Source organism: Sceloporus occidentalis, unplaced genomic scaffold (genome assembly GCF_023333645.1).
Source record: "Sceloporus occidentalis isolate IW3139 unplaced genomic scaffold, rSceOcc1.0.p SCAF_46, whole genome shotgun sequence".
In the NCBI taxonomy this organism is placed as follows: Eukaryota; Metazoa; Chordata; class Lepidosauria; order Squamata; family Phrynosomatidae; genus Sceloporus; species Sceloporus occidentalis.
In genome coordinates this window covers 4,105,614-4,177,702 of record NW_028317026.1, presented here as the reverse complement: position 1 = coordinate 4,177,702, position 72,089 = coordinate 4,105,614, and the positions used below count along the sequence as shown (strand labels likewise).

Here is a 72,089-nt window from a genome sequence, read left to right as displayed (position 1 = left end):
CTCCTCCTATGTATATTTGGCTCTTTCTCCACCACCCCCAGCTATTTTCTGTGCAGTCAGCTCCAGCAGTGGCACAGCAAATGGCAAGCAGGGGTGCATACTCGGATAGCACCACCACCCGAATAGGGGAAACCAAGTACCTTGGAGCTAATGTACCTTTTGCTCTATTTTTAATCTACCCTGGCCACTAGACAAACTACACTGTATCAAAAGTATGTGGATACCTGGCCATCACACCCATATGAGCTTTCCAAAACCATGGCCATTAATATAGCGTTGGTCCATCTTTGTGAATGTGTGGCAAAAAAGAGTATTCATGAGGTCAGGCGCTAATGTTGGATGAGAAGACCTGGCTTGCAATCTCTGTGTGTTAAATGGAGTTAAGGTCAGGGCTTGTCAAACAATAGGTTTATGGACCATGCTTTGTGCACAGGGGCACAGTAATGATAGAACAGGAAAGAGACTTCCCCAAACCATCCCCACAAAGTTGGAAGCATGCAATTGTCTAAAATGTCTTAATATGCTGGGCATGAATGCTGCCAAGTGCCCCTGTCCTTCAGAGGTAGAGTTGTGCTTCTAATGTACGGTTGCATAAAATTGTACTACATGACCCAACTAAGCCCTCCTTCCATAGCATGCCAGCCCCAAGTGAAGTGTCACAAATTCAGAACTCAGGCCAGCCCTATTTGATGAAATTATATTGGCCCTGCATAATCCATTTGGACTGGCACAGGCTGCAATACCTTGCAATGCTGGCATTCCAAAATGTGAAGAGACTTTGATGTTACTGTATCCTTTGCAGCCAATCACAATACCAACTTCTAGTTACCATCAGAGAAAATCAATGCGGATTACTTAAGATCGGGGGGTTGCATGGTTTTCATTTGGTGAAAGCATGAAAAGAAAATGTTAGATCAAACTATCTTTGTTATTCCAGCTGAATCTGAAATCCTGATCACCAAAAAACACTACTGTTTTATTGTTACTTTAGTGCTAGCAATATCTTTAAATTGTTCCTCTGGGGGTAAAGTTCTCAATCAAATATTAATTGGGTCAAGATCGAGATGTGCTGCAATGATTTCATTATTAGAAGAGGAAGGAAAGAACTCGCTTCTTAATGTTAATAAATGTAATTAAAATCAGTGGGATTTCTAAATTATGTCTTGTTACAATTAATCTGCAGTAATTTTTAATATACTTAAAAAAAAACACACTGAAGATGGCTTACATGTGTTACTGCTGGATGAATGCCCAAATAAAAAGATATACTTGTTCAACCTTATGAATGTAGAAGTGATCTTTAATCATCAATAACTGGCTAAGATAAAACTGTTTAAAATTCATGATTGACTATTTGAGACTTTATAGGCACCATGGAGTATTTCTGCCAGGACGAGTGGCTATTCACTGACTGTTTACAATCATAAGTTTCTAGTAAAAATTTGTATTGATGGATATGTTTCAAAAAGATAAGTATTTAATTTAACAAGTAAATAACATGTTAATGAAAACAAGTATGAAAAGTCAAGAACCTTTCCTGCAGGAGCATTGCTAGGTCTCCAAAAGATCTGGGGCTAGAGCATTTGATAGCAGTGGAGTCGGCTTCAGGAGGGGTGCCAGCGCACACTGCACATATATAAACACACAAAATTATTTGCAAAGCATTAACAAAATTCTGATTTCTTCATTTCCAGCAATCTCTGTGAATATGCAACCAAGTCTGCTTTAGACATCCAATTTGAACTCTATATTTTGTACATAAGGACTAGCCCCAGCAACCGGATTGCACCCACAAGATTTGCCCCAGTAACCAGATAGCATCCACTGGATTTGCCCAGATTGCATTTACACGATTTACCCTGCACAAAGGTTGCAGCCACAGTGGTCTCCTCTCAAAGTTTCAGGTCTCCTCTTGATCCTTCCTTTTCTCGTTATCTCTTCCATTTCTCTTTATCTCAGCTCTTCATTTGCTCTTTAGCTCTCTTTTTCTTTGCTTTTATCTCTCCAATTTCTCTTTATCTGTACCCCTTTTCTTTATCCCTCCCCCCACTTCTTTTTGACCCCCCTTCTCATTATCCCTCCTCCTCTTTTTCTTTATCTCTTCTTTTCCATCTATTCCTTTTCTGTTTATTGCTTCCTTTTCTTTTTAATCTCTCTTCTATTTATCAGCCAGTCTTTATCTCTAATCCTCTTTCTCTCGCCACTTTTTTTTAATCTAATTTCTCCGCTTTTCTATTTTCAGTCCTATTTACTTCACTTTTTCCTACCTCTCCCCCTTCTGTATATCTCTCGACCTCTTTCTCTCTTTTGCTTTTTATCTCTCCCCTTTCCCTTGATCCCCTTTTCACGTTAGATGTTCTCTTTATATTTATCTAATTTCTTCCATATTTCCTTTAATTCTCCTCTGAGTTCACTTTACCGCTCCTTTTTGCTATATCTTTTCCACTTCTCATTATCTCTTCCCTTCTCATTATCCCTTCTACTTCTTATTATTTCTCCCCATCCCTCTCCTTTCTCATCTCTCATTATCTCTTTCTCTTTATCTCAGACTCTCTTGTTATTTATGTCTCTATCAATTGATTATTTCTTTCCTTACTCCCCATCTCTACTATTACATTTGGCATCTTTTCCCCTCTGCCCCTTGCTTCTCCCCCAGTAACTTACATATGCAGTGGCACACATGTTTACACTCTCACATTTGCAAAGACTTACAGACTCACATCAATACACATACACACATACCTACTAAAACACACTTACATATACACATCCATGCTTACACACAAACACCTACACATACATAAATATATACATTCATGCATGCTCGCAAATACTTTTACACTTCCCCGCTTACCCTCTCCCTCCTTCACTCACCCCCTAGAGCTCAGCTGCAGATTTTCTTTGCTGCTTGAGCAGCCTCACTTTACCCTCGGGGTCACGTGACTTTGCATTATGTGACCACACTCTGTTCCTGCCTCCCTGGGCCTGGGGGGCAGGAACAGAGCATGGTCACGCAGTGAATGGACCAATACCCCCCATGTAAGCATGTCGTGCTTAGTGCTGGGATATGTGGTCATAATCCAGCGCTCTGCATAAATTTGGGGCCAGTTAGAAATCTCCCCAGCTGGCCCATAGCCCGGAGTGGAGACTCTGGGGGGTACAGTATGCTTTAGCCCCTGAGTCTCCATTTAGGGCTATGAAGTTGAGACTTAAGGCTTCAGCCCCAGCAGCCCCCTAGCAACGTCCCTGCTTTCCCTTAATGGAAAGGCAAAGAGAAAGTCAATGGAGCCTAGGGAAAATGAGAAATTACAGTACACATTTCAACTGGAAATCATGGACACTTTTACATATTAACAAAATTAATATTTTTTTATTTACTCCATTTTTAATAAGACACAACTGAATTTGTCACAACCAAAATTTATGAGTCACTTATTTAAGACTCGATAGATTTGTTTCATTATTATTATTACTATATACGTAAACAACTAGTCTAATATGTCACTTGTTCTTTTTTTCACTAAGGCAGTAGATTGAAAATTATTTACACATTTCAATTCAACTTCTCTGCACATTATGAATAGACTGCTATTGTGAGTTCACCACTGGGTTGTGCACATGTATTGCACATTTAATTGATCATTATCTCAATTATTTAACTATAGATTATGCAGGAGAAGCTCCTTTACTTGTTCACAGTGACTGCTTTCTTACTTCTATCCAGACCATGAATGGCCATCAGATACAACAGGCAAATGCTGATCATTGCACAGGAGGGAACTCACCAGTAAATGGGAGACCAGGCTGTCATTAGCTTTGCTGGCTTCATGCTGACCAATCCAGTGTAACAGCAGTCGACACAAGCAACACTAACACAGAAATATCTGGACCCTCCTGGAACCTCTGAAGAGCCACCCTGCAAGCTGACTAGGGAAACGTGAAAAAAGTTTTTCTTAAAAAAATAAAAAGCTTTTTAAAAAATCGTTGTTAAAATAAAAAAATACAAAAAAAAATAACCAAACTGTCACGTACAAGTAGTTAGGAGACACTGTGGTCAGGTAGGACTCCAGGACAGAACAGGTCAAACAAGCCGAGGTCAGGTTTCCGGAGAGCAGGATAGTCATATAACGTAGCCGAGGTCAGGATTCAGGAAAACAGGATAAACGTAAACGTAGCCGAGGTCAGGAATCAGGAAATCAACGAAGTCAGACAAGCGGGGATCATACACGAGAATACAGAATCAAACGCTATCTGGGTACTAGCACAAGGCATAGACAACCAACAGAAGGCAATGTCAGACAGAACTGAGGAGGTTTAAATAGGAACCGCAGAGGAAGTTCAAATCTTCCGCCAAACCTCATGACGTCACTTCCAATGTCCGGGAATCGCCACCATCATGGTTGTGGCGTAATCTCCCCTCATATATGCCTGCAGTTTGGGAGTTTGCCACTAGAGGGCGCCGAAGCCGGACGCCGTATTCCAGGAGGTCTGCCTCTCCTGCGGGGCAGTTCAGACGACGACGGCGGAAGCGGCACCGCGTTGGAGGGCGGCCTCCCTCTCCTGCGAGGCGGCTGCTGCGGTGGTAGCCATGCGTTGGAGGGGGGTCTCCCTCTTCTGCGTGGCAGCTCCAGTGGCCGTGCGTTGGAGGGGGGTCTCCCTCTCCTGCGAGGTGGCTCCGGTGGCCGTGCGTTGGAGGGGGGGTCTCCCTCTCCTGCGTGGCGGCTGTGGAAGCAACGTGGGAGTCGGGGGCAAGTAAGTAACACAAACAGACCCCATTGCACCTGTTTCCATGAAAGATCACTGACCCAAAAGCAATTTCCATTCAATAAAATCTAAAAAGAAAACAAAATAGCAATAAAATTAAAAAAATACAAAAATAGCTTAAAAAAAAAAAGTAGTTAGAAAGATAGGTGTCCAAATATCTCATAGGCCATCCACTAGAAATATAAAGTAACAAAGCCATGTTACTATGCCACCAAACTAAATGTTAAAAAAAAAATAGTGTTGTATGTCATGGAGCATTTTGCAAATTACAAAAACATATGCATGCAGGGTATTATTCTACTTGGGGAGGATGATGCTTAATAAAAGTCAGGGTTTTTTTTATTAGTGACATCTAACTTGTGGGAAAAGTCATAGGTAAAATTGCAAAAACATGCAATTTTTATTTATTGTTCAATTTTTTAAAACATACTAATTATATAAAATTCTGGATTATACATACAAAAATTGTATGAAAAAGGCACATATGTCCTTGGAACACATAAATTATATAAATTATATGGGCATTGGGCACACTACATATGATAAAGGGGAATCATGACTGAACATACATACTGTATAGTAAAAGTGGCAAAAAAGTTTTAGTCCTACGGCAGGAAAACTTTTTACTTGAGCCTGCTGTCCCGTATTCGGTCCCAAGATGTTTGTACATGTTTCTGAATTAGATTGTTATTCTAGAAAAAAAAATTGCCACCTCTAGTAACCAATTGGGTTTGACCTCAGCTAACAACCAAAGTAATTCTCTTCTACCTTCCCTATATACTTGACTAAATACCTGAATTTTCCGCAGGTACCAGAAGCAGTTTATTGAACGTAACAAAGATTCAGCAAAATTATATTTGTAGCAGGTTAAGACCTTTGCTGCAATGCCTCTACATTAATTATACACTGTGGATTTTCTGTGGATATTGATTTTCCTTTCTAGTTTACTTTATGTATGTAACGTTTAAAAAAATGTCTCTACACACTTATTAGTGTGATCTTAGCACAGGAAATTCTTTATTACTTTATTATGGTAATTATGTCCTCTGTCAAGTTATGATATGTTTCACTATTTTTACAAACTAGTAATTCACAAGTAAGAGAACTGTCATCTGCAACAGTCAATAAAAAACATAACTTTCCGACTACATTATACTCAACATTAATGATGTAAAACACAAAAAATGTCATCACTGCCAAGTGTTCATGCATCTGTCTTGAATTTTGGAGCAGCCGTCCACTTACATTTTGTAATGATTTCCTTTGGAAAGACCTCTCCATGCTCATGGGACAATGCTTGAGGAAGGCGTGTTATGATTACTTTCAACTCTAATTGATTTTGCAAAGTTCCCAGGATGCTTATTTGTGAGAATAGATGAGATAAGGGTTGGCTGATGCTTGATGCTGTTTAATTGGAGCTGTTTCTAAATCTGATTCTGCAACAGAGAAGCATTCTGAATGAGAACACAACTATTTAACCAAGGCAGTGCTGTTGTTTATGCTTGTTATATCCTTTATTTGTTTATGCTCTTCAGACATTTCATTATATTGATGTTGCCATGAGACATAATACACTGAATGACAGTGCCTTCAACATCTCACATTGGTTAATAGTTAACATGTAATCGAATCTCCACCACCTGTATGGTAACCACATAAGGCTTCTGTGTAGCTGTGTAGTATCAGATATATATATATATATATATATATATATATATATATATATATATATATATATATACATATATTCATTTAGTCAGATTTGTACTGAAAATAGGGCAAAGTGAGTAAATGGCTGATGTGCTGCTGGATTTTTGCATCAATGTGAAATGGCACACAATTTAGTAAGTATGGAAATGATACAATTTCCTGGTCCTGGCAAGTTTTTGATTGCCTGTTAATGCTACAGGATTGTAAAAAGCCACATAGACTTCTTAGACACAATGATAAAAGGTAATTGTTAAATTAATTGCCCATATACACAGGGTCTCAAATTTTTATTTACCATACCTTAGAGACAAATAATTTACCTCTGTGTATTAGACTGATTCCATCCACAAATGCACTGCAAATTAAAATATGTGACAATTTTCCCATGAACATAAAACAAAGTCCCAGATGTTCACTTTGGCCTTCATAGACCACATCAATGGATGTGGTTGATATCTTGCTAAGCACATTGAGCAAGGAGTCCAAACATGGACTACTCTTTTTACTCCTAAGGAGAGCATCTAAAGCCCTCTTGAGTCAAGATAATACAAATAAATCAACCCTTAATCACTCCAATATATATTCATATTTTTATGAAAGAAACTTTAAATGACAATTTTTCCTCAGTATATATTAAGGAGGAACTTATGGCATAGGACCACTGAGCAACTAAAGAAATACCTGACAGTATTCACCCACGAGTACTTAAGGAGCTGAGTCAGGAAATAAGTGAACCTCTGTTTCTAATCTTTTGGGATTCTTTTCTTTCAGGAATTGTACCAGAGGATTGGAGGAAGGCAGATGTGGTTCCTATTTTCAAAAAGGGTTCAAACTCTGTGCCCGGAAATTATAGACCTGTGAGCTTAACTTCCGTGGCTGGGAAAATATTTGAAGGGCTGTTGGGGGATAATATTCAAGAATTCCTTGGGAAGAACAGTATTATTAGCAAAAATCAGCATGGTTTTATGAAACATAGGTCCTGTCAAACTAATTTAATTGCATTCTATGAACAAGTAAGTAGAAGTGTCGATCAGGGGGTTGCAGTGGATGTAATCTACTTGGATTTTGCCAAGGCGTTTGACACGGTTCCACACAATAGGTTAGTATTCAAACTGAAGGAAATTGGTCTAGATGCAAATTCTTGTTCTTGGGTAGAACATTGGCTTAGAGATAGAGAACAGAGAGTTGTTATAAATGGTAAATTTTCAAGCTGGTCAAAAGTGGTAAGTGGTGTCCCTCAGGGTTCTGTTCTGGGACTAATTTTATTCAACATATTTATAAATGACCTGGCAGTAGGCGTTGAAAGTCATGTTTCTGTGTTTGCAGATGACACTAAACTAGGTAAAGTTATACAGGGTGAGCAGGATATTACTGTGCTGCAGAGGCATCTAGATAGACTGGGGGACTGGGCACACAAATGGCAGATGAAATTCAATGTAGATAAATGTAAAGTTATGCACTTCGGGGTAGCGAATGCACAAGCAACCTACACCCTAAACGGTAGTGAATTAGGGGTAACGACAAATGAGAAGGATTTGGGAATTGTTATAGACAACAAACTAGGCAACAATGTGCAATGTCACTCTGCAGTTGCTAAGGCCAGTAAGGTATTGTCCTGTATAAAAAGGGGCATCAAGTCGCGGGATAAAGATATAATGTTGCCTCTGTATAAATCAATGGTAAGGCCGCACCTTGAATATGCTGTGCAATTTTGGGCACCTATTCTAAAGAAGGATATCATAGCACTAGAAAGGGTGCAGAGGCGGGCTACAAAATTAATAAAAGGAATGGAGCACTATAGTTATGAAGAAAGGTTAACTAATTTAAATCTGTATAGTTTAGAGAAACGTCGCCTCAGAGGGGATATGATAACATTATATAAATATATTCGGGGCCAATACAAACCATTGTGTGGAAATCTGTTCATAAACAGGACTATGCATAGGACACGTGGTCATGCGTTCAGACTGGAAGAAAGGAGATTTAGTCTAAGGCAGAGGAAAGGGTTTTTTACAGTAAGGGCAATAAGGATGTGGAATTCTCTGCCTGCAGAGGTAGTTTTATCAGAGTCTGTACAGACGTTTAAACTGCAACTGGATGGATACCTGGAAAAACATAATATTCAGGGATATAATCTTTAATTATGGGGAAACAGCTTATTGATCCAAGGAGAAAGCTGACTGCCATTTTGGGGTTAAGAAGGATTTTTTTTCCCTGGTTAGTGCAAAATTGGAAAGAGCGAAACCGTTTTTTGGGTTTTTTTTGCCTTCTTTTGGATCAACAGCAACAAATTAACAGATATAGGAAAGGCTGAACTTGATGGGCGCATGTCTTTTTTCAGCTTATATAACTATGTAACTATTACTATGTAACTATGTAATATGCTCACATGTGCCATAACAACACCCTTGCCTGAAAGCAAGTACTTTGATTGAGATACCTGTGCTTAGGCTGTGATACCAATATTTGGAGCCTATTTGCTGCTCTTGAGGACTGGGCAACTGGTATAAGTAGTCCTGGTAATCTTTAGCCTGATGAGAAAGCTCAATTAAATAGTCCAGTGGACTTTCAGAGCAATTAGACAAGCAGAAAAAATACTACCGGTGGCATACATATTTCCATCTTCTACCTGTGTCATGTTAGCCACAGTATTCCACAAAAGAGCAGTTTGTAAGAGAAGTAGCTATGCCTTAAAAGATGATAAACTGCTGACAAAAATGGATCCTGGTAAAAGCCTGATAAAGCTATGAACAATATAAGACAATGTTAAGCACTGTTAAAATAAGCTAGGAATGTATATGTATATATTTTTACCACAGTTGATTAGTACCATTAGAAAGAGACATGCAATAAATATGTGGAAGTTGGAGGACATTGAGATATGTTTATATTCTTTCCTAGCCTTAGAAAAACTAGCATTTTACTAAAATATGATATTATGAACCATTTTAAGATTATTGCTATATGTAGAAGGCGCTGTGATGGCAAACACTGCCAGTATTTAGACACAATGACTGGACTCTCAAAGAAGGGCTATGGATTAAGGATTTACCACAACTTTTTCAAAGTCTTATGAGACCTTTTGGCATACTTGGAAACTTCCTAGGCTAGATTAGTTGGAGGTCTCCCTCTTTTGGTGGAGTAGCTTTGTGAAGGATGGGGCTAGTGGCAAACAAGGACTGGGCTAGCCCCAGATAGCCTTTAGCGGGTACAGAGCAGGATGAAAGTGGGCTTGGCCAAACACAGCTTCCCTGGCCTGAACTAAGAAGACATTGACCTGGAGATCCTTGGAAGCAGAGCTTTACCTGGAGAGTTTCCATGTATATCGATTGATATGTATTTATGCTATTATTCAATAAGGTATATTGAATAATTCAAATGTATTTTATTACACAACTTTATTCATAAAGCTGTTTCATATTGTTTCTATACACATTGTAACTTTTTGGGTGGTACGACACCATGATACATACATACCCAACGTACATTCTGAGCTGCTAGAAAAGAGGAATGTCAGTGGAGAGGAGTGGGATGGAGGAATTTGGGTCCCAAAGAGTGACACTTGATAGGACCGATGCAAAGTAGAATAGGGTGGCTGTGGCCCTATATACATATGGAGACAGCACAAGAATTCCTTTATTAATATATATAAAGATATATATGAAATCAGATCTTAAGACAAATATAGAATTCTTTTTTTATCTGAGAAATCTGTATACAACACCAACAACATCAGCTCCAGAATTATGTTCTCAAATTCATATAATGAAAAACATAATACTAAATAGAATGATTCCAAAATGCTGTTTCCAGTTGGAAGGATGTCAAACAAGTCCCAAAACTTTTCAAAATATTATATAGATTGCAGCTGGATTATTCACAACAGCAAATAATGTTTGAGAAGAAAATCGTAGTCATATGGGACAACATATGTTTTCATTCTAAGTGTGAAATTAACTTTTTTTATGCTACTTAATATAATTTATATCATTTCTTTGGAAGCTTTTATATTATTAAAATCTGCTGCAAAAGCTATCTAGTACCAACATGTCATGGCATGTGGAGCCTTTAACAAGGACATCTGCACCCAGGAACGTCTACTATATTTATACATAAATAGAGTTGTCCGCAACACTGTGTGAATGTAATTTGACGTTTCACAGGAGTAGCCTTCCATCTGCTGGTCGCATTCATTTGTATATACATTATTATGTGTTACCACATTTATATTTTGGAAAAAAAATAACTGTTACAAAAAATACTATATCATACATGAGGCAGAAAAAGTCACAATTATATTATTGTTACTTATTATTTACATAGTGACATCTTATTCTTCAGGGCTGTACAATGGGAAATCTATCCATACTTTAGTAACATTCTTTTAGTGCCACTTTGGAAACATGAGCTGTCACCTTTAGCCTTCTGCAACATTTGAATTAGTATCGATGATGATACCATGTTACTCCCTTATTTGATCCACCCCTTCCTAATTGTGAAACCCAAGACATGTTTCACCTTCAAAAAAGGAAGATCTCCCAGGCCTGACTGTGCCCCTGATAAAGACCTATCACAAGACAAAACAAGCATTTCTCATAGGTTTCCATTTGCTGTAATTAGTCTCCTCTATGTTAAGGATGTGAATTGTAGTTCTGATTTCTAGCTTTTCTTTTATCCCGCTGTTCACAATAGTTTTCCTGTGTAGAATGCTCTAATCCTGGAGGAGGTTAAAGTTTTAAGGAAGCTGTGTTAGTTGGAGTTACTTGGAGCATTCTGTTACTTCTGCTTGGTACTTGTTTTGACTTTCTACTGAATGATGCCATCTATAAGGCACCATTACCAAAAAACTGTTTCCTGAGTTATACTGTGTGTTACTTGGACATAATTAGTATATGTTTCCTAATAGATTCCATTAGTTTTGAATAAAAGTTGTATATTTTAAGGGCCATCCTTGATTTTTTTATTTTATTTCATGGCACCATTCTTTCAATCAAGCTGTTGATTTAGCTCATAAGAATATTTCTAATGTTTTTCCACCTGGTAGAGGTGACTTGCACATGTCACATAGTAGAAATGCCTCGAAGGCATCCATAGAAATCTAGTTTCCTGAGGCCCTGGAACCACCAAAATGACTGCCCTGATTATACTGTAATTATATAACTATGTAACTATGACTTTTGACTTATTGAATATAGTACATGTTTAACATTTGCTGACCGAGGACTATCATGTGGGTCTCCTCAAATCTATCCTATATCTATACCCACTCTTACAGCAAGGCTACACATTGTATGGTGTGTAGCTTGTTGACCTCAAAATACCATTTAGAAGTTATTTGAGGACCTTCAGAATACAAATACAAAACATGCTGATATCTCCCCAACCATCTTTTCCATTTAGTCCTAGTGACTACCCATTGACCTTGTTCAGACTTCTGTAGGAGGTCAGTGGCTGAAGGAGATAGGGAATTTGTGAGCACTTTCTCATTAGATCTCCCTGAACACTCACTGAGACAGAGATGGGGCTCACTAGTGGTACTACGTCTCCTGCAGGAGACATGGAAAGGAGAATACACATAAGTGGGGAATTTACAGAATCCTCCATGCATTTGCAAGGGGAGCACTTCAAAACTTAAAAAGGACCTTTCAGCTATCATATGCATTAAAGTTTCAATAGCTTCCAAAGAACATTTTTTCAGTAGAACTAAAATTAATACATGTATTTCACTGCCATTATATGTGGAGGTCACCCAAGTGATTTTCTTTCCATTTCTTACTTAACAAAAATATCAGCGTTCTGGGAATACCACACAGAAAGAAATGTTTTCAAATGCTGCTCTGTGTGGGGAACCTTACTCAGTTAAATCACCATCAAGGATCTATACACGAATAATACCTCCCTTCACTGGGATTTTGTGTTTTTCTATTAAGAATTATACTGTATATAACAGACCTTTCACAACAGAGAGCAAATCCTAGTTACAGTGTGTGTTATCTAGAAAAATCCATCACTCTATCCAAAAAGCAGCATTAATCTTAGACTTTTTTGCAACCACGAAACAGTCAGTTGCATGGGGATTTGTACTCTTAATGAAACTAAATGTAAACAAAGACTATCAAACGCAAGGGATTTCCTTCTGTAAAAGGGAGTATAATTACAGAGACAGTGTAATCATTGAGACAGAGAAAATTAAAAGTGAAAGAGGAACTGAAAATAATGAATACAGTAATACCGGTATATGAAAAAAATCTGCTTAGAGATGAGCTTTAAGTACTTTGAATAGACAATCCATCACATTGGTATAAAATAGATGAAAAAAAAACATAAAACATAAATATATATATATATATATATATATATATCTTACCAAAATAAACTGCCAAGCTTTGTGATGTATTTATGTGTGTGTGTATAAGTGTATGTGTGTCTGCATGCATGTTAGTGAATGTGAGCATATGCCAGGGGTAGGCACAGACATGTTGTCTTTGAAGTCTTCAACCTGAGGTCTTCGGTTTCATGCTGAAAACTGGGCACTTAAGCCAACATTACTGTAATGTGGTAATGCTGAATGAAAACCCAGCTGTAATGTGCACTGGTGTGGTCCCCTTGCCACACTTGGCAGGTTAAAAAGGAAAAGTGAAGAGACAGGCAGAACAGAATCATAAGAATCACCTGGAGGATTGAAGATTGTACTCAGATGGATTAGAGGAGGAGGAGGTGGACTGGATATGTATTCAGCACCAAAAAGTAGTAGCTAGCTCAAAAATTCTCCAGAGAAATCTGATCAAGGTGAATTACATATAATCCAGCAAAAAAAAACATGTTTTTCACAGCATATTATTACTTTCATTATTTTTTTACGTGAATCATCTTTAAATCTTATATGGTTTTTTTTGTGGGTAGATTAAGTTCTGTAAAAGATTTAACAAACTATCAGCAAGCCATGATGTAACTTTGAATCATGCATGTAAACTGTCTGACATATGTAAATGAAGGTATTCAATTAGCATAGAACATATATTACATTAAGGGGAATGTAACAGAAATACCTGAAGTGGAATCATTTTAAATTCTGTTCCAAACACAATTTACTTTCATATGAAATAATGTTTTAGTATTTAACAATACGTATGTAATTATATACATTGAGTTAGTCATAATTTGACATGAGGTATTAAAAATGTACAATCACTTCAGAAGACATTGAGAAACAATTTCCACTTTACTTGCTTGAAACGCTTATAATGTATAGCAGGAACAATATGGTATATCATTCTGGAGGCTTGCAGGAATGAAGTAGTAATTAGGTATAAATTAATTTATTGTAGGACTTCTTAATATGGGTATGGGCTCTGGCAAACAGCAAAACTGGAGGATGTAATTGAATTGTTATGTAGATTATGTATTTGAATGAATCAGCATTCAGTGATTGCAAGTAAGGCAGGGATCACAAAATATCTTGATAAAACAAAACAAAATGTTTACATTCTCACTTTTGTGCACTGGTGTAACTACAGGGGTCACAGATACGACCGGGCCCGTGCCTCTAGGGGGCCCGATGTGGCCCCTGCGACCCCTTCTTCCTGTCTCCTCATACCTGTTCAGAATTGTTTAGAAAGAGCCCTTACAACCTGGACCGCACCAAACTGGCATGGAGAGATAGGAACGTATCAAGGGTCACATGACTGACATATCGAAGTAAAAAAAAGATACTTTTATATTTTTTAAATAAATAAATATTATTTATTAACCCCTCTGTGTCTCCATTGAATACATATCTACTTTAAAGAACAGAATCCAGGAAGAGAAGAATATAGCTACCTCAAGGGTCTCATTTCCACGGAAAAGATATGAGCAGCGGACTGCTCCACAAAGAGTGAGTTGCCATTGCCCACGTTTAACTCAAATATATTTTTTTTGTTAACTATATTACACTATATTGTGTTTTTTTCCTTGTTTTCTATACTTACATTCATATGGAGTTGTAGGTTTGGAATATGTAAGGTGCTGCTTTTTTTATGTTAACAATGAATGCTATTATGTCAGTGAACTGTCCCCACTAAGTGGTTTTGTATAGCCTCTCAGCAGGCTTTCGTTGTCATGGTAACTACCTTTCCAAGAGATCTACGTATTTTCGTTTCTCCCTCAAAAGATATGCACAAATATGTCCTTCTTCTCCCCTCTGTCTCTCCTTCAACTTCTCCTCCCTCTGTCTCTCTTCTTTTCAACCCAGCTTTCATTTTGCTACCTCTCTCTTTCTCCCTCTTCTATCCTCTCTCTTATCTTCTTCTTTGCCCTCATCTCTCTTCATTCCCTTCTTCTTCATCTCCTTCTCTCTCTCTTATTACTATATGGAAGCCACAAGCTCACAACACTATCTACACTATCTGGTTCACTTATAAAACACTATCCAGCAGGTCTTCTTCACTCCACACATAATATCCAGCAGCTTCTTTGCCTCGCACACATAGCACTATCTGCCAGACTTTTGTCAACTAGAAGTAATCCTACACGGGGCATACAACAAAGAGCCAATCATAGTGGTCCTCCCTTAATGTCCCTACCCAACATGATCATCAAGTCCCACATTTACATTGCTTTTACATGTAGAGGTTACATATTCAGTAATCTTTAGTAAAGGGCATCTCATAATCTGATTTGACCAAAGTACAACAGGAAAAATTATAGTTTCTGCAGTATTTGTGCATTTTGATATTTAAGTGTGAATACTATTAGTGTTTCTAATAAATCTTAAAAGTTTGTCTTCTCCACTCCCTATCTCTAAGGATAATGCAGAGGAAGTTCTGAATCAAATACTATGATGATGAGGGATTTGGATAGATCAGCTGCAGCTGTTCTTTTAAAAAGGAACAGTAGAATAGAATTGTATTACTGGACAGTACAAATGTTAAGGGTACTTTCCACAGTAAACCGAAAATACAATCTCAGGAGATTTTACTAGTTGTGTCTCATCTAAATGTCAAGATATCTCTACAATCCTCCTTTATTCTTTCCATAACAATCACCTACAATAGTATGTATGGAATTGTGATCTTATTTTCAACGAAAAGAACACCTCTTCTGTCTTGAGATTTATCACACAAAAAAACCGCAATCTTTTGCATGTCTTATTTGGCAACTAGGCAAGCATAAGTATCGCAGAGACTGTGTCGGAGCATCTTCAAAACTGCAGCTCTTGTGGGGTGTTCCCGGTCTGCAGTGGTCAGTATCTGTGAAGAAAAAGCAGCAACCTGGCAACAAGGTCATGGGTGGCCAAGGCTCATTGATGCACATGGGTGGCGAAGGCTGGCCCGTGTGGTCAAATTCAACAAATGAGCTACTGTAGCTCAAATTGCTGAAAAAAACTAATTCTGAAAGAAAGGTGTCAGAATAGTGCATCACAGTTTGTTGCGTATGTGCACTGCCAAAAGCACCTACCAAAAATAGTATGAATGGTATAAGCCAAGAGTCCCTATTGTTCAACTAATAAGAGCTTGATAATAATCAAAATTGTATTTGTAATGCAAAATGATTCAGATTACATGGATGTGACACAAATTTATAAGTGAATTTTAACAATAACAATTTTAACAATATGCAACTTGCTAAACATCAATTATTGGATAGTTTTAGGCAACATACGGCACCAAATAAAAACAAAAAAATGGAATCTATGATTATCAAAATTAATTATAACTTAACAACGCATCCTTGGCCCAGGGACCAACCCCTCCATGTGCACCATGTAAATAGTTACCCAGGACATCAAGTTGTGGGGTACTTTTGCACATGCAGTAAGAGGGTACCAAAGATAAATTCTGCCTAGTGCTTTGAGAACATTAGGGCCAGTGCTACAGTGGCCTCACTATGTTGTAGGCTTTCAAAGGCCATTCGGAAGTCATGCAGGAAGCACCACATTTATCAAAAACTGAATCAGTATGTGTATCTGTGTAATATGTCATCAGCACATTCATTATTTATAACAATTTATACGCTTTTGTTGCCTGTGTCATTACCTGCCGGCATTGTAACATAAGAGGATGAATACACTTACTAGACACATGTATGCTTCTTCCATTGTAACAAACTGCGCCCAAGGACAGATCGTCCCATTGACCATTCAAGCATATGGATTGGTGGGCCATGGGAGGCTGGCATCATAATATATAAGGGAACACTTGTATTCCCATGTCCACCATTACAATTCCTGACACAGGAAGGTATAGATTGATGCTGTAGTGGTACTTTCTTACATATAATTGGGAGTAGGATTCTGCCTGAATGAATGGGATATGTGTTGAGCAGGAACATGATGATAAGTTGCAAGAACAAATGAAAGGGATACTAGGGAGAGAGCTCTAAGACACAGGAAAAGGTTCTGGGGGCTTCGGTGAGAGATTTAGTTTGAGGGCAGAGAGAGAAACGTTAAAGGGGAGAGGTAGATGAAGTTGAAAGACAAAACTAAATGAAGACAATTATTAATGGCAAGACTGAAAGGAATTAAGGACACTGCTCTATTCATTAAGGTGAACCATGCCAAAGTCCATTGGGAGCTTAAACAACAACTAGAACCCACCAAAATAAAATATATTTTGATCCAGAATAAAATTCTTATTTAGGAATATAAGAGCAGTCAGTCTGACTTTACTGTACATTCATTTAAACAGTCTAGGTTTAAGATTGCTATTGATTACAATTGAACAAACCCCATTCATAGAAACTACAACAAGCTTCCTTTCATAAATGCAGTCACTGCTACTGGAAATAGGCGCCTGGCTTCAGGAAAGAAAAAAATACATATATCTTGCCATAGTGTACACAAAGTTTAAAGCAGAACTGTAAAAAGTTTTTCTTCAACGTATTTACAGAATAAATTATCATATACAATGTGTGTCCATCTTTTTGTTTTATTGGAGACGTTATACATTTAAAAGGACAATGTCTCTGACACATACTTTAAACTTAATGAAATCTTAAGTTTAACCGCCAAAAATTTGCTCTCAGTAAATGTGTGGTGCATTCGCAATATACGTGAGTACTCGTTCTTTAAACGTTTTGACAGTGATGTGTGCTGGGATGATGGACATTTCACCTTAATTACAAAGTGATATTCCTTTCCAGCTTGTTTCTAGGATCTCAGTGACACAGTAAAGAAATCTTTCTTAAAATTATTCCCATTTGGGATGCTATTCATCTTTGTTGACATCACAGCAAGAATGTAGTCTGTCATAACCTCTACAGGAGTTTACCAAAGACCAGGGCAGCACAGCAAGAGATATTCTGATGGTATAACTTCATTCATCTGTTCTCTCGTTCCTGGTGAGATCAGAGAAGTTGTTTGATGCCAAAAATCAACCATGGCTCATTCTCAACAAGAAAACTATGCACAAGAAAAGTAAAAACTAGTGTTTTTTAAAGTAATGCTCAAAAATTAGGTTGTTTTTTTCAGCAATGAATAAAGCAAAACTAATTCAGTGTTCTTTCACTGATCTATTTCTTTTGTTGATGCATTTTGTACAAGCACTGCATGGCTTGTACAAAATGCATAAACATGCCTCTCATGTGCTTTAACCCCTTAAGGACCAGGCTCATTTTTCGTTTTATACCCTGTGGGACCGCAGCTGTTTTGACACTTTTGTGGTGCTTGTGTTCAGCTGTAATTTTCTCCTCACCCATTTAGTGAACCCACATAAGTTATATATTGTTTTTTTCAGGACAAGATGGGCTTTCTTCGGATACCATTATTTTGATCGTATCATCTTATTTACTATAAAAAAAATAAAAAAAACATGGTGAAAAATTGAAAAAAAACACATTTTATGACTTTTATTTGAAAAATCTTTTACTCACCTAAAAACGCAAGTAAAAAAACTAGCTAAATAGATTCTACTACTTGTCCTGAGTTTAGAGATACCCAATGTTTTTATGTTTTTTTGCTGTTTTTTGTAAGTTATAGGGCAATAAGTACAAGCAGCGTTTTATGATTTCCAAATCTTTTTTAACAAATCTGGTCATTCTGCCTCCATCTCCTCTTTGGAATATCTTTGAAGCGGGTTAACTCAATTTAACCCATTTAAACCATATATTTTTGAAAACTAGACACCCCAGGGTATTCCAAATGCTGTTATTTTAACCCTTTCCATGCACCAATTATAGAACTACACTTTGTCAAACTTTGTAATAGTATTTTTTTTTTATTTTTTTTTCACACAAATTGTACTTTAGTTATAGATATACAGGTTCTGGTATATGTCACTGTCAAACAACCCCCCAATATGTGTTCAGGAACATCTCCTGAGTACAGCGATACCCCACATGCATGGGTTTGTCAGATTGTTTGGCTGGTAAAAGGCTACTTTTGGGGCATGCGTAATCCAGGTGGTCATTTGGTCATTCTGCCTCCATCTCCTCTTTGGAATATCTTTGAAGCCGGTTAACTCAATTTAACCCATTCAAACCATATATTTTTGAAAACTAGACACCCCAGGGTATTCCAAATGCTGTTATTTTAACCCTTTCCATGCACCAATTATAGAACTACACTTTGTCAAACTTTGTAATAGTATTTTTTTTTTTTTTTTTTCCACACAAATTGTACTTTAGTTATAGATATACAGGTTCTGGTATATGCCACTGTCAAACAACACCCCAATGTGTGTTCAGGAACATCTCCTGAGTGCAGTGATACCCGACATGCATGGGTTTGTCGGGTTGTTTCAGATTTAAAATGCCACATTTGGGAAGTGCGCTTTTTTTCTCCATTTTGGTCAGTCTGTACCTATGCCCTATCTTTGAGCTAGGCCACTCCAATTTACCCCATCAGCCATTTTTTTTATATATTAGACACCCCTTGGGTATTTGAAGTGCTTTTATTTTAACTCTTTGTTGAGATTTTTGAGAAATTTTAGCACTTGCTCAAAATAATAAACTTTATTTTTTTATTTTATTTTATCTTTTTAATACTTTTTTATATTTTTTTTACACATTTTGCAATGTACTGGATGGTTCATCTAGTGACATCACTGCATAATTATTTTTAAATGTTAGCACATTTTTTTTATTTTTTTTCCATTTTTTTTTATTTTTATTTTTTTTTTAATATTTTACTAATCACATAGTGATTAGAAAGCTGGGCTCCATTGACTTGCATGGTTGAATGCAGTACCTGTATTCAACCTGCAAGTGGAGCCAGAGTTCTCTAGAGGGTCTGGAGACCGTCTAGCTAACTCTATCATCTTTATTGTTTATTTTCCCGGACCGCCGCCATCTTGCTTGATGGCGAAGATCACCGGCAGCGGCGGCTGTGACCGCTCTCCGGAGCGGTCACAGCCCACCCAGAGGTAAGTGTTTGGTGTCGCTGGATGCCTCCTGATTGAGGCATTCCAGCGACACCATTTAAGTTTAGGAGGCGATCGTCGATCGCCTCCTAAACGCTTTTAAAACGGGCGTCCGCCGCCATACAATGTATGGCGGCTGTTGACGCCCCGGGGAGGGGCCAGACATGGCCCCCGATGCCGATCTCGGCGTTACTGAATGCCTCGACATCGAGGCATTACAGTAACGCCGTTTAAGCGAAGAAAGTGATCGTTGATCACTTTCTAAGCTTATTTTATTTTATGACGGTTCAGGACCGTCAAAGGTCATTTAGCGACCTTCATGTCATGACGGTCCTGAACCGGCAAAGGTCGCGAAGGGGTTAAAAGCTTTCTCTCCTAGCATATAGGTCTAGGTGTACAACCAACCTGTGACTTGACCATGCCATTGGCAAATAAGTGCACCGGACAGGACATAGAAACATTTTGTATGAACTAGAAATGCTACAATTGGGCTTTAATATTTTTATCATGGTGATGGATAATGGAACAGTGTCCCATCAGGAGTGGTGGAGGCTCATAAAGTAAGGGCTTTCAAACATGCATGGGATAAACGTAAAGCTCTCCTGAATCTAAGATTATTATTATTATCATTATCTTTTATTTATGAAGCACCAACCAATTACGCAGTACTGTATAATTTAATTGGGGCAGTTAACAAATACATTATTTTGCCATATCTGTTTGCACCTCACTTGCTGCCTTCTTTTCCTCACATTTTTCTATCTTCTTTCCTTTCTTTCCTTTTATTTTGCTTGTTTGCCTTTTTCATTTTTATTCCTCTCTCTAACTTTCTGCTCCCACCTACACAAACACATATACACACACATGCATACATATACACATCTACACACATCTATACATACATACACACAGTACTTAGTGCATCCTCCACTTCTCTCCTGTATGTGCTTTGTGCCTGTAGCTTACTCCGCACTTGGAAATTACATCACTTCTCGGCGTGCATGTTGTGGGACTGGATCAAATAACCACCTCATGGGATAGATGATAGGTATACACCTGTTAGAATGCCAGGGTCCCTGGGGAACTTGACTCCCTGTGCTTCGCTGTTCCCTTGAGCATTCAAAATGCATAACGAATGTGGTAAGAATATATTTTTCATCTTGCAGCAACTCTCACAGAACACACAGTTTAGTAAATAAATATATTTTATATGATTCCCTCAAACAGATTTTGTCTTATATCATATCTGATAACAAATACCATTTGTATTCATTGAGCATAATGTGTTAACTACACATTTTCCGCCTGGCATAGAAATTGTTATTAGTAGAAAGTAATTTCTCCATACTTGCCCATTAAAGGAAACTTTGGCTTCCCAACAGGAAAGCTTGAGTGCTTGCCATTAAATTCTGCCCTTTATTTATTGTGTGGCATAGAAAGGCATTTATTTTATTTATTAAACCCCAGGCTGTATAAAACAAATGTTACAGATTTTTCATCAAGTGAACGAGTTATACAGAATTTCTAAACTGTACTTCAGTAAAGCTAAGCTACTAGAAGACGTATTACCCTCAGAGATACAGGTCTTTATCAATATAATTTACAGTACTGCAGAGTAATGTCGCTATCATTTCAATAAGTTTGAAGTAAATGTTTAGAAGTTTGTGGTTATATTACCGAGACAGGTGAGAAAACACAACTTTTTTAGGAAAAACTTTCCTGAAAACATTTTTTCCAATGTTAAGCCAAACACATCTCCCTGTATGTGATATACCCACCTCCAGGTCAGCTCTAGTGCAGTGTTGATAGAGAGGAGGTCTGATCGGACCCTGGGACGCATGTCTGGAAAGTGCTGCCATTGATTTCAGCTGATTGACTACTTCTGTCGTACTTTAATATACTGTATATTTTAGACTTCCCTTTTCAGTCCATTTTGTTTTTAGACAACAAATTTAGTTTCCTGCTGTAACGGGTTCACCAAGAGAGCTGTAGTAACTCCCAGAGATTACCCAGGTATATCCTCCTTGTCCCCAAAATCACTTCCAGCATGCATACCTTGGAACCCTGCTATGTGTACCCAATAAGTAGACACAACTACCTTGAATTGAGTACAGCAAGAATTAACATTTTATTGTTGTAAAACATAGCCTCAAACATCCACATAATTGCATAAACATAGATCAACAGATACATGTATACAACCCAACCTTTAATTTCCCTGGCAGCAATCATATTGAATAGAGTTCCTACCTGTGCGGTCTTTGTTTGGCAGCCAGGCTGGAGCCAACTCTGAGTGACCTTCTGTCACACCTGCCCTTTCAGTTCGGAGGAAAATGGGAGGGCTTTTTACATTTGGAAACAAAATTTGCTGTCACTCGCCCTTATTCCCTCTCTCGTGTTATTTAACATTCTCTCACACTCTCATTCACATTCTCTCAGACTCTCTCTCTGGATATCTCCTTACCCTCTCTGCCGACCACTTCTTCTCTTGTATCTTTTTTGTTCTTCTGTCTTCTTTCCTGTTATCTGCTGCTTCACAAAGTCTTCTTTCTTCATCAGCTTCTCTGTGTAGAACTGGACATGCCCCTTGGCACACTCTCTGCCCCAATTTGCAGAATGAGGGAGAGGCTTTTTTTCTGTGGAAGTCCACAGAGAGGCCACAATAATACAGATAGATTCGTGGAGAAAGAGAGGTGCAGAAATGCTTCTCTTTTTCAGCAAATCTCTCTTCATTATTTTAGCCTCCCAGTGAACTTTGTTAAAAGGACAGAGCGTCCAAGCACACCCTCTTTCCCCTGTTCCTCCAATCTGGGGGGGGTTCCCAGAGACTCCACCCTTTTGCAGAAGTTCTGTCTGCTGCATTGTGTTATCTTTAAGTGTCTTTACTATAATGTTCTTATTAATTAATTCATATGATTTAAACCAAGACCCCTGGAGCTATTTGGTGCTGCGATACAGTGTGTGGTGATACAGTGTGTGGTGATACAGTGCAGTCTGGGCCTGGAAAAAAAACCCAAAATTCAAATAAAAAATCAGAGCTCGTTGCTTCACCAATAAAGCAAGTGAAAATGGCCACTCCTCCTTTTCTGGGATTCGTATGAATTGACTGAATTGGCTAATCTTGATAAAATTTTAATTCGTACTAATCTGAATGCACAAGTCTAATATATTCTTCTTTACAATGGATCTCAGGGACATTACACTGTCTCCTTGATAAGAAGATATGGAAACAAAGACACCAAGTATGTTACTTTTGGCTCTCCTACCCCTAACATGACCTTTGTTGTTTGCCTGCTCCTTTACAGATAGCTTTGAGCATAGTAGGGTGGAATAATACACAGACCCACATTGGCCATCTGGCAAACTGGGAAAATGTTTGTGAGGCAGATTAAGTCTCTGTCACAGTCTTAAAAGGTAACATGTGGGGACATGTATTCAAAAGGCATCCACATGTGCATAATTTATTAGCCACTTGTCTCAAAGTGTTAAGGCCGATTTTAATCCCTAGCACAACCCTGTACTTACAGGCAACACAATTTTCACATAACTAAATGTACGTTAAGAGTTAATATCTGTTACAGTTAAAAACTGAGGAGTTTTTACACATTTTATGCCAAGACCTCTTAATGAACCAATGAGTTATATTACCAATGCTATTAGAAATGCTTCAATGCCAGCATTTAGAAACAGGACTAATTCAACTCAAAAGTACTGACATCAATTAAAAGCGTGCCCTTTAGTGAGACTCAACCTAGGAGTGCATGAAAGGTTTTGTTTATTAATGGCATTGCAGGCCATATAAAGGTTGCATCCATTAGCATGTGAGATTTAGCACACCCATGAAGGCAGTCCAGTCTTGCAATGCAAGGCCTAAACACAAAATATTCAATTTCCTATGTAAAAGAGAATCAATAAGGAAATGTCTTATTAACCTACTCAAAAGAAGTAATATATAAAGAATTTTACAAGGTGCTAAGGAACAAGCGAACAAGTGGAGATAAGGAATGAGTAAATGAAGGAATTATATGATGAATAAAGATAATACATGAAAGATTGAAGGATGAGTAAGTGAAGGGAGTGAATGAGTGTGTAGTCTGTTCACATCTGTGTTGATGTTTAATAAAATACCCTGTATTGGCTAAACTGTATTCAAGTTGAGAATTAAATAATTAGTTGTATTCAGTAAACCAGGATTTTCAAGCTGAGCAGAACGTTTGACCTCCTTGTGGTCACAGTTCGCTAAGGAAGACGAAGCCTATCATTAAATCTGTCAGAAGACTCGCCCTCAGGCTTTGGGGTTGGTTTAAGTAGAATTAGCCTTTCCAGGTATGGTTATATCACATAAACCCAGCATAACAAATTGTACAGTGCATAATATATAATTTAGTGTGTCTAACAACATGTATTTATCATTAGCCAAAACCAGGTGTTTACAGCCTGTCTTTGCTATTTTAATTGCTAAAAACCATAACATATCAAGTATACTGAAAAATATTCAAAGCGTGACTGCTACAAAAGAAATTAAAACATTTCTGATGCTGTAAATTACGTCCATGGTGTTTTAACAGTATTTATAAAGCCAATGTCAAAATAATTCCCTTGGAAAGCCTTTGTCATAATAATGGAATCTGCTAATGTCAGTTGCTCTTGTGGGATATAAATTTGTAAAGCTACCACACATAAAAGGAATCTCAATCATTCACATTCCTGACCACTGCAAAAAAAAAAGGAGCAGTTGAAATACTACATTTTCTGAAACACTAACATAATAGAATCCTGTTTCTTTGTACAGGAAAGGAATTGCTGCGTTGATGCAACTAATAAATCAACCTGCAATTAAATCCACCTTTCACTGGGATCTCATGTATTCAGTATTACACAATAAGGGGTTTAATCCCACCCTTGAAAAATCCCACATTCCTAGATAACTAATGTTTTTTGGGTGGGATATAATCCCCTCTGTACACGCACTAAAAGAGGAAACACTAGCTTTTTTCCCTTGCTTTTAAATCTACTGCCAGTCACAGATTTTACTGTCTTTCCTGTTCTTGATCTACCGAATGTGAAGTAACTTGCTAAGACAATAAAGTTACATAATAGAATACTGCTTTCGCTGATGATCACGGGAGTTGCATATTAGCTGAAAGCTGCATTTAATCCTTGCTCCATGGGCTAGATAGGGCATTTCTAACCACTGGTGCAGGCCCATACATTGTTATGGCATTGTTTTATCAAATTGCTAGGTAGTATCCATTTCTGATTATATACTTATTAATTATAGAGGGGAAACTAAAAAGTGGGCATCAAGGTTCCATACCTTTCAGTTGTGCAGATTTTCATGGCACAGCCCCAACACAGATGGTGTTTTACATCAAGATTTGTCAAGTGCAGCCATGATGCCCACGTGCCTTGACTGTACCATGTTTGAAGCATTTTCGTTTTCTCTAGACTGCCAGAATGAAACACAGGAGAATCATCACAATCTGCCAAGCCTTTGGATGTTGTCAGCACAAAATGTGCCCATATACATATGTTGCTCATGTGTCATCATTACTATTATTGTGAACAACCCCTCTTAACATTTGTCTGGTGAGCCTGATGGCCATTCTGGGTCTGACCTCCCTAGTACCAGGCAGCCAAGACAGCCGCTTGGGGCACTGCTGGAGGAGCCAGGACCAGTTGGATAGATCATGTATCTACCTCTAAACCAGCTCAATATAAAGGGAGTGCGAGGTATGCTCCCACACACCTCTGCATCAGTGCTCCCCAGTACTGCGTGCTGGCAATTGATACAGAGCACCGGGATATGACATCATATACTGGTGTTCAGCACTGAACCTGCACACACAACGAGGGAGACCTAAAACAGAAGTCTGTATGAACAAACCTTGTGCTCCTACCACAGAAATTAAGAAGAGGATAGGAAAAAAAGATGGTGAGAAGAGGGAGAGGTAGTAGTGAGAATATGGAAAGACAGAAAATGAGGTGGAGAGATAAAAAGAAAGGACATATATAGTGAGAAAGGGGAGAGGTGATAGTGAAGAAGGGAAAGGATAGAAAGATATGGGAGACAAAATAGATTGGTGAAATAAAAAGAACAATAATGAGAAATAAGAGCGATATGGAGATATAAAGCGGGGGAGAGATAAAGAGAAAACTGAAAGAGAGTGTTTTTGAAAGTGTTTATATGTCAGGGCAGGTATGTCTACTGTAAATGCAAGTACACTTTATGGACAAAAGTATTGGGACACCCGACCATTACAGCAACATGATCTTTCATGACAACGCATTCTGAATACATTAATATCTAGCCGTTCACGCCTTTGCATCTATAACAGCTTCCACTCTTTTGGAAAGATTTTGGAGCATTTCTGTGGGATTTTTGCCCATTCATCCAGTAGAGCACTTGTGAGGTCAGGCACTGATGTTAGGCAAGATGGCCCATTCCAGTTTATTCCAAAGGTGTTTGATGGTGTTGAGGTCAGGGCCAGTCAAGTTCTTCCACACCAAACACATCCAACCATGTCTTCATGGACATTTCTTTGTGCACTGGGGTATAGTCATGCTGGAATAGAAAAGGGCCTTTCCTGAACTGTTCCCACAAAGTTGGAAGAATAGCATTGTAATTGGTATGTCCCCTTCAGCATACCAAGACATTTTGAACAATGCTATGCTTTCAACTATGTGTTTGTGGACAGTGTTAAATTGTGTGTGTGTCAGTGTACAGTTTTTGAACGTGTGTGTTTTGGCGGATGTCAGTGGACAGTGTTAGACTGTGTTGGGTACTAGTGTATGGTGTTAGAGTGAGTGTGTATGGGGTTGTGACGATCTGCAGACTAGGCTAAGAATAACCTACATATATATACATCTTCTTTGGTGGGGTTTGATTACAGGAGGGTAGAAGATCCAGCTATTGAAGCAGAGCAACAGGATGTGGCATTGGAAGCCACAGTGGGGAAGTTCAGTAGGATGGTGCCCGAAAATTGTTATGATAATGCTTAATCCTGCAAATAGGACTAACTATTGTGCAGAGCCCAAGTGGTTTATAATCAGTTAAGTTAAAGCAAACAGTTTATGGTAGGATGGAAGATTATGTTTTCTGTGTATTTTAGTAAGTTCTCACAGAATTAACGGATTTAGAAATCATATGCATTTTTATTTGTGTTATCTGAAAGGATCAGCTCTCAAAAATAATGTTTAAAGATCATCTAATAACTAACAGATACCCTTCTTTTATCTGCATCCCAGTTACTTTATCTTTGTAACTGGCTGGAAAGTAGACATTTTACAATTATTTACTTTTCACCGAACCAGATCTTTTTTCCTTTGTAAGTGAATAATGAAGAAAAAACAAATACAAAGGTAAGAGCATATGCTTACAATTACATAAATTATATTCCAGTTCGCTCACTAAAGTAAAAGCTGACATATTGTTGGCAACATGCAACATTGGTGTAATGTATGTATATGTCAGTCTACAAAGGCTTCTGCTTTATTCAATTAAGATACTTTGTGTTGATCATTTAGGAATCATCTCCTGAAAGTGTTCAGAAAACTAGCAATTTTGCTTAAAATTATGAACAACCTCTAGGGACAAAACATGTCACACATATGGGTTTATTCAATAAAGTTCAAGTGAACTTGAGTTTGCAGGCTAATTTTAGCTCGCATGGAGAACTGTCACTCGTGGAACCAAATTGTAAAACTTGCACATTCAGAATATCAAATTGACTGCAGGTAATTACCAGTCGCTAGTACAAATTGTTGAGTTGTCAACTGGACTTTCTCGTCAGGAGAAGTTGAACCCTACTGGCTTATGTGTCTCTAGACTGATGGCAAGCATGGCCAACTCGACAGCACTCAAGCTAATTTCCACAGCAACTCCACACAATTGGACAAGATGCCCATGATGTCTAGCTTGGGGACAAAATACCCCTATAGAAGAGAAAAATTGCTGCTCAAGTTCTATTAGTTGAATGCTGCTGAGGGGTTTTGAGTTACGTTGTAGAAGTGACCTAAAAAGACAACTTGAACTTTAGTAAATTGAGCCCATAATTGTATAAAAACTGATTTTATTTAGACGTTGGTACCATATCTGGAAACTATATAAATATACTGTATGTAGTAGATCGACCAATCACCTAGTAAAACATTTTAAAATGTTCAAATGCTTATAGGATTGTAAGCTTGCGAGCAGGGCTCTCTCCACCTAATGTATCGGTTTGTCTTAGTCTGTCAATTCTCGTCTTGTCATACCCCTTGAATTTATGTATTGTATTAAGCGCTGCGTAAATTGTTGGCGCTATATAAATAAAAGATAATGATCATATAACATTTCGAACTTCAAAAGACAAAGACAAGAAAATATACAATCAAGGAATTGGGTCAAAAATATGTTAGTCAAGTACTGGCACAAAACATGACTACTAACACTACCATGATTTTCCATTGATATGTGATTGTCAGTACATTATACACTGTATAATTGAAAGATCAAATCTTGACAAAGTTGCATATGTAATGGAAAATAATTCTAGTCCAGCTGGAAAAAAAAACTAAAGCAGAAAGTTGACTACTCTGTGGTTGTTCAAATAATTGCTCTCTAAGATTTTCCAATTCTTTGGCAATAGCCAGTAATCATAAACACTGGTTCCCACCAAGTAAACCCTCTGCTTTTAGGATAAAACATGCAAAAATAAAATTATCCGTGTTTCTAGTTCTTAAAAAATATGGTAATATGCAATCATATGATATATAGCAACACATACCAAATACATAGAATCAGAAAGGAGCTATTTGGCCCATCTAGGCTGCTCATTTTTCCTGATGTAAATAATCAGTCCTTGGTCTCGTCTTAAATTTATGCTTTATGCTTATCCCATGCATGTTTAAATTCCTTTACTATATTAGCCTCTACCACTTCTACTGGGAGGCTGTTCTACTTATCTGCCACTCATTGGATAAAATAAAACCCCCCTACATGCTCTACGTGTGTTTTTCAATATCAATATCTTTCGACCAGCTCATTGGAGCCTAACATCTGCTCTTGGTTAATTTCAAAGGCAAATTTACTTTAAAACACAATTTCCTGTTTAAGTTAAATCCTGGCAATCTATTAGTGTGGGTATTTCTCTTAAATTATGTTCTTTTATTTTTAAACTGTAACCCATTGCTGCAATCTGTGTTATGTGTAAATAATCCCAGAACTGTCTATATGCAAGGAAGGACTAGCAGGGGGGAATAATTTCCCCCTGGGCCTTTTTTTAATGGGTAGACTACCAGATGTTTCTTAATATGTTTCAATTGCAGTTTGGGCTACTGAGATATTTAGACACATTAAGACATTATGCAGATTTTACATCCTGATTGGCTCCTTCCAATATTACATGTTTTTGTGCACTCCTTTTAGTTAGATGTGTGGTAGATATAATGGAATAGTATAAATTGAGAATTTTATTTGCCATGCATATATACCAGGTCAGTATATTTCTATGAACAATGTTCAAGGGCCACAACAATGTCCTAGCCTACACAACAGTATTAGTGACCACACTACACAACATTGACTTTTCTTGAGTGTGATTCCGATGATGTTAAGCAAGCAACATTGCTAGTTGATTATTATGTGATTAGTAGCCAGTAAAAATAGATTGGGCTTGGAATCTACAATAATATTCAGCCAGCCATAATGCTAGCTGAGTTTCATGGAGTTGTAATAAACTGGAGTTGTGGAGAACTACACTATACACTAACTTTTTTGGTGTTGACTGCAACTTCCATGGTATACCATTACTTGCCGAATGCCATTGGAAATATAGGCTGCAGTAGTTGTGGCTAATCTTTACCACCCCAGCTATTGTAAACTAAAATTCTCATGTCATGCAGGTTTATGCTAGTCAGTTAGCTACTACAACCATGGTCATATAATTTTTTCCTATTAATGGGGAACAAATATTTGCCCACCCAACAGGAAACTCCTCTCATGAGTCAACAAAGGTAGTGGGTAGGAGGTAAGGAGAAACTGGCATGAGAGAGAGGAAAAGGGGAGAAGATATTCCCACCCTGGTCGAAGAAAATCCTGCGGCCACCCATGCATATAAATTCTATCAATTGAAAGTACCCTTGTGGCAAAAATATGGAATTTGTGAGATTATATGTATATAAAACAGTTTTGAATCATTCATGTCCTTCATAGGTTTCTGAGACACTACATCTCAAATACACTAGGTTAGTTTTTATATTCGTTATAAGGCACATTGTACGGTTTACTTGGCAAGTTATCACAGATTTGTAAAAGTGCATGAATAACGCAAAGTGGATCAATCGTAAGAGATGACTGATGAGTCATTTGGACTTATTCTGCTATTCTGATTATGCTAGTTGGGATCATGTGAAGAGGTCCTGTAAACATCCTCAGTAAGAGGCAGCAATAAGAACATCTACAGGAATTGTGACTCATTCTCATAATGCTGAAACACATGTTGCTTGTGTTTTATTTGAGTATTTTATTATTTTAACTCCTTAACTTAAATTGTCAGACTGGTTTAGTTTAATAAAAGTGATGATTTTTTTAACCAAAAAGTAGGCTATTGAATAAATAAGTAAACTGAGAATTTTTAATTCCCACTTTTGCAAAAACATGTATACAGGTTAATTATGAAGCAGTTCTGAGAGTGAGAGTTTGCAGGAAAGTTTAACATTTTATATCTCTGATAGTTTTGTTGAACCAGTGACGGTTCCCCAACAACACCTTGCTAATCACAGTATTCAGTGCTGTGAAAAAGTATTTGCCCCTTTCCTGTCTTCTTCCATGTTTGCATATTTGTCACACTCAAATGTTTCACATCATCAAACTAATTTTAATATTAGACAAAGAAAACACAAGATGCAGTTGAAATTATGATTTCATGTACAGAAGGCAAACAGCTATCCAACCCTATTCGGCCTTGGAAGGTAACTGCCCCCTTAGTTACTTAATCAACCAATTAACCATGTTTACTGCCAGTCCTGTTGAATCTAAACATCAATTAAATATAACCTGTCTTGCAAAATAAAGTAGGCTAAAAGGTCTGGAAAAGTAGCTCATGAAGCCACAATCTAAAGAAATTCAAGAACATATAAGAAACAAAGTCATCAACATCTCTCAGTCTGAAAATTTACAAAGCCATTTCTAAATCTCTGGGACTCTGGCGAACCACAGTCAGAGCCATTATCTAGAAATGGAGAAAACTTGGAATAGCCGTGAACCTCTAGGAGTGGCCAGCATACCAAACTTTCTCCAATGGCTCATTGATGACTCATCCAGGAGGTCACAAAAGAACCCAACATGTAAAGAACTGCAGGCCCCACTCGCCTCATTCAAGGTCTGTGGTTACAATTCACAATGAGAAAGAGACCATGCAAAAATGGTACCGATGTTGCAAGGCAAAAACCACTGGTAAACAAAAAGAACACAAAGGCATACATGCATACTTTGTTATAATACAATTGATGTTGATATTTAGATTTCTTTATTTACATTTTTATTTGAAGTTGCTTCAAATCTCACTTATTCATTGCTTGGGAGTCATTTATTTTTTATACAAACAAAACATATGAGCTCTCCATATTTACGCATCCCATGCACAGATTTGCGTTTTTAACATGCAAAATTAACCTATGGTTCTGCTATGTTAAAGAATCTGCCAGCGTTATCTAAGGAATGTCAAAGTTTATAGCCACACTAAGGAGAGATCCCAGCTGCTTCACATCAGAGGGAGTGAGGGTCTTATCTGACATTTACGAGGGGTAATTATGCTGTAATTTCAAAAGGAAAGACAATTGGAACAGTGGTTAGCAAATTATCCACATGTGATTTACAGCTGGTATATGGAGTAATAGAGACCTTTTAGCTGTTGTAACAATAGAAGAGAAGCATGATCACTTAGCACCCTACAGGGTTACCATTTTCATAATGTCTTAATAATAACTTTGAACTGGACTTCCACACACCCACCTCTGTGATTGATGCTAAAGTTTAAGAAAGTGTGAATTTGAGACTTAATATTCAAACTCCACACATGGTTCTGTTAAAGGGGCTGATACACAGGAAAGGAGGGGGGGCAATCTCTCTCTGACAACCCAATCATTAAGCACACCCATGCAAGGAGAAGAGACTGAAGGTGGAGAGAGATTCCAGGGCTTGGTACAGAAACACCAAGTGTCCCAAGTTTTAAAGCAGTCAGTATTGTGTTCTGAGAATGTCACCGTGTTCCTTGTTTTATTCCCCTCCTTGTAAGCAGCTGCCTGGCATCCAGCAGTAAATGTGTTCAGTCTGCACACTGCCTGGGGAGATTGGGTTGCTGGATGGAGAACAGACGATCCCCTCTTGCCTGAATTTACACTAATCTTCAGATGGGAGGTGGGGGGTGCTAAGGCTCTGCCTAAGGAGGCTGCAAGACTGGAATAAGACACAAGCCTCCCATCACCCCACAGGTCAGTATGAAGTGGTGGACAAGTATCAGGATGGACATGGAAAAAAAGAGACAGCTTGCTGGTGTGACTGGCTGTACTGGGGGTTTTGCCAAAAACTCACAGATGCTCTGAGTTCATTTGTTTCTGAAAGCTGTGTAGCTGGGAAGCAGGGTATAGCTGGTGAGAAGCAGATCCCTCTCTCTTAGTCTGTGGATTTTTGGCGACCTCAGCAAGTGGCATCAAGCTTTTCAATAAGGCTGCCACCAGAATCCTGGTGCAAAAAAAACAACTTGTAAAGCTTTTTAAGGGGGTGGGGATTTCCAGATGGACAACGCAACGCGTTGACCACAAAGCTGCACATGGCTGGCAGTGAATCTTGGACTGACCCCTGATGTGGCTGTGTTTGGGGGGAGGTGAATGGGACTGGTGGACAGTTTGCAGGTATCGTGGTGTGTGAAGAAAATGTTACCATTGGGGTTTCTTACTGCATTCTCAGCAGTGAGCCTTTTCACCTATGGATACGTGTCCTGGGAAAGTTCTAACACCGGAGTTGAAGAACAGGAGACCCTAGAGAAAGGTTTTGATGATCACGTTCCACAACGGGAAGTTGGTCGCCAACCACATATCATTTTCATATTGGCTGATGATCAAGGGTACAGGGATATTGGATATCATGGGTCAGAGATCAGAACTCCTACACTGGACAGGTTGGCTTCAGAAGGCGTCAGGTTGGAGAACTACTACGTACAGCCAATCTGTTCCCCATCCAGGAGCCAATTTATCACTGGGAAGTAAGTATATTAACTTTAGCAATGTATACTCATAAGCAGAACAACACTGCTCATTTGCAATACTGATTTTAACAAGATCCCTTAGCTTTATTTCATTTTTGGTCTCATTGTACCCCAGTCTCTCTGGGTTGCCTGTGTCTTGTGTGGTTTCACCTTGGTAATTTGTGTCCACCCAGAACTGACCCTGATGTTGTAATTCATCTTTTGCTTCATCATCTACAGACCTGAATGCTGTTCTCCTTCATGTATTGGTGGCTTTCAAAATGTGCAGTTAGCTGAACTTTTCCCCCTCGTCTTTAAAAATTCACCCTGTCTTCTTTCTAAGAGTGAAACTAGACATTGTGATTCACCAAGAGATCCCTGCACTTCTAAAGGGGAAATACTCACTGGTATACATGCTACACAATGATCTCATTAACTTTCAGGTTATCCAGTGTCTAACAATGTGCAGAACTGTCTAGAGTACTAAAAACCCAACCATTTAACTCTATTCTGACAGATTTTGGAAACATCATTTCTTGAATAATTGGCAGATGCTTACATATATGTTTCTGGCTTTAAATATCTCCTGTGTTTCAGTGCATTATTTACAAGAAGTAGTGAATAATGCTGTGCAGACTGGTTAGCAGGAGAATAAATAATTCTCATGGGAGAAAAAGTGTAAAAGAGTCTGACTGACCTTCAACACATCAGTGTGGCTTAAAATTGTGTGTGATAGAAAAAAGAAACAAGAAACAAAACATTGTGCTAAATCATTTTTATTTTGTTTGAAATAGTAGGTACATCTGTTTTAAATACAATTCTATAGAAACAAACTTTATATCATGTTACTTTGTCAGCTATTATGTAAATTAACGTTATCCACCCACATTTTCATATAGTATGTTAATTCAAGGGGTGTGAAGCCAACCAATGCATTCTTTAAGAAGCAGCTTTAGGTAAATTGAGGCTACATTTTTCTTGGGGAAAACATCTGTGTGTCTTTCAGTCAGTTGAATTATATTGTGATGCACAGTATGTAAAACTATTTTATTATTTTGTGTTAGAACACAATTATGTCATGATCAAATACTGAGAAGATACATTCAGACCAATATGAATTTTTCTTGTTATAGTATAGCAAATGTAATACAAAACTCTGGTTAACAGCTATACTTTCTTATGCGCGTAGCTAGCAACTAAGTGGAGCACATTTAATTCATGATTTTTTTTCTAATTAAATATTCCCAGCCCCACTGTTTCATTTAGTGAACAGTTACCCTCCTGAGATCTAGGTCATTAGAACAATACACCATTCTACTACCATTCCATAAGACGGGTATCATATTCTTTAGGGTTTAACTTAAAAACATATATTTGAGTTTATATGATGAGATTTGGCTTAAATAATAAGACACAGCGCATTACTAGCACCTAAAAACATTGATAACTCTTTCCGGAATATAAAAAAGCACAATTTGTTCTTAATAACTTAAATTGGGAAATTTTGGAATCCAGTGTCAATTGCCAAAAAAGGACTTGAGGCCTGTTGTGTACACATACATGCCAAGAACCTCATAAAAATACACTGTGGAAGGAATGGGTGATGCATCTTGTGTGGCCTGAAAATCTTGGCACCTGTTCTGCTATTTGTCAAAATTCAGATTACAGTAATTACAATGATGTCATTTGGATGGCCTATTGTGACATTTCTGCACATTGATTTGAATATCTGTATCTAGTTTCAGATATATTTCACAAATATATTGATCCACTTGTGGTCCACAAACAAAATTTGATTATAACCGTAATCTTATCAATTAAAGAAATATTTCAGTGTCCCAGAGAGTCCCCTAAACAACCAATGCCACATTCTTTCATATGCATTGTTCAAAGTAAAACAAAAAAGAATTCTCACCAATAAGTGGTAATAAATTAATTGGAGCACTTTTCACACATGTGCACAGGGGTCTTGTTAAACTTCTGTCCAGAGCATTTCCCGAGGATGTGGAAAGGGGCAAATGCCTTTACATTTGAAGGAAACTCACAGGAAGGACCAGTATGGAGTGTGAGGATGCAATACTTAGTATTAATAAAAACCCCAAACCTGCCAAAAAATATTATTTTATAATGTTAAATCATGTCCCATCCCCATTCTTTCCTGTTTTATACAAATACAGATGCTGAAACATCGAAAATATTAATATTAAGGACATTTTAGAGTAAAATACTCGACTATACTAGCAAAAGAGCAATAACTTTGAAAGAGTGCAAGTTGACTCTCAAAGTTCAACTTGGTATTTTGGGCCATCAAGACAGGGCATAACTGACATCCATTAACAAATAATGGAAGCATTTAAATTGTGAGCAGCACCGCTACAAAAATCCAGTTAGTCACACATACATTTTAGGAAACCAGGAATATGGAAATATTTTTGAGGCTAGCTCAAATGATAATTTGATCTGGGCTAAGTCATTACTCAGGAACATCTTAACCGCTTTTTGTTCATTTATGCCTCTACTTAGAAACAAATCTCCATTAGCATGTCTGAATCACATAGTCTGTAAGAGAAGCCCAGATCTGAAATGCAAGTCAGTCTTCCTCTACATGAAAGAGCCAACAGCCCCAGACATAAAATTCATCCTCTCCTGGGCCTCATCAGTGAATCATGGCTTATATGTCTTGTGCGTTTTAAATGCCCCAAATTAAATTAGTTACAGCTTTGTCCTCAACGTTGCCCTGTCATGTTTAGGAAAGCAATTTTGCCTGCGACTGGACAATTTACTTTTGCGTGTCGGGTAAATTTATATAAATGATTATGTTTACAAAAGTATAGATATATTAGTAAATAGTATGTTTTTTATCTCCCTTCTAAATTTAATCCAATCTGTGCATTTTAGGGTTAGTGACTTGGGGTTTTTGTCCCTTTGACACTATGATTTTCTCTAAAATATACAGATTCTTTGTGCAATGAACAGGAAAATAGTTAACTTTTGAAAATAATTAGATGTAGTACCAGAAAATATAAAAGTGTAGTTAAAGGCACATGTACTATAAGACAACACTGCATTAATTCTGGTTCAGTCTGATGTCAGAGTTAAACTGATTATTTTGGGTCCTGCTGAGGCCAACTCGCCATCTCTGTTAATTCTCTTCTTCCAAGACCATTCGCCCCTGTGAGGATTAGAAGATAGCCTTCATAAAAGAACTTCATGAAGAATTACAACACTCACAGTACATGTAGAGATTGCATCAACCTGAAAAGAGATACTCCAGCCATCAAATGTATTTTAATGCATATGATAGCGGAGAGGTCACTTCAAATTTACAATTTACCTAGAGTTAGGTTAGAGGAAGAAATCATCAGATTAAAAACAAATGAAAGGAGTTGTATAAATAAGAATAACAATTTAGGTGACTTCTGTTAGAAGATAGAAGAAGTTCTACTTGAACTCTCCAAAGAAACAATAGACAAATCCATGAGACCTGATGGGATACATCCAAAGTTATTAAAAGAGCTTTGGAGTGTCCTGGCAAAACCATTAGCAGACTTATCCAAGCAGTCACTATTAACAGGGGAGCTCAAGAAAATTGGAAGTTGGCAAGTACCACTTTGCAAAAAAAAAGGTAGCAGTGAAGACTATAGACCAGTAAGTCTGGCAGTAAGTGGCTATTTGTCAGGATGAGGCAACCATACCGCTGAGGCACCCGGCTTACAATGTGTTTAGTTTGCAAAAGACAGGTCATATCAAAAACACTTCTTTTTCCCACAATATATTGCTGTGCAATGTGCCTTTTGCTGACTCAGAAAATATGTCTCTGAATGATTCAGTCCATTTGTCACAAATGATGAATTTGCTATTTCTGGCATTTTTTATTTATTTTTTTAATCATTTTGCACAAACAGGCCCATTGTTTTCTTTTAATGATCTGCTTACAAATGAGCTGGACCGTGAATCCATTTTTAACACTCATGGAATGTCAGTGAAGAGTCCTTTTTACCAATTATAGAGGCAGTTACTCCCTTCTACCGCTCTTATATCTGTGTGGTCCATCGTGAAGTGTGGTCAGCCAAAGCTGGATGAATCTCCATGAACAGTTGCATCACATGTTTTTTCCCCTTAGTATAAAAAAATTATTAACAGTGAGAGAAAATACAGATTGTTTTAGAAATTCAGGCATAAATGTGGGTCATTGAACAAATTTTGAATGCTATATTTACATACATTTCACTCCACAACAAAACCTTGATGAATAGTGGATGGCCAAGAAGTGGCTGCTTTAACCTTTATTATTTGTCAAGTTACTTCCCTTGCACTGTAACTGTTTCCGAATGTTATAAGCTTAGAAAAGTAACTTCTATTCCATCCACTCCCACAAACCGGGTACCTTTCACTTTGGAGGACAGTATCAAATATCCTACTTACTGTGTAAAAGTAGAGATCAGTACTGAAGTGTTATATGAAGGGTGATGGATATAACACTTCATTTTTTGGTGTTGGGTTCTCTTTAAGGCAATAAAAAGCTTACAGTTTGGCCACTTGCCAAAAAGGTGATTTCTTATAGTATCTACGCATTCAGGCTTAAAAACAATTAAACACAGTTTGCTTGGTATTAATAGACTATTGCCATTGTATCACTATGGATAAACACTGTTAAACGATGAGAGTGCTAAACAATGGAACATCTAATCTAAGACACCTTTGCCTTTGTTACCAAGAAGCTCATTTTCATGAATAATGAAACCTGTCACTATTATATATCAGTGAAAAAAATATGCACATATTCAGGCTACCCCTCGGCTTGCAGTCTATTGCCTCATTATGCATAGAGCTAAAAATATCTCCACAACTGCTGCTGGTAGGCGGACAGCTCCTACAGAAATAACCCAAATTAGCTGAAATGAAAATGCATGCTTGTCACATGTTTTCCTTACCCATTAGTAAGAAGCTCTTACAGACTATGGACAATCTTTCAAAAACAAATTAAAGGAAAGAACTCCTTAAATTAATGTAAACATTTTTTTTTGTGTATTTCAATATATACTGCATTCTTCCTGTTGCTATACTATGACCCTTTGTGACATCTGCCCACCATATGGAGCTAACATGCTGTTCGAAGCAGAGAACATTAATTTCCTGCTGTGATCACGAAAACAACTCCCTGCCATTTCAGACAATGTTTTAGAGAGATGTTATACCTGTTAAGTGCGAAAACCAGTGGCGTCTCCAGGTTTCATATTTAGGGGGGGCACATGGGGGGCCAGGGACCAAAGTAGGGGGGCCAATTATAAAACGGTACAGATACACTATATATATATATATATATATATATATACACACACACACACGTTAGACGTGCATTTTTAACTACATAATATGCACTTATCTCTTTGAAGTAAAGACTGTGATTAAAATATGATTTCAAAATAACAGCTAAAGTGACAGTTATTTTTCATTCTTTAATATTAGCCCCTGCTGACAATATATATAAATATTAGACCCTGCTGCAGATATATAGAAATATTACACCCTGCTGCAGATATATATTAATATTAGCCCCTGCTGCGGATACATACTTATATTATACCCTGCTGCCGATATACATAGAAATTATACCCTGCTGCCAACATATATTAATATTAGCCCCTACTGCCGATATATAGTATTAGTCCCTGCAGCCAATATATATAAATATTAGCCCCTGCAGCCAATATTTATTGATAATAGGCCCTGCAGACAATATATATTAATATTAGCCCCTGCTGCCGATATATATAAACATTAGTCCCAGCTTCCGATATATATTAATATTAGCCCCTGCAGCCAATATATATTAATATTAGACCCTGCTGCCAATATATTTGCCACACTGACTGCAGATCAGGGGAAGACAGTGAGAGTCAGTGCAGTGTTCCCTCCTTCTGACTGCACCGTTACATTGAGAGGTCCTCTCCCCTGTAATCATCCCCAGAGTCCCTTTGTCCCCTCATTCACTAAACCATAGCGCTCTTTTACTTACACCCTGTAGTTCAGGTATAGATCAAATAAACAACACATGGAAACAGCACATGCAACTGAATAAGACAAAAAAAAACTTGTATTTGCAGGTATACATAAATAATGTATGGAAACATAGCATTGCAGGTATAAACCAACAGAACACACAAACCCAGCATTGCAGGTATATATCAACTGGAAATCACATGTACACTCAGCACTGAAGGTTTAGATCAAATAATCAACACATGGAAACAGCACTCCAGGTATTGATCAACTGAATAAGACATGCAAATCCTATATTTGCAGGTAAACATTAATAATGTATGGAAATATAGCCGATACAGATGAACAGAATGACACAAAACCCAGCTTTGCAGATATAAATCAATTGGAAATTACATATAAACTCTGCATTAAAGGTATAGATAAAACCCCCTAAATTACAGGCATAGATCACTGGTCACACACCCCAAAGCCAACCCTGGTGTCCACACTGCCCACATAGAACCTGACCAGCACCTAAGTTACACATTATGTCAACTTTGTCCCCAAACAGCTGAACGTACGCCGTTTTTGTCCCATAAAGACCTCTCCCTCCCAATCTATCCTATCTACCCCCTCTCCCTCCCAATCTATCCTATCTACCCCCTCTCCCTCCCTATCTACCACATCTGCCCCCTCTCCCTCCCTATCTACCACATCTGCCTCCCAACCTATCCTATGTACCCCTCTCTCCCTCCCAATCTATCCTATCTACCCCCTCTCCCTCCCAATCAATTCTAACTATCCCCTCTCCCTCCCAATGTATCCCATCCACCCCCATCTCCCTCCCAATCTATCCCATCTACCCCCCTCTCCCTCCCAATCTATCCCATCTACCCCCCTCTCCCTCCCAATCTATCCTTATCTACCCCCTCTCCCTCCCAATCTATCCTTATCTACCCCTTCTCACTTCCTATCTACCTCTTCTGACTCTCTAACCCCCTCCTAACTTTCTAACCCCCCCTTTGAAGTTCACTTACCTTGGGCTTGTCCAGCGGTGAGATCGCGAGGTCTCTGTATCCCTGGTTCTGCCGGCTTCACTGCTGGGCGCCGGATATGACGACATATACCGGCGCTCGGCTTGAAATGCCGGCACTGCGAACCAGGAAGAGGCCTCTCGGTCGCGGAGAAGAGTGAGAGGCGCCGAACGGTTGCTGAGAACTTATTCCTCAGCAACCGCTCGGCGCCTCTCACTCTCTCCTCCGGGTCTATTAAAAAAAAAAAAAAAAGACGGCGTTTCGATTGGGGGGGCACACCAGGGGGCACAGCATGATGTAGGGGGGCCATGGCCCCCTCTGGCCCCCCCCTGCCGACGCCACTGGCGAAAACCCAGTATTAAGGAGACAATATCACCATTGGTGCTGTAAAAGCGACTTAGGTTGATACTCTTGGCCTCATGGAGGAAGTGAATTCAGTGGTGATAGAGTGGACACCTTTAAAGAGATCTCGGATTTCCTCCTCGCAGCCCACACAGAGGTTCACACTGTGCTAAGAGCCAAGATGCCATGTGATATACTGGCAGAGCCGGCCTTAAGTGTTCTGGCGCCCTGTGCAGACTACTCCTCTGGCGCCCCCCCTTCTCACTTCCCCCCCCGCCCCTTATCACTATCTACCCCCCCTGTCCCTTATCACTATCTACCCCTGCCCCTTATCACTATCTACCCCCCCTGCCCCTTATCACTATCTACCCCCCCTGCCCCTTATCACTATCTACCCCCCCTGCCCCTTATCACTATATACCCCCCTGCCCCTTATCACTATCTACCCCCCCTGCCCCTTATCACTATCTACCCCCTGCCCCTTATCACTATCTACCCCCCCGCCCCTTATCACTATCTACCCCCCCTGCTCCTTATCACTATCTACCCCCCCTGCCCCTTATCACTATCTACCCCCCTGCCCCTTATCACTATCTACCCCTCCTGCCCCTTATCACTATATCTACCCCCTATCCTTACTTACCTTGTTGCAGGGAGCGGGAGGCGTCCGTCTTCCCGCTCTGCCGCGGTGCGCGCTTCACAGCTGAGCGCCAGAATAATTCTGGCGCTCAGCACGAAACGCCGGCACCGCGACGGAGTCACGGAGAGTGAGGGGCGCCGAGCGGTTGCTGAAAACTTCACAAGCAACCGCTCGGCACCCCTGCCCGGGACTTAAATGAAAACACCGTTGTTTTTTTTGTTTAACTTTATTTAACATCCTCCATGTTAAATAAAGTTAAAAAAACCCTTTATTTAACATGGAGGATGTTAAATAAAGTTACAAAAAAAACAAACAATGTTATAATTTAAGTCCCGGACGGCGCCCCTGTTGCCATGGCGCCCTGTGTGGCCGAACAGGTCGCACACCCCTAAGGCTGGCCCTGTATACTGGTGCTCTGCATATTGTGAGCAACACAAAGGCCCCAAATGCAGCAGATAATAGATATCAGTTGCAGAAAGGCTGTCAACACCGCTATACAGAAGTACTATTGTGATGCTTACAAAATGAAGAACCAGGAACATAGAATGCTATGGCGGATAAGAATAATTTGGTCCATCTAGCCTGCCCTTCCTGATGTATAGACTCAGACCTTAATCAGTCCTTGGTCTCGTCTTGGATTTGTGATAGCCATATGCCTACCCCATGTATGTTTAATTTCCCTTACTGTATTAGCCTCTTCCACTTCTGTTGGGCGACTGTTCCACTTATCTGCTCCAGCCAAGAATACTTTTTGGTAGCCCCACATTAGCAATATGATTTTACACCATTATTGTGTAATTCAATTATTTAAGTTATAATTTCCTGTAGGCATGTTAGTCGTGCAGTTTACATGCATATACCTCTGTATGTACAGAACTCTACATACCCATAATCATATGTTTAGAATAATCTATAGTTAAAATGTGGGAAAGGAAAGCTTTTTTTGGGATGTCATGAACCATGGAAACGTAGTACTATGCATGCACAGTACAGTATGTTGATGTACTTATACAACTGCTGAATTAAAGATGAATGTTCACTAGGCCTCAAAATGAAAATTCCCTGTTCTCTTCGCCATAGCATTTGTGTTTACCTAACTATAAAAGAGTGTTAGCGGTTTGATCTCACACAGAGATCTGTTACTTGACATCTAGCTTAATGCTTACTGCAAGCAGAGATGCTCACCTCAGGCATGTGTCACACAAGGTAGGAGTTGTCGCCCATCACACATAGAAACCTAGATGTTGATAGCAGATAAGAAACATTCGCCCCATCTAATCTGCCAGTTTTTATAAAATAGAACAGAAAAAATGCCAAAATATAAAAAATACACCAGCAACTTATTTGGTACATACACAGGAAAACATGCAAAATTATACAAAATATGAAGTAAGAAACTTGCTTGCAGATCTGGCGTAGTAGTCCAACTGAGTTTGAATACCCTTTCTATCTTCCAGGAGCTTGCCATGAGATGGTAGTAAGCTGGCTATTTGTTATGATGCAGTAAATCAGTGTTTATAATGCTATATGGCCCCTATGAAATACAATCATAACTACATAACTACATCATAACTACATAATAGATGCAGAATAGTCTGAAAACTGAGTACTGCTTTTATCACATTACCTTAAGTAAGCTTGAATAGTGCAAATACAGAAGGTCCCCCTTCTCACTAGCTTTCTCACTAGCTTTCTCACTAGCTTCCAAAAGAAAAACTCCCTGTTCTTTCCGTTTGTGTTTTTCTAACTATAAAGTAGGGGGGCCAATAAAACACTGTGTGTATGTATATATATATCATGCAAACAAAATTGATGCACTCAGCGGGTCTTCTTGTTATAAAGTTTATTAGCTTGGTGAAGGTCCAAAGTTTCAGCTCTCAATGAGCCTTGGGGTATATATATATAAATATTATCCCCTGCTGCCAATATATATATATATATATATATATATATATATATATATATAAATATTAGACTCTGCTGATGATATATATTATTAGACCCTGCTGCCACTATATATTATTATTAGACCCTGCTGCCAATATAAATATATATATATATATATTAGACCCTGCTGGCAATATATATTAATGTTAGACCCTGCTGCCAGTATATATTAATATTAGACCCTTCTGCCTATATATATATATAAATATTAGAGCCTGCTGCCAATATATATATATATAAATATTGGACCCTGTTGCGAATATATTTTTTATTGAGAAAAATTAAACCCCAGGAAGGCATTTCCTTGGGTCCCGCTCCACACTCCCTAACATGCAATAACTCCCTCCGCTCCCGCACCAAAAACCATATTTGCCACACTGACTGGAGATTAGGGGAAGACTGTGAGAGTCAGTGCAGTCTTCTCTCTTTCTGACCCAACTCTGACATTGAGAGGTCCTCTCCTCCCGTTATCATCCCCAGAGTCCCTTTGTCCCCTCATTCACTAAGCCACACCTCTATTTTACTTACTCCCTGTAGTTCAGGTATAGACAACACATGTAAACAGCACATGCATGTATGGATCAACGGAATAAGTTATAAAACCCTGGAAACATAGCATAGCAAGTATAGATCAACAGAACACACAAGCCCTGCACTGCAGGTATAGTAACATAGTAACATAGTTCATAAGGTTGAAAAAAGACCAAAGTCCATCAAGTTCAACCTATATACATATTGTGTCCCTACTGTGTTGATCCAGAGGAAGGCAAAAAACCCTTATGAAGCAGATGCCAATTGCCCCATACCAGGGGGAAAATTCCTTCCCGACTCCAAATATGGCAATCAGAATAAATCCCTGGATCAACGTTCTGTCCCTATTAATCTAATATCCATAACTTGTAATATTATTGCTTTCAAGAAACACGTCCAGGCTCCTTTTGAACTCTTTTATTGAGTTTACCATCACCACTTCCTCTGGCAGAGAGTTCCATAATCTCACCGCTCTTACTGTAAAGAACCCCCGTCTGTGCTGGTGTAGAAACCTTCTTTCCTCCAGCCGTAGAGGATGTCCCCTTGTTATAGATACAGTCCTGGGTATAAATAGGTCCTGGGAGTGATCTCTGTACTGTCCCCTTATATATTTATACATAGTTATTAAGTCCCCCCTAAGCCGTCTTTTTTCCAAACTAAATAACCCCAATTCTGATAATCTTTCTGAGTACTGTAGTCCTCCCATTCCCCTTATTACTCTGGTTGCCCGTCTTTGAACCCTCTCCAGCTCCACTATATCTTTCTTGTACACAGGTGCCCAGTACTGTACACAGTATTCCATGTGTGGTCTGACTAGTGACTTGTACAGGGGTAGAATTATTTCCTTGTCGTGGGCATCTATGCCCCTTTTGATGCACCCCATGATTTTATTTGCCTTAGCAGCAGCTGCCTGACACTGGTCGCTACAGGTAAATTTACTGTTAACTAAAACTCCTAAGTCCTTTTCCATGTCAGTCGTCCCCAGTGTTTTCCCATTTAATACATATTCCCAGCCTGGATTTTTCTTCCCCATGTGCATAACCTTACATTTATCTGTGTTGAACCTCATCTGCCACATCCCAGCCCAAGCCTCCAACCTATGCAGATCCATTTGTAATCGTGCGCTGTCCTCTATTGTGTTAACCACGTTACAGAGCTTAGTATCGTCTGCAAAGATTGATACTTTACTATGCAATCCCTCTACAAGGTCATTAATAAATATATTAAAAAGAATAGGACCCAAAACTGACCCCTGTGGTACCCCACTAGCAACAGTCACCCACTCAGAGTATGTACCATTAATAACCACCCTCTGTTTCCTACCAGGTATAGATGAACTAGAACTCAGGACTGAAGGTATAAATCAAATAAACACATGAAAACAGCACTGCAGGTATTGATCCACCCAATAAGACATACAAACCCTGTATTTGCAGGTATAGATATATAATTTATGGAAACATAGCATAGCAGATATAGATAAACAGAATAACACAAAAAGCCAGGTTTGCAGGTATAGATCAATTGGAATTCACATACAAACTCAGCATTAAAGGTATAGCTAACCCCCCCCCCTCTAAATTAGAGGCATACATCACAGGTTTCACACCCCAAAGGCCAGCCCTGGTGTCCACACTGCCCACATGGAACCTGACCCGCACCAAAATTACACACATAGGACATGCCATCTTTGTCCCCAAACAGCCCAGCATGAATCAACTTTGCCCCAAAACAGCCCAGCGTACAATATTTTTGTCCCATAAACACGCTACCTGTGCCATCTTGGTCCCCAAGGCTTAAACACTCTGCTTGTGCCATCTTTGATACACACAAACATAATTTATTGACCCATTAATTTATTCTCACTCTTTCACACAAATCATTAACACATTTTCATTAATACATTCTCACAAATTCATCGATTCTCTCGCTCATTTACACAATTCTTCCACACATTAATTCATACACGCACTCATTCAGACAATTCATCCACACATGTATTCATTCTATCTACTCCCTCTCCCTCCTTTTCTCACTATCCATCCCCCTCCCCCTTTTCTCATTATCTATCCCTCTAACCCCTTTCTCATTATCTACCCCATCTCCCCTATTTTCTCTCTATCTACCCTCTCCCCCTTTGTAGTTGACTTATGCTACAGAAGTCCTGCAGTGGGAGCGCAAGGCCTCTGCCGCGGTGCAAGCTGCTTCACTGCTAAGCGCCGGATATGACGTCATATTCCAGTGCTCAGCATGAAGTGCCAGCACCGCGACCAAAGCGGAGGCCTTGTGGAGGAGAGTGAGGTGCAGGGAACGGTTGCTAAAAATTTATTCCTGAGCGACCGCTTGGAGTCGTTCTCTCTCCTCCCTCGCAGCTGCGAAAAAATAAAACGTTTCAATTGTGGGACACAAGGTGGGGCACAGCATCATGTAGGGGGGGCCATGGCCTCCTCTGCCCCCCCTGCCGACGCCACTGCTCCTCCCTCCACGGCCACCATCCTTACTGCAGATGTGTCAGGCTCATACATAATGTAAATTATTATTTATTGTTTGATATAGCGTAATCATACTCCACAATGCTGTACAATAGGTAAACAGGACATATCAAGTAATATATAACATAACAATTTGACTTTCCGAAACACCCTCTGTCGGTGAATAGAGGGGATCGGTGTTAGTTAAGCAGTGGGTGAGGAGGATAAGTCTAGCAGCAGCATTGAGGGAGACCAGCTAAGACAGAGTTACAATAGTCAAGACGGGAGATAGTGAGAGCATGGACATGAGCCTTAGTGGCATCTTGTGTTAGGAAGAGACAAATACAGGTAATGTTTTTAAGATGAAGATGGCATTTTTTTGTATCTGGCTCATTGAGCAGCCCCACAGCATGGGGAACATAACCCAAATGGTGATGTTTTATAGCACGATTACTGCCCCCTAGACCTGTAGGCCAAAATAGATCATTGCCAGCTGAAGTGACCACACAAGTATAGGGTTTGGAACCTTGAGTCTGGAACCAGTGGTATGAATATGGTTGGTTTGCCTGTTGCCCTCCTTTGTGGCACCAACCATCTCTTTTTATTTAAATTACTAATTTAAAAAAGCACTGCAAATTAGTGTACTGCACTGAAAATGAAACTTACTTAGAAGAATCCCTGAGAGTAGTGCAAGCAGACAGAGAGCCATAAACATTTTTCTGTCAACCAGCCACAGTGAAAGTTGCTTTACATGCAGTTAATAAAAAAAGCCATATGGAAATGAAGTTTATTATCTAGAGATTTTGGGGTCATTCATGGTTTTTGTTTGCCTATGAGTAAATGCATGCATTATGCATTCCAAATTTGCTTTCTATTAAAAACTATTTGAAAACGATGATTAGCATTTGACGTTCTACTCATCAGCTGCAAACGCTATCTTAAGCAACTTAACAAATTACTAAATAGTCATTTGTAATTAGACCTAAGGAAGCAGCATTGCTCTCAGTCCTTTGTTACATACATTTTATTATCTTCATATTGCTTAACAGAAAAGTGAGTGAATATTCTGTCCAGAACCTGATCACGCACAAGGCAGACTAGACAAGTTCAATGTCAGGTGAATGGGGGGGAGGGGGTGACCATGCCTAATCATGGCAATGCTGCCATTCTACATCTGCACATGCTCCTTATTCCCTTGACTGAAAAGCCTTTCCCCCAAATACTTTGCTGTCTGCCGGTATGGCCCATAACTAGAACCCATAACTAGCCAGTGGCTTCAAGACTTTTGTTCTGTGTCACTTGTGAGCTATGTGCCTGGTTTGGGCAGGAGAATCACAGATCAGAATAGTGAGTGGTGGGGAAAGGCCAGATTAACCACGGGGCACATAGGAGAATGGCTTCAAGGCCCCAGAGGGATAGGAGGCCCTGAGCACTCCATTCTTTAATAGATTTACTTGATTTATAGAAGCCTGAGCTGCTCCAACATCATTATAAACTGTGCTGGCTGTGAGCTCTGGATTAATGAGACAGACACTATTATGGAAGAGTTGGAGGGCTTTAGGTCACAAAGTGTGCTTTATTGGCTGTTCAACCTTTGTCTTCTTTTGCTTCCCTGCACTCCCTGTGCTACTTGAAAACAGTCCTGCCCAATGTCACAACAGGCACATGGTTAGCACTGCCCTACAGTGGCCAGGCCCTACATTAGGTGGGGCATAACCACAGCTCCGGTGTTAGAGAAAAATAGTATGTAAACCAGACTTTTGGCTTGCATTATGTATGACCAAATGGAAGATGGCATATTTTGTAAACAAAATGAAGATCATATTTAAAATGATATTTGGGGGAAATAATATAAAAAGTAGAAACATTCAATTGGACAGCAGTTTCACTTTTCCTACTTTGTAAGGATGAAACATCTAATCCCCCCCCCTACTCTTCATGTGACTCAGAAGACAGCACTTGAATGTTTTGGGGATAAATATTATTGTATGATGCTAATTCATGGACTATTCTGTCTCCTATTGAAAATAATAATAATAATCCAATGAATTCAAAATGTTGTCCCACCAGATGAGAGATTTGATATAAATTACCGTATTTGCTCGATTATAAGACAATGCTCTGAAAAATACCCCTCGTCTTATAATCGGGGTCGTCTTATAATCAGACCTCAAATAGGTCTGACTATGAGACGACTGCTGCAGGGGACCTGGATCCTCCTGTCTCCACCCCCCCCCCGCCCCACTTACTGGTGCTTCTGAGTCCCCGGTGTGCACCCGGGGCAGCGTGTAGAGCTCTACGCGATTTGCGTAGCCAACTTACGCTGCAGCCGGAAGGAGGTGTGGCTTGTAGCGGGGGTTGTCTGCTGTTGGTTGAAATAATGGTCGAATTCTCCTCAGAAAGAGTTTCCTTTAATTAGATCATGCGCATAATCGAGACAAGGCACACAACACACAAAAGTCGAAGCGTTGTCTAATTACACATTAAGATTACTTGGTTTATATAGCATCTTATCTACTTCTAATAGCATGCTTCTTTCTGATTGGTTACTTTTCAAGCAAGTTACACCTCTTTAAGCTGCATAATTAAGAATGGCCTAGACTTGACCCTTTGCACATATATATATATAGAACAACTTAGAGTAGACGTGTTGGCGGAAACTCGTCCATATATCATTGACTAGACATTCCCTGCTTTCTTATGTCTTTGTCAGGAATAATATTTACGATCACATAAGCTTTCTTCTAACATCTGCGTCCATCGCGCAGACCTTCCCCGGCTGTCAGAGATCAGAGTTCCCCGCACCGGGGGGTATAAGGCATTTCTGGGGCAGATGTGCATAACTGGGTGGGCAGGTTGGAAAATAGAAGGAAATAAAACCAAAATATTTTTCTCAATCATAGCTTTTATTAAAAAAAATAGTTTAGATGAATTAACATTTACTGGTAAAACTTTTTTCCTATAGGGTCGTCTTATATTCAGGCTTTTTCTTTTTTTCCTAAATGAATATTCAGATTTGGGGGGTCGTCTTATAATCAGGGTCATCTTATAATCGAGCAAATACGGTATTATTCTCAGGGTCCTCAAGTGTCTTAAAGTGGTTCTATCCATTAGTTGGGTTCTCATTAAACTCATTCTCCTCTACTAGCTTCTCCCTGTGACATCATAGTTCATATACACCTTGGCAGGCTTGTTCGGCACCAAAAATATACTCACTAGGACAATAGAGAAAGTTTATTCTAATGAGAACATTTATACTTTCCCGTCCTCCATTATTAATTACCATTGGCATAGAGTCAGCAAACCAATTTTAACAAAAGAAAAATAAAATGATTCCACAATATCTGACAGGTTTTTTCAGTTAAGTAAAAGTTTCTACTTTTAGATTTGTTGCTAAGCAACAAACTGACTGCTTCCCCTGTGTTTCTAAAATGATAACTTATAAAATATTCAAAACTAGTGTTGTGAACATTTTAAACAGGGCTAAACAGTTGTGTTGGAACCCAGAAAAGGAGGAATTTAAAAAGAGTCTATGCAGTAACCAGATTTGTAAAATTAAAATGATAGCATGCAGCTCCACTAATGAAGGATGTATATTAAAGTACTCGGTAACTACTTTAGTGTGCAGTTATTAACTGAAAAAAGAAACACACCCTCATTTAGAAGAAGCTCCAGGGGTACAGAGCAGCCCTTCCTTTGTCCAATTTTAATGCCAGTTTTGGCTACTTGAAGAAAGCAATTGAAATCAACGATAGCACTTTTTATGCATGTATGCAGGGGTTCTTATTAGACTTATTAGAACTCAGCTCATGCTAGAGATGGCTGGCAATAAGAAGATGCACAGTGGCAAGCAAAGGGTGAGTTTGAATGTCCAGCGAGCCAAGCAGCAAGGGTATGGGAAAAGAGAGCAGAGGCATTCTGATGAACCTCTCGATGATTCTGCAAGGGGGAGAAAACATTAATTTAAAGTGGAATCTAAGCAATCATATGCATTAAAGTTCATATGATGGCTCAAGTGTCTATTTAATGATTACGTATTCTGCATAAAAATATATAAGAATCAAACAGTTGTTATATAGAATTGTATTCACCGTGATTAAAGTAACTAACATTGGCACAATTGCTTGATTTATATATTGTACAAAAACAAAATTTATTGTTTATTATTTATATACACGTTTCATTGTCTGTTTTCAGTTTCCATAAAACTGCTAGCATGGCAGTCCTTTATGTATAAGGTTGTAAATGGTGGTGAAACACAGGCTAAATATTATTATAGTTTATGCTTGCAATCACATACACTGGAAGACTATGTTTCCTCCTACTGGCTCAACCTGATCGCCAAATTGACGGATTAATAAAAACTCCAGCATTTTTCGACATGTATTGGTTAATTTGTCACTAGTAGGAGATTAGTGCAGCCAAGTTCTCCAACAGTAAATGTTTCTTGCTGAGCACATCAGCTTTTGCTTTAAACAGATTGTGCTGTACCCAAGATTACCCTAATGGAATATTCTACCTAATGGCAAAGTGAATGAGCACATTAAATTAACGGTCATACCATATTTTCGCTACCAGGAAACCTAATAGCCCATGAAGTTATGCACTGGTCTGGCCAGATAATATAGGACACATTATGATGTCACTTTTTACACCTTGGCTACATTTTGTTGGTAATAGAATAATATTACTTCTTTTTATATATACCGTATTGGCTCGGATATAGGCCGCACCCGAATATAGGCCGCACCCTAAAAGTTAGGTGCTTTTTTAAAGAAAAAAGTTTCTTAAAAAAAAACAAAACACTTAGTGGAACAGATATGCTGCCACTCTGCCCCCGCGAGATATGCTGCCACTCTGCCCTCCCCAGACATGCTGCCACTCTGCCCCCTGAGATATGTTGCCACTCTATCCCCCCTGAGATATGCACTCTGCCCCCGAGATGTGCCCCCCCCAGATATGCTGCCACTCTATCCCCCCCCCTGAGATATGCTGCCACTCTGCCCCCAAGAGGTCCCCCCCCCTTAGACTTATCGGTGCAGACTCCCCGGGGTCTTGCAGGGCCGGTGGGGGACAGCTACGCAGTACGCGTATTCAACTTCCGGTGCTGGCACTTCCGCCGTGGGAAGTGCCGGCAAGGAAGATTGTTAGCGTACATCGCGCAGACGCTCACCGGCTGCGGCGATGCAAGCGTTAACAACCTCTCGCTGCCGGCACGTCTGCACGATGTGCTTTATCAATCTCCCTTGCCGGGACTCCCCCCGTGGGAATTCCCGGCAAGGGAGATTGTTAAAGCACATCATGCAGATGTGCCGGCAGCGGGGACTGTTTACACACATCGCCGCTGCCGGTGAACATCTGCGCGATGCGCTTAGACAACCTCCCGTGCCGGCACTCCCCCCATTGAAAGTGCCGGCGGGGAGGCTGTCTGAGCGTATAAGAGAGTAGGATACGGGTCCCCTGCACCGCTGCGGAGGATTTGTATCCTACCCCTGCTGCCTGCCCGGCGCCCGGAACTGCATGTCCCGGGCGTCGGGCGCTAGACCCCGAATATAGGCCGCACCCCCACTTTAAAGACTTAAAGTGGGGGGGGAAAGTGCGGCCTATATTCGAGCCAATACGGTATATATATATACATACACAATATATACATTGTGACAGGCCTCCCTTTTCCTTGGGATTTTTGTCAAGGATCTTGGCTGTAACCACAGTCTTCTAGGGTAAATGAAGTCCAGGACACATCCAGCTCAGCTTCAATGTTTATTTTAAAGGAATAAACAGCAGCAGTTTATAAGTAGCACAGGATAACAGTCTTTGTTTGAGCACTTGCTTAGTAAAAAACAGCTCCAAACATTCACCTTCTAGTCACAAGTTATCATCAAAACGGTTTTAAGAGAGAACCCACTCCTCAGTTCATCAGCTCTCCCAGCTGAAATAACACTGGTCTCCCCCTCTGAATCAGGCTCAAACCCTTTAACCTTCTGCCTGCTAATTAATCAGCCACAGGTGAGCTGTTACTTAGTCCACACCTGTGGAGCTCCTGTCCAGAATACAGGCTTTGGACTGGATCAAAACAGCAATTAGTGCTGTTGGAGCACTGGCCCACCCTGCTCTTCCAGATGCTCCGCCCCAGGGACCCTTACCATGTTTTGCAAACTGCCAGTAGTGCAGTTTGTAAACAAACAACATATTTCCCTGGGACATATTTTAACCCCTTGATGACAATTGCCGGTCCGGGCACGTCACCGAAAATCGTGACGATTATGACAATTGACGTGCCAGGACCGGCACGTCTTTAAACGGGTGAAAAAATCGATCCGTGATCGATTTTTTCACTCAAACGGTGTTGCTCTAATGCCTCGACATTGAGGCATTGAGCAACACCAAAAAAAACATTCCCGGCCCCCCCCGATCGCTCCTAGGAGCAAATAAAAAAACATGTTTGAAAGACTGCACGTCTTTCAAACATGGCGGCGCCCGCCGCCGAAAAACGGGTTTAGGAAGCGATCGCGAGTCGCTTCCTTTGCTTAGCTGGTGTTGCTAAGATGCCTCAGTATCGAAGCATCTTTGCAAGACCTGTTTAGCAAAGGAAGCGACTCGCGATCGCTTCCTAAATGCTCAACTTACCTTCCCGGTGCCGGCGTCTTCGAAACACACGCGGTGTTTCAAGATGGCGGCGCCCATCAAGCCGCGGGGCGGAGCCTGCTGTCATCATCGGGGGGGGGTTGTTGCTGGATGTCATTGACATCCAGTGAATAACACCCCTAGTGGTCAGATCACTCATAAGAGTGATCATGATTTGCTAAATCAAAGGCAATGTTTTCTAAACATTGCCTTTGATCAGTATTGGATCTGCCTCCCTCCTTCACTTGTTTCTAGTGAGGGAGAGAGACAGATCGGTGTGTTTTCTGGTATTTCAGGTATTCTCTAATAAAAAAATATATATATATTGATCCAAAGGCTCTTATAAGAGCCACCCATATAATATTAACCCCTTCATTGCCATTGATCACTGCATAAACAGTGATCTTGCATAGTGGCAATTGTTTTTGGGTTGTTTTTTTTTTTACATATTTTTTTTACTTTTTTAGTGTTTTTTTTTGTTTTTATTATAGCCATTAACCCTTTCCTTCCCCACTATTTTTGCTGCAATTGTTACCATGCAGCGGTATACGGCTGAGGAGGCGTATGCCTTTTTGGCCACAGATTCTGAGGCCACTGATACAGCGTCAGATTTTGACGTTGGTCAGTTCACAGATACATCTAGTGATGTATCTGTGGCTGTTAGGACGCCTGCTACACGTAGTCGTGGCAGTGCACCAGAGGCATGGGTAGCGCCTAATAGGTACAAGCCAGCTATCCCTCCTTTTTCTGGAATTCCTGGCATCAATATTGATGTTACAGGATTCACTCCACTGCAATTTGTGCAGGTTTTTTTGGGAGACGATGTCTTGGGAGACATTGTCACACAAACAAACATTTATGCCCAGCAGCACCGTGCTGCTAGCCCTAATTCTTTTTGGGCAAAACAGCCATGGACTCCCATTGACGTGCCAGAATTTCTTAAATTCTGGGCACTCACAATGTTAATGGGCATTATAAAAAAGCCCTCCATCCGCTCCTACTGGAGCACCAGCCCCATCTTTAGTACCCCCATTGATGCCCAAACTATAACTAGGCAAAGGTATGAAATGATTCTTCGTTTCATGCACTTTAGCGACAACAGCCTGTGCCCCCCTAAGGAGGACCCCCAGTTTGATAGGCTCTACAAAATCCGCCCCCTGATTACCCATCTCGCTGCCAGGTTTCCAGAGGTTTATACACCTGGAAGGGATATCTGCGTGGATGAATCCCTGATGAAATATAAAGGAAGGTTGGGATTCAAGCAGTATATTCCTTCCAAGCGCTCTAGGTATGGAGTGAAGGTGTATAAGCTCTGCGAGAGCGAGACAGGATATACTCATGCCTTCCAGGTATACGAGGGTAAGGATAGCTACCTTGACCCTCCAGGTTGCCCAGACCATCTGGGCACCAGTGCCAAGATTTTTTGGGACCTAATATTCCCCCTTATGAACAAAGGCTACCACTTGTATGTAGATAACTTCTATACAAGCGTCCCTTTGTTCAAGCTGCTGTATTGTTTCGATACGGTAGCTTGCGGTACTATAAAAAAGAACCGCTTGGGTTTCCCACAACACCTGGTACGAACCCGGCTAGGAAAGGGGAGACCTCAGCTCTACGCCAAGAGGAGCTTTTGGCATTGAAGTTCAGGGACAGAAAAGAGGTGTGCATGCTGAGCACCATCCACGATGAAAGAACCGTGGAGGTTTCTGTCCGTGGCAGAGCTGGGGTCACTACAAAGCCAGTGTGCATCAGGGCCTATAACAAGCACATGGGTGGAGTTGATCTGTCAGATCAACTCCTACAGCCCTACCTCATTATGAGGAAGACAAAGGCCTGGTACAAGAAGGTTGCAATTTATCTAATGCAAATTGCAACCTATAACGCTTTTTTGCTGCACAAAAAAGCAGACACTGGGCTGAAGCTGTCTTTTTTGCAGTTTCAGCTCGAAGTAATTTCAGGTATCTTGTACCGTGATGCACCTGGTCCCCAAGTAGTGATGGGAACCAACAGAATTGGGGCTACCCATTTTATTTTTAAAATCCCCCCTACAGCAAAGAAGCAGAATCCCCAAAAGAGATGCAGGGTATGCTACAGCAGGGGGCAAAGAAAGGATACTACATTTTACTGTCCAGATTGCCCTGGAAAACCTGCACTCTGTGTCGGTGACTGCTTCAAGCTGTATCACACAGTTTCCCATTTTTAATTTTTTTTTGTTCCTGCTCCATTTTTGTATTTTATTTTTTTTAATTTTTTGTTACATTTACAGTTTTTTAGCTTTTATTTGCTCCTCCATTTTTAAGCGTTTTTATTTGCACTGTCAAGTGAACCCTGTGTCCATTCCATGGCATGAGGGACCACTTAAGGTGCTAGATCAAATCCCTTCTTGGAGATAGGCCAGGCTTTCTTGTAACCTGTCCCTACTGATAGTTGCGTGCAAGCATTTTTCTTTACCCAGATGTAAAATTCCTACTGAATTTGAATTGCTCATGTTCCAAATGTGGCCCTTTTGCCCCCAAACAATCTGACAAACCCATGCATGTGGGGTATCAATGTACTCAGGAGATGTTGCTGAACACATATCGGGGTGTTGTGTGACAGCAGCATATACCAGGAGCTGTAATTTCACACCTGAAGTACAAAGTATGTGAAAAAAAACCCAAAAACAATTACTATCACAAACTTTGACAAGGGTTGGTGGTAGGATTTGTGCATGGAAAGGGTTAAACTATCAGCATCTAAAATACCCTGGGGTGTCTAGTTTTCAAAAATATATGGTTTGGTGGGGTAAATTTAATTTGCTGGCTTCAAAGATGCCCCAAATACCACATAGAGACAGAATTACCAGATTCAGAGAAAAATGGTTTTGAATTAGCAAAACTCTACTTGTACTTATTGCCCCATAACGTGTAGAAGAAAGCAAAAAAACATAAAAACATTGGGTATTTCTAAACTCGGGACAAATAGTAGAATCTATTTAGCAGGTTTTTTCAGTAGTTTTTTATGATGAATAAAAGATTTTTCAAATAAAAGTGGCCACAGTAATTCAATAAAAATTATCTTTCTCCTAGTTGCTTTTCAGGGGAATACGAGAGACTTCGGAAATGAGTAAAAATATTGAATTTGACAACCCCTAAATGACGAAAGTGCTCCAGAATTCTATGTGGGATGCACTTATATACTAGGAGGTCTTGATATTGAGTTTGGTACTTTTCTTTAGTGAATAATAATTACTTTGATCTATAGTTACATGTTTACAGAAATGGAAGTCACACGTGCCCCATGAGGTAGTCCCCTGGTAGGAGGATGAGGTCCATCTAAACACCCTTTTGTGTGTCATTAGGGTGGACAGTAAACATCTCTGGGGAACCTTTTTAGGGCCATCCAGTAATGATTGGCAAAGTTATCAATCCTTATTTTTAAGTTATAAGATAATAAAGTGGATGAAATTACACAAAAAAATCCATTCTCTATGGCAGCATATTGAAATTGTCTTGTTGCTCCGTCGAGGCAGTTGCGTGGTAGGCTGAATCTCTGGCTTCGCGTGCAAGTCACACCATGATCAGTGGTGCAGTCATAGAAGAGAAGATGGTACACTGGGTCCCGTAATACAGAGGCAGTATAGGCCGCATCCTGACCTAGATTACATAAGTCTACGTAGAGTAAATGGGCTACAGCTACTGAGGGGTGTATCCAATCAGTCCAAGGAACATTCCCATGGATGGAAATGGATATACCAGGTGTCAGGCCCCAGGTCCTTCCCCTCACCTCTTACCTGGGGCGTCCGCCGTGCGCCACGCTCCGTCGCGACCCACACATACCCCCATGGTGGGGACAGCGGGAGGGAGTGTCCTGGCCTTCCTTGGACCCCATCCCATTGGTGGAGATAGGGGAGGCGGAGAGAGAGGCTGGTAATCCCTTAGGGGGATTGCATAACCTCACAGGTGAGGGCAGGAAAACCCTGCATACCCTTCAGTCTGTGCTTAATTATTGAGCTCTCTGGTTCTCTTAGCCCTGCTCTGACCCGTTCCATTGCATATTCAGCCCTTGCTATTTGATTGACCTCCCGGCACCTGACCTTGGCATTGTTTTCTCGACTTCGTGTTTCTCTCCTATCCTGACCTGGCCCGTTTCCCATTGTTGCACCTTCACTGCCTGCCATGATTCGGATTTCCTTCTTGGACTTTGTCTTTTGTACCTGTCCTCCTGCTGGGCCCAACCAGTCCTGCTAGAGCCTGACACCAGGCCTGTAGGAATCAATGACTGGGAGAAGCTGGTTAATTGCTGCCTTATTTAAACCTTGCTAACCCTCACTACTTTGCTTATGTATGTCGTACCTGTCCACATGCAGTTAACGACTTCTTGGTACAACTGGTTACCCCACTTGAATCCGCTCAACTCTGTTTGACTTCTCTGCTTTTTACCTTTGGTTTGTTACATGATTGTCCTACTTTAAACTCCTTCACCTCACTTAACCTCCAGGCTTTTTTGACCTTTTTGTTAGGATATCCTGATTATCTCCTACTCTTTCACCTTGGCTTGTTAACCCTTTGTGATCCTGTGCTGCCTGCCTTTGACCTGGACTGATTATTGACTTTTGCTTTTGGACTGCCTCCTTCTGGGTGTCTACACCTTCTGCCTGAAAGCAGAAATGTGACAGTGTATACAGTGTATACCCTCATGGACCAGCACCCCCCCAGTGTTAGGAAGATGCATTGTATCCCATATTAACTTGAATGTGTCCCTTAAACTCGAATGGCCAATTCATAGTATGCACTAGGAGTTTACCATGAGATAGATTGTACATTTGGTTAACATGAACATTGAAAGCTTACCCCACTAAATCCACACCTATACTAAAGCCACACTCACTTTATATGTAAGTCCTAAATATAGAATGTTGTCACTCTACACTATTGTAGCAAATTAAGCAAATTAAGGCATATAAGGGCAACATTTGGTCTTAGGGGAAACCTATACCTATTGTGTTCTTTATTAAAAGCAGAATTATTTTTTTATAGTATTACTTGCATTAAAGATGGGGCTCCAATAAAGTGTATTGCTTAGGGGCTTCAAAAAACTCGTACCACTTTGTAAATCAATCCCCCAACAACAACGATTTAGTCCTAGGCTTAACAATGTATTTTATTACAATGAAATATAGATTTTGTTCTTAGAATATTGCTTATAACAATGTTTTTCTTGTCACTCTGTATTTTCTACTCTACTTGTGAACTTATCATTATGACAAAGAGAGAATTTTTAACAACAAAACCTACTTTGTTTTTGGTTAATTATATAGCTACATCTTGTATATCTCTGATGGCATCAATAATGTATTCACTTGTAGACCATGATTTCCTCTGAGTGTTTCATTATCAACCGAAAATGAAAGTCCTCTGCTGTGTTTATTTTAAGCAGACATTAATTAGGAATGTGAAGCTTAATCCGATTGTAGCTACCCTGGCATTTGGTATTCATATATCTCTTAGAAGACACAGACATTAATATACATGCTAAGGCATAGTGGGAATCTCTTTTGTGTATTGCAGTATGTGTGCTATGTTTTTTGATGAAGGTTTATGGGAATTCCCGTGGTGTGTGCTATTGCTGTGTTGGTGTTGTAGAAAAGGAAAAATCCCATGCTGTTGCTAAGTATTCATCATATTGGACAAGAAGAAACTCTCACCAGGCCCCAAAGCAATTATCTGAATCGTATATTCAGAGCTAAAAAACAGTCACATAGCCCATGTGTGTTCCAACATTATTTTGCAATGGCATACTATAGTGTTCCAGTTGTTTCCACCACTAATATTAACATTATAGAGTCACTAAAATCAGAATTACAATCAATTGATTAGTTAATGTCTAAAACGAGACATTTCTGAGTGTCAGAAGATTGTGGGCAACTTGCTCTCCCTCTTAGGAAATGTGTCTTTTCAATATGAGAAAGTGGAATTCTAATTGCAAATGGGCCAAAAACTATTTTTTTTTGGTTCGTCTTTAGCCAATTTGTTTTCAAGTAATAAATTTTGTTCCCTGCCCATGCGGTTCGGTCACATTTTTAATTCAGGAACAAAATTTGTTGCTCAATGCCCACATTCACTTTCCCTCGTTCCCTCACACACTCACTCTCTCATTTTTGTTCACTCTCTGTAAATGTTTCACTACTTATCTGCCGACCACTTCTGCTTCTGCTGACCACTTCTGCATCTTCTTCATCTTCTATCTTTTATCTTCTGTCTTCATCCACATTAGCGGACATAACCCAGCGGTAACTCAGTTCACATTAGAGCAAAATTACTGTGCTTTTGGTGATGTCCTCTTCCTCTATTGGAGGATCGGTCAGAGGACGTCACTGCAAAGCGCTGCCATTTTGGTGGAAGTTCCCGCCAGGTTATGTCCACGGAAATTCAGACAGAGATTGAAGACTGAAGAGAGAAGAGAAGGGAGAAGATTTGAGGGCTTCATCCAAATCACCAAATTTACCAAAAAACAAATGTTAAAACAAACTCTGCAATGTCTTTAAATGACTTTTAAATATGTAAGCAATTTTACCAGTATTTATTATCACACTTTAAATAAATAGAGTACATATATATATACTGTCTATCGACATGGTTTATCAAAAATAGGCCACTTTCCTGATGCAAGGTGTTACAGACACACTTCTTTCTGTGGAGAAGGACACACTCTCTGGGCAGAAATTAGCACAAACGTGCCCCAAGCTGTGTCAAACAAGAGAGCACAAAAGGCTCTTTCATTGCACATATAAATGCCCAGGAACGACAATCTAATTGTTTTTACTGTTGTTGTTCACCATTTCATTGCAAAGAAAATGTGTGTATGCGCGTGTGGACAGGACTCTCTGTGTTCAGAAGTCTCCCACTGCTGCCCTATAAATGAAAGTGCAATGTAGCGGAATAAATGAAGGCTGCATTCAGTCACTTAATATTTACAATACAATGTGCAGTCTGGATGATAGAGTCTAGTGACAGGGCAATCACACACCCCTAGAAGTGGATTCTCCAGGATCCACTGGTTGCCTGTCGACACCAGCAGCATTAACAGCTGTACATAGAAATGACATATGCATTAAATCATAATACAGACAGCACATAGCAGGTTGTAATGAATACACAGCCAAATTTGATATTGATGGTACAGTAGCTAAAGGTTACTGAGAAACGGACATAAACAAAATGGAAATAGAATAATAGATAATAGAATGAATAGATAAACATAGCACAAAGGTTTCTCACTTGTTCGTGACACTATGGTAAACAAGGGAGTGATTTAAATTTTAAAGGGCACCCTTTACCATACATCGTCCTAGACTCGCTACACATCGTCCTGGAATTGTAAGGAATATATATATGTAATAACTGTGGTAAAAGTTTGCATAAATATTGCATTATAATGTATCTCTATTCTTCATGTAAGTATTTAAATACTCATGGTCTTCTACTGTATGAGAAACTATTTCTGCTGACCTGGGAGATTCTTGTAAATCGAATGGTGTCACATGTGATGGGATCATGTAAATATGGATGCCACAAGTGGCTTCAAATGTCCTTACACAAGCTTTATATTGTCGCAAAAGGCATTTTTTTATCATTTGTATGTGGTGCCTTTTAATCTAGCCTTCAAAAAATGATTATGTTTAAAAGCAGCTTACTCTTCTGGTAATTAAAGGAATTTTGCAATATCTGGATGATCATTATACACATAAATCACTGGTTTATTTTCTTAATTAAACTCTGAGTTTTTTTCATGTTCAATTTTTGGTGACCTATAGTATGATATTTGTAACAATCCAGAGTATACCGGATTAAATGAGTTATTAATATTAACACTTTGCCTTTTTTCTCTATTATTCAGGTATCAGATACACACAGGCCTTCAGCATTCCATCATACGTCCTTCTCAGCCTAATTGCTTACCATTAGACAATCTGACTCTACCTCAGAAGCTCAAGAAAGTTGGGTACTCAACGCACATGGTTGGAAAATGGCATCTAGGATTTTACCGGAAAGAATGCATGCCTACACAGAGAGGGTTTGATTCTTTCTTTGGCTCACTTCTGGGAAGTGGAGATTACTACAATCATTACAAGTGTGACAGCCCTGGAATTTGTGGCTATGACTTGTATGAAAATAATAAGGCAGCTTGGGAGCATGACCACGGTATTTATTCAACAGAAATGTATACCCAAAGAGTACAAAAAATATTAGCGAAACACAATCCTAAAAGGCCAATATTCCTTTATATTGCTTATCAAGCTGTCCATTCACCCTTACAAGCTCCTGGAAATTATTTAGAACATTACAGGTCCATACCCAATGAAAACAGAAGGAGATATGCTGCCATGTTGTCATGTTTGGATGATGCTGTTAACAATGTAACTCTTGCTCTCAAAAAGTATGGCTTTTATGAGAATAGTTTAATTATATATTCATCAGATAATGGTGGGCAGCCAATGGCTGGAGGTAACAACTGGCCTTTACGTGGAAGCAAAGGCACATACTGGGAAGGTGGAATACGTGCCGTTGGCTTTGTGCATAGTCCCTTTTTGAAAAACAAGGGCTATGTGTGCAGGGAACTGATACATATAACAGACTGGTTTCCGACATTAGTCACCTTGGCAGAGGGAGAAATTGATGAATCAATCCAATTGGATGGTTATGACATATGGGAGACCATAAGTGAAGGAAAACCTTCTCCAAGAGTGGACATCTTGCACAATATTGATCCCATGTATACCAAAGCACGAAATGGGTCTTGGGCAGCTGGTTTTGGTATTTGGAATACAGCTATTCAGTCAGCAATCAGGATGAAAGAATGGAAGTTACTAACAGGAAATCCAGGCAATGGAGACTGGATTCCTCCACAGAGTTTTAGCAGTATTGGACCCAGCCGCTGGCATAATGAGCGGGTGACTGTGTCAAGTGGAAAATCTGTATGGCTTTTCAATATAACAGCTGATCCATATGAAAGAAATGATCTGTCAGACAAATTCCCGGATATTGTAAAGCAGCTACTAAGGAGACTTGCACAGTACAATAAAACTGCAGTTCCAGTAAGATACCCTCCAAGGGATCCAAGAAGCAACCCAAAGCTTAATGGTGGAGTGTGGGGCCCATGGTATAAAGACAATAACAAGAAAAAGAAAGGAAACAAAACAAAATCAAAGAAAGACAAATCAAAGAAGAAACCAAAACATAGAAAGCAACAGTTCTCTGGCTGCCACCCATCACCAATTGAGTCATAGAGGATACTCCTGTGTCAGAATTGTGCTATACCATGTTCAGAATTGGGCATGTTTTTGATATCATTCTGAGAATGCTGTATTAGATTTTTGTATTTCCTGTTTTGTTTAGTTATAACATGTATTCATGTCTTTTAAGAGGATGTGAAACAAGAAAAGACCATGTTTGGCATCCATTAATATGTTTCCTATCTTCGTTATCTTTAGAGCCTTGCTATTGTTTTTAAGGGTTTGTGCTAAATATGTTTTTGGGGTACATTAATGGTCATCTGAAGGGGCTGACCACCTGGGGACAAATATTTGACCGCTAGTTAAAAAGTTCAAGGCAATATGTTAAGAGATGAAAACGTACCAGGGCCACTTTGGTTGTGCCTGCTCCCAGCTTAGGTTCTGCTCCTTCCCAATGCATGGCTAGCCATGTCCCTTACGACAGGCTCACCAACTTCCAGTCTCCTGTAAGGAGCAGTAGCGGCACAGCTACACACAGGGATCCATTAACTACATCGTTAACATGCTTGACTGTAAGGTCCACAGATTAGCAAACCCCTATGGCACCAGGGCATAATAAAATAGCTGTTTGTAAAGTGTTATTGTGGAAGCACAGATATTTCACCAAGCAATGATGAAATGAATAGTGTAGAAAGAGTTACAGATGTTGTAAACACAATGGTTCACCCTTTTAAAGGGCAATTTATACTTGCAGTTATTAGTACCAATTCAAATAAAACAAATTTAAGGTAGTAGTAACATATATTGTTGGCAAAAAATATATTCCCCATGGTAACCTATAATAAACATACTGTAAGTAGGCAGTGAGTGTGAATGTGAATTGTGTTTGAATTCCTCAAGGAATTGGACTCCTTTCCATTACATTGTCAGCTGTCACTGAATAATCCATTAGCACTTCACATACATAATTGCAAATCTGCCTGTGCTAACAAGACATTTGAAATTGGTTATGTATAAAGACGGGTTAGAAACCAACAGAATATTCTTACTGATTTGCTCTTTATACATAACCCTTTAAATCTTCTGTTTATTCCAGTGGGGTACCCACTCGTATAGAGTGAAATGCATTATCTAGAAATAATATAGACAACTAGCTATATTTAATGTAGTCCTGACACTGTATCTTAAAAACTGCACTACACCTTTTCATTCGTTTGTATCTAGTAATTGTAACCTGCCAAATTACTGAGCTTTGATTACATTTGAGCTCTAGGCTTTAGTGCTAGTTATAGAATTATTATTTGCATACAATTCATATGACCCGGTGGATTATAGTGGAGTACTTTATACAATATAATCATTGTCAAGTGCAGCTTTGACATTAGTGTAGCCAAATGGGAAAAAGATTACGTATTATAATTGTATATTGACCCTACTTTGACAATTAATTCCGTCTCACAATTCCAGCACTCCCAAAATATTAACCGTTAATCCCATGATCTCCAAATATATCGGTTTTAAATTGATGGTTATGGTATGGATAGTTATGGATTTGATTATATATATATATATATAAAATCCATAACTATCCATATCATGATCATCAATTTAAAACCAATATATTTGGAGATCATGGGATTAATGGTATATATATATGCAGTTCAAAATTTTAGCCGTCTATGAAATTTGCAGATAAAAAAACTAAAGTAAACGCATGGAAATTTGAGACGTCTGTACCAGCAGTGCTATGGTATATAATCATTATTAGCATTTATTTAGAAAGAACCAAAGGATTCTGCAGTGTTATAAAGTGGTAGATCATTAGATATATACATATTTTTTACTTACTGCAATAAACATATTTCAGAGAGTGTTGGTCACGAGGGCTTTCAATGTGAGGGTTTCTAACCTTTGTAAGTAAGAAGAGTCCTTCATAACCTGAAAAAATGAGGATGCTCTCATAATTATTGGTTTGAAAAAATAAATCAATCAACGATGAGAGCTTTCTCAATGAGCTAAAGGAAGTCATCTGAAGTGCCCCAAGGGAAATTGGGACCTCTAATCTAAGCGATAAATGTCAGTTGTCATTTTTACCATATCAATGTAGAAAACGCACTATACAAACATAGAAAACACAAAAGCTGCATTTCATTGAGGCTGTTGTCTGTAAATATACTACCAAATACGATACCAAATGTGCTTAGGGAACGTGGCAATGTATTACAGATGTAGGTGAAATCTTTGTTACACGGTATGTACTGTATATTAAATCAGGGGTTTTCATGACTCCACCTCAGACCTTAGTGGTTGCTAGCTAGCTTTAACTTAACTTTTCTACATAACATTTTGCCTAATGTTAAAAATGGTGCCTTTTGCAGATCTCTGAATTTACAAGTAGAATAGGAGTGTCATCACATGAGGAATATTCCATTAATCCATCCACTCTAGAAACAAAGACAGCACAATATTTATTTTATATACAACAATGGAGAAATTTGCCTTACTGTAAACATGTTATTTATGTAAATATTAAATTGATATATTTTTATGCAATTAATTCATGTAATTATTAAAAGTGTTTAGAATGTGTCATAATGCACAAACAAGTGTGTTTTTTCAATATTTATGATAAACATTCACATACTTCGCAACATTTAATTGAGCCAAAAAGGGACATTTTGTTTTAAGTGGTGTTGTTAAAGAAAAGAGACGGGGCAGGGGTTTACAAATACTTTTTGGGGTGTATTCGCTAAAAGGAGAGTTGGCGTTAAAGTTTGCAGGAGAGCAGTAGTTTTATATATAGTTTCTGCTATAGGAAGAGCTTGGCTGGCTCTCTATAATACACCTTCAAATCAGTGAGATTTCTTCAGTGTCATCATATATTGAATTAAACATTATGCAGAGCCAACTGAGCCCTTCTTGCTGGAATAAGTGGGGGAGTTTAAACCACAGCTCTCCTGCATACTTTCTCTTTAGTGAAAGGAGAAACAGAGACCTAACCCTAATAACATCACTATAGGTATAGTGCGGTAAAGTACTGGACCTTGGGAGGTGTGATGGTGGGGTATCCATTCCCTACCCAGATCCTGGATAGCCTGGGACCTATAAGTGGTTAGGCTTTCCTCCTTAACTTGGCAACATGCTCTTCCTGCCTCATATAAGAACCAGGAGAGAAAAAAATGTGTGGGCTCAACTTGAGGAGTAACACATTAAAGACTCAAATTTCGAAAAAAGCTGGTAATGAGAGTCAAAGAAAAGCACATACAGTATAGAGGAGGAAAAGCTTTATTCAGATTGGCTCATTAATGTTTTGAGCTATAACTACATTTCCAAACAGGTTAATTGATGATAGTAATGGAAACAACTACTTTGCTTTAAAAAAATTACCGACTTATTTGTTTATTAAACATACTCTGTACACACATACACGCTTACCCCTTTAATCAATGCTACATTATTATGGATGGAAGAGGTTTCAAGATTTTGTTGTTTCTTTTTCATACCAAAGCATTTGTGATAAATGACTATGTACAATAATGCTTTTTCAAGGAAATTTGGTTTAGAGTGGGTTTTTTCATGCGGCATTTGAACACCACTAAACTTTAAATTTTACTAAACACATGGCTTCAAAAATACTATAAAGAAAAACATCAATCGTTTTGATTTTCTTTTAAAATGTGTCTTTAATATGAATTTCTAAAGTTTGTGGAAAGCAGTTATAAATTGCAATCATATTACACTCCCTTGAGACCATGAAATCTGGTAAATTATTTCTGTGCGACTGTATTAATATAATCTACAGTAGCACACATTGTTTGGAAATTAATATACTGCTACTGCAATGCATGTCTTTAGAAGGAATATAGCTTACAGAACTGAAATGCAGGAAACCCGCCAAGGCACAGATCTCTTTAAGCTGTGGGTATCGCTCTAATTCAAGTTGTTCTGCTGGATTACTGCCAGATTCTGTGACATAAATCATTCATACCTATTTCAAAAGTGTTTTCATACTAACATGGATGGTTCATTTTTACAGTATGTCCAAAACTCCAAACACCTCCATGGGTTTGCTGAGTGAAACAGGAGATGCTAGGAAATAAACCAAGAAGTTAGATTTACGAAGATTATACTGTTCAGCACCAGAAAAATATCTGCGTTGGGTGCTGTTTCTTAAGAAAGTTGATAAGAAGCACTTTTGGAGACATTCTTTTTTAACTTTCAGAAAATATTAAGTCCCCCCCCTGAACTAAACATAACTTCTGTGTTTGTTAATTTTATGTTAATATGGCTTTTTACAATGTTTAAAAAATAGACCACATTTTAAAAAGATTACAATAATAAAATGTCAAATAATTATACATAAACGTAATCATTCAACTGTGGTAAATAAAGTTCTTGTATGTATCTGGTTGAGTTAAACTCCACTTCCAATTCGTGTGCACTTGACTGCTACTGATAAATTAATTTCTCCTCTTACATGCATGAAAAAGGGTTGCATGAAGATAGATAAAAAAATGGGGTAACCCAGGTCTGGTCTGATGAATCACGTTTTCCTTTACATCACGTTGTCGGCCGGGTGCGTTGCCTACCTGGAGAACACATGGCACCAGGATGAACTATGGGAAGAAGGCAGGCCGGCAGAGGCAGTGTGATGCTTTGGGCGACGTTCTGCTGGGTAACCTTGGGTCCTGCTGTTTTTGCGGATGTTACTTTGACATGTACCACCTACCTAAGCATTGTTGCAGACCATGTACACCCTTTCGTGGACACAATATTCCTTGATGGCATTGGCCTCTTTCAGCAGGATAATACGCCCTGCTACACAGCAAAAATGGTTCAGGAGTGGTTTGAGGAACGCAACAAAGACTTCAGAGTCAGTAATACGTAAGTCAGTGGTGTCCAGGAATCAGGAGCCCGAAGGGTAGTCACACAAAGCCAGGTCATACACAGAAAAATCAGAACGCACTTGGTATCCAGAGCAAAACACAAGGGCAATGGAATCCTGCAGGCTTATATAGGCCAGATACCACAGCACACCATCAGAGGTCTAATGGAGTCCATGCCTCGACAGTTTAGGGCTGTTTTGGCGGCAAAAGGGGGATCTACACAATATCAGGTAGGTGGTCATAATATTACAATCGATATGTATGTATGTATATATATATATATATATATATATATATTCCCTCAAACAAAGATGCTGTTGAGATCAGGGCTCTGGAGGAGGCATACCATCACTTCTATGTCTCAGAGTTCTTCTAATGACTTTGGCTTTGTGTTTGGGATCATTGTCATGCTGCAGAATACATGTGGCGCCAATGAGATACCTCACTGATGGTATTGCATCATGGATAAGTATCCGTCTGTACTTCTTAGCATTAAGGAGACCTCAATGACCACATGCGTGTACCACTCTTTAGCCCTTTGTGACCAAACTGTCCCCTTCGTCAGCCAGTTATTTTAAAATTTGACTCATCAGTCTAGAGCACCTGATGCCATTTTTCTGTACCCCAGTTCTTGTGTTTTCTTAAATAGTTGAATCACTTGGCTTTGTTTCCGTCAGATATGGCTTTTTGGCCGCACATCTTAAATGAAGACTACTTTTTGTTTTCTGTCAATGCTGAGCTGATGGCACTGCTGGACATCTTGTGAGGGGAAGTAAGCATGACATGTCTTTCATCTGCTGCACTAAGTTGCCTTGGCCTACCACTGTCTACAGTTCTCAACAAGGCTGGTTTCTTTGTGCTTTTTAAAAAGAGCTTGGACAGAAAATCTGGATATTTCTCTGATGGAGTATGACTACCTGGTATCTGGTTGCTGTGCTGAGTCTTGCCATGGGGTATGACTTCTAACATTGATGCTCCTCAACCAGTTTTATTCCTCCTACACAGCCTTTTCTTTTTTAGTTAATGATTGCGTTTCATCCTACACATTAAATTGATGATCATTAGAACCTGGTTGGTAAAATTATTTAATCATACACCTTGATATATGCATAGCAAATCCCTTACTTTATGCAAGTGTACCTAGAAGAATTGATGCTGTTTTGAATGCAAACGGGTGGTCACACAACCTATCCAGGGTGGATTTGTTATAGTGATAGAATTATGCAAAGCAGAGGTGCGAAGGAGTCGTTCTGCAGCTGTAGCACCTCCAGACAGAGTTGATACAGAAGTGAAGCTCAGAGGTGGTAGTATGAGGACTTGCCTGTTGTAAGTATTAACACTTTTACACCACATAAAACTGTATTTTTTGGAGCAGCGTCAATTAATATATTCACACTGATACAGCAGAATGAATTTAAATTACTAAGTACAAAATTGTTTAAATTGGCTTCTTAGCAACTGTAAGTATCAGTAGATACTAATTATATGTCAATGTCCAATTCATGTCATAGTCATTGCAGATGTCTTTGTTCTTCTGCATAATCTGCTTTTAAAATGGTAACATTCACAGTTACACTCCAAAGATTTCTTCAGTAGAAGAAGAGAAAAATGTAATAATTATAACAGTGGTGTAGTAAATAGATAATTATAGTCGAGGCCATGTATTTTAAATTAAATCACCATGGCAAGCAACCTCCGCCGATGTGTCTCTTAGACATTCAAATAGGTGTTTGATGTCGTGGTATAGTTCATTACTACTTAACATCATCCATTACATTTATGTATAAAGTATTTTACCAGGAAGGATGCATTGAGATTTCTCTTGTTCTCAAATATGTACTGGGTTTACAAACATTTCATTGTTACAATAGTTTACAATATGATATTAAAAATACAAAAACACATAGACGCAAACAGGTAAGGAAACAAGTGAAATATAAGTGAAATAATCATGATTTCAGGTGCATTTTGTATTGAGATATCTCTTAAGGGATTTTACACTAGTGGAGTATTTGATAGTGTCCGAGAGGTTTGATCCCGATGGTGGGTTGTGAGTGGTTTGGTCCAAATTCTTAATAAAGTATTGAGCCTTTGTCATTTTTTGTTTTGTGCAAGCATTTTGCTATTGACAATAAGCACGGTGATTGTCAGCATTGACAATTATATCAAAGATTGCAGGGGAGTTATAGTTTTGTAAATGGAGAAATTACTGTCAACATCAGGGGCGTACCTAGAGTATTTGGCACCTGGGGCAGATCCATTCACACAAATTTACACATTCATTAATGCATTCTCACCACCTCATTAATTATCTCCCTCATTCAGACAATTCATCCACACATTCATTCTCTCACTTATTCTATCTACCTTTTCCCCTTTTCTACCCCTTCTCACTATCTACCCCTCCTCTCCCTCCCTTCTCACTATCTATCCCCCTCCCTTCTCACTATCTACCCCCTCCCTTCTCACTATATAGCCCCCTCCCTCCTCACTATCTACCCTCCCTCCCTCCTCACTATATACATGTTCGGAGCGTAGTACTAGGCCTTGGCTAAGTCTAGGTGTTAGCACTTGATATCCAAGGCTTAGTACTACGCGCTAAAGCTTTTTTTTTGTCCCCCAACCCCCACAGAGTAAATATTTGCGCTCCTTATCTTGGGTTTAGCACCCTTATTGGCACAGTTACTTCAAAACACGTTATTGTGTCTGGAAACTTGCCACGCACCAGACATGCTAATTAGATACCTAAGCATTAAAAGGGATATTATACCCCTCATCACTATCTTCCCCCCTCCCTCCTCACTATATACCCCCTCCCTCCTCACTATCTACCCCCTCTCCCCCTCACCTCCTCACTATCTACCCCCTCTCCCCCCTCACTATCTACCCCCCTCCCCCCTATCTACCCACCCTCCCCCTCCCTCCTCACTATCTACCCCCTCCCCCCATCCTATCTACCCCCTCCCCACTATCTACGCCCCTCCCTCCCCACTATCTACCCCTCTCCCTCCCTACTATCTACCCCCTTCCCACTATCTACCCCCCCTCTCCTTCCTCCCCACTATCTACCCCCCTCTCCCCCTTTGTAGTTAAAGGTTTTTGTACTTACCTTCCTGCTCTGCCGCTGCTTCCTGCTCTGCAGCTGCGCTGCTTCACTGCTGAGCCCGGCGCTCAGCATGACATGCCCACACCGCAACGGAGTTAGAGGCCTCTAACTAGCTAGTCGCCCCTCTCTCTCCTCCATGTAAAAAAAAACACAAAAAAAATAGGTGACGAGGCTGCCGGGGATCCGGGACATGTGGTCACCCTAGCCCGTGGCACCCCCCTGGTGAGCGGCACCCGGTGCAGACTGCCCCCCTCGCTAGGTACACTACTGGTCAACATAGATAACAATGCCTACTCCTCTTTTTGCTCTATGTAAAAAGGAGGGCATGATTGACAACCAACTGTATGCCAATGAAGTGAAATGGTGTTCTGATGCAGAGATCCAATGGGCAAAGCCTCTCTATACAAGACCTTAAAATGGTCTCAAACATTAATGGAGATTCTTCTCTGCAGAGCACATGGCAAATCAGTTAGGACATTTGGTCACCTTCCACTCCCTCCCCCAGTGCAATGTCCTTTCCCTTTTCTATCACCTTGGTCTCTAAGGGTCACTGGAGAAGATAGGTTACCAGGGGAGTGTCCAGCAGAAGGAGGACTTATTGTGTTTATAAAGTCCTGCCAACTCTCTCTCTCTCTCTCTCTCTCTGAGTCTGCGTGGAGATGATCACAAGGGAGTGGTAATTGTATCACATGTTTACAGGCTTATCCTGCTGTTTCTTTGTTATTTCCATTCAATCAATGAATAGTTAGTTTGGTAACAGCATATACTAACTTATAGTAATTTGTATATGTATTGTTAGTTTGTTTAGCCTCTCTTAATAAATATTGTTAATTGCAGAAAACAAGGAGTGTGGACTCTGACTTTACACTCAATAGTTAGTGGTTATTGATAGCATAACAGTGTATATAAATATATATTCATACATTAAATGTTATTCAGTAATCACAGTAAGATACAGACACGTTTTTATATTTATAACATTTGGCGAGCCAGGTAATTATTTTTTACTACTTTTTGCTCACTTGCAAGGGGGGACAATCCAGTTTTCTCCAGATACAAGTGAGCTAAAAGGGACAAAATAACCGAACCGATTTTGTTTTATTTGCTGGAAGCGTTTTCTGCAATACGTCTCGGGCCAAGACGTGAGAGATCCTAAGAGGCAACCAGAGTGAGACGCAATTAGTAAGCCGGACATCATTTCTGGAGGATCGTGTTTTATCCAGACCGAGGATTCAAAGTGGGGTGCACACCATTTGATTGCCTGCAGTCTGAAGACACAAGTCGTGTGAGTAAATTATAATTTGTTTTTTGATATATAAGAATGGAAATTGTAGCACAGTATGCAGAAGCTAGCACTTTTGACCCATTAATGATGGAAAATGAAAATGAATTTAAACAAATGCATAGTTTGTGGTTGCAATGTGAGAAAGAGAATTGCAGAGTAGACAATAAGAAGTGGTGCCTGAATAAAGATAGACTGAAAATCCAGAACTGTATGAAGTTGCTGAAGTTATTGAGGAATCAGTTGAACCGTATACTTGTGGGGCACACTCCTGTGGCCTCCATAATAAACAACACAAGTAAATATAGTGATTGTCCAACCTGTGGATTAAATGGAGATTATGTAAACACATTAGAGGACAATTACGAAGCGAGAGGAGAGTTGATATCATCCCTTAGAACATGTTTAGCCACGCAAACCCCAGTTGCTGTATGCAGCCAGGGGAAAACATGTGCAGAAGAAGAAGAGGCACAAAGTATTGTAGAGAATGAGAACCCAGGAACAAACATAGGAAACCGTATACTGGATGAGCTAGATAATGGTGGTATTCCTGTATTAACCCCTCTTGTAACAAAGCCAACAATACCACATTTTATGGACCCTTTATCTGTTTCACCTAGTGTTAAAAGCAGGACATCTGCCACCCTGCAAACTGCTAAAATTCTACAGCAGCAGGATAGAGATAAGGTGATGAAACAGCTGATGAAGTTAAAACCCCTCTTTCCCCCATATGACTGCAAAACAGATGTCCTTTCAAATGTGTCCAATTTCGAATCAGCAGTTAAACAATATATGCTCTCTCCTAAAGAAGCATGTATGATTCTTAAAATGTGGGCCCCAAGCAGCATTGCATGTAGATTGAATCCACCCATAAATGGCCCTATTAATCGAGACCACGATTGGTTTAAAGATGATAAATGGGGTACAGAGGGAGACAGACTTAGAGCTGTCTCCAAATTTGTAACAGGAGACAGAGATTTAGATAGTCAT

General features: G+C 39.4%; 1 protein-coding gene and 1 non-coding gene across 2 annotated transcripts; both read left to right on the top strand.

Moving 5' to 3' along the window:
• The first annotated feature begins 32,726 nt into the window (after nucleotides 1–32,726).
• On the top strand, nucleotides 32,727–61,879 carry LOC149289351 (arylsulfatase J-like). Its single transcript, XM_089490738.1, has 2 exons — nucleotides 32,727–33,055; nucleotides 60,490–61,879. The coding sequence occupies exons 1-2, from the start codon at nucleotides 32,727–32,729 to the stop codon at nucleotides 61,877–61,879; spliced, it is 1,719 nt and encodes a 572-aa protein (XP_089346864.1).
• On the top strand, nucleotides 54,921–55,050 carry LOC149289352 (small nucleolar RNA SNORA35). The gene has a single exon (XR_016277367.1). It is a non-coding gene; the product is annotated as a small nucleolar RNA SNORA35 (small nucleolar RNA).
• Nucleotides 61,880–72,089: the final 10,210 nt, after the last annotated feature.

Excerpts from the sequence above, each read along its gene's own strand:
- LOC149289351 (XM_089490738.1), top strand. The coding sequence starts at position 32,727 with ATGTTACCATTGGGGTTTCTTACTGCATTCTCAGCAGTGAGCCTTTTC. Across the intron at positions 33,056-60,489 it reads AGCCAATTTATCACTGGGAA|GTATCAGATACACACAGGCC; the intron begins GTAAGTATATTA and ends TCTATTATTCAG.